Raw genomic sequence first — 72,089 nt, forward strand, 5'->3', positions numbered from 1 at the left:
CGTGGTCTACGTTGTAACTTTCCCCTCCCAGTTCTCACTACAACAACATCAACAAACACATACAGCACATTGCATTGGCCAGTGTTGCCATGTCTGCTTATTATAAGCGTTTCATACTCATGTCATGTGTGACTCCTTATTTCTGAGAGCATAATGTTTCACTGTCATTTCCAGTTATATTCTTTGGACTAAACTTATAGAAAACATGGGCATTACTTTAGAATGACATGCTAATGTTCAAATACTCTTGTCATACACACAGCCTAATCGTTTTTTTTCTCTTTTTTCAAATGAGACCGTTTCATGCTTTCAATTGGTGTATATGGATAATATTAGGTTTTACTATAGCCTATTGTATCTAAGACCAGTAAAGTTGAATCCAATGTGCTGGGGTCCCCAGAAAAATTATGATTACATGTAGAAGTAAATACTAACAGAATGTACAAGAGTTTTTCACTATTATATCTGTAATGCAATTATGTACCATTCTGCCAAATGAAAGACCATCTCCTATCATGAAACAGTTCAAAAGAACCTGTCAGGAATGCAGAATGACTGAACCCAAAATGCAGAACCACAAGGAGAATAGTTTCAATTCACGGATTTATTAAGGCAGTGTTTTAAGCTTACAGCAAAACGTAGTCAATAAGCACAAACAGGAAACGCAAACCTTTAACGAAGCAACGAACAGGAAAGTCCAAGGCAGCTCACAGGAACGACAAAGTATGTACTGACAAAGTGTGTGTGGAATGAGTCCAGTTTTATAGGCAGCAGGTTGATTAGAGAAGTGTTCACAGGTTGGCAAAGGGCAGGGCACCGCTGGGCTGATGAGGGAGTGAGGGCAGGTGTGTAACTAGGACTGAGAGCAGGAATGGAAAGTGGGAGTGGCCGAAGTGGTGACACGGTCTGTGGGGAGGCAGACCGTGACAGAACCCTTATAGAATTGGGGTTCACATTTTGTCATTATGAATGCTTATACAATGTAGAATGTACCGTGATCAATGAGTAGAGCAAGCAGGGTGTAAATGTAATCGTTTTATTTAGAAAAAGAATATTTGTATCTCAAAAGGCGAGTCCCAGGGGTCTTCATCAGCCGAACGTTACTCCATTTCCGCGGCAGGCGAAACAACATTCTGTCCTGTTGAAAAGAACACATTAGATTACACTTGTAGATTAAATAGATATCATCCCACGTGAAGCCTAATCTATACTAATATTGCATGCAAGCCGCAAATAGCAGACCTACAAGCTCACAAAGTGTCGAGTCTGACGCGTTGTGAGCTTGTAGATCTGCTATTTTCGGGACCCGGCGACGTAGCCCTGAAACATGACTGTCATGGGGGAACTTCAACCTGGTGTTTGCACTTTCTACATGTACAATCCGTACATCTACATAAACGTTCGGATTTCAAATAAAAAGTGCTTATCCCATGACCACGGATGTTACAATTTGAATCGGGTGGGTCTAAGTACCAGTATCTTCCGTATTGTTTAATAAAAAAGCATTTTAATCCGATCAGTGGCCATTTATTATCACACAAATCGGTACACGTGATCTATGGACCCATGCGATAAAGATATCCAAACGGCATTTTGATAGTCGTCACCGTTCGTCCGTAATTGGCTTCCAAAGTTAGTGGGAGGGGCCCGTTTTACCAAAAATGCCAAAAATCACGAACGAAACGTCCAATTGATCCCACATTTGAATCACATGTCGAAGGTGGTTTACTCAACGAATCCCCAAAAGCATTTCCACTTTGATCCATAGGGGGCGCCACAAATGCGCAAAATGTAACCGTTTGATGCAAAAACATGTTTTTTCAACCCACGGACAAAAGACCCCACCAAAACTTACCTTCTCTCTCTCGCGCGAGCTCTCTTTCTCTCTGTCCCCCTCTGTCCCCCTCTCTCTCTGGAAAGCAATTGAATGGACTTGCTTGTGTGCGTCTTTTTTTTTTTGTTGGCGGTTTGCAGCGTGGGCCGAGTTGATGATTTATATTCATTTTCGCGGGCAGGTTGGGGCGGGTTGGGCTCCCGTGCAGGTCCGCGCATCACTACTGTGTACCAATTTGTGTAATGTTTGGATCAAATCTCTAGGAGTACTTTCATAAAAAATGGTTTTGCAAAAAGCGGCCTCCTCGTGGCGCTATAATGCATGCCGGACGGAGGGGGGCGAACAAGCAAAGTTTGCAGGCAAAACATTATGTGATACTCTACTACATGCTCTAACTGAATCAGAATCAGTTTTATTTGTCACATCACAGGTTGACAGGTGTAAAGAAGTGGGTGAAATTGTTTTTTTCGTGCGCACTCCATCATTTTGTAGAATTCCGTGAGAAGAGAGAGGAGAGTTGTGAGAGTGAGAGCAAAGGGAAAGAGATAGAAACAGGTTAAATAAAACAAATAAAGATACAGTATATATCGTACATATACATACGGTACAAAACTTTTTGGCTAATAAATGAATTCCAATAGCTCTTTGTGATTATTATTATGAGCAAATCTTGTTTTCAACTCTTTGAGCAACTTTTATTTTGTTTTTTACATTTTCCATTTTTCTTGCAAACTTTATCATTCATTATTCCCTTCATGTGTGCTGTACTGTCACTGCCAACCTCCACCGTTGGCCTGAGGAGAGTGTAGAGTGGACAACCACCTCTCCTCTGATATATGGCCTACATCTCACTAGGTGCTTCTTTTCACCTGAAAGTGAGGAGTATCACAGAGTAACAAGGATAAAGATTCACGTTATCTACCTCAGTCTCTGAGGTGTTTTAAATCTATGCCAGCTGGATGCCGGAGCAGTGGAAGATCTGACAAAATCACCCAAGTGGTGCCACTCGAGTAATCTGACACACTCGCTCTAGATGCAAGGTTCAGTGGTGTTTATTGTCACATACTGCACACATGCAATACAGTATTGTACTGTACTTCAAGCTTCCTCAACAGTGTGTGGATAACAATAAAACACAGATCAAATAAAGATAGAAGGTACAATAGTAATAGTAACTAGAAGGTACTGTTCCTGAAGAAACAGTGTGGGATCGCTAAGAATGTTGATGGTATTGAGTATTGATAGTGTTAGTAGAGTTAAAGGTTTGAAAGGTTTAAAGGTTTTAAAGGTTCTAAAGTTTTGAAAGGTTCTAAAGGTTTGAAAGGTTTAAGAGGTTTGAAAGGTTTAAGAGGTTCTAAAGGTTTGAAAGGTTTGAAAGGTTTGAAAGGTTCTAAAGGTTCTAAAGGTTCTAAAGGTTCTAAAGGTTCTAAAGCTTTGAATGGTTCTAAAGGTTTGAATGGTTTGAAAGGTTTGAAAGGTTTAAGAGGTTTAAGAGGTTTAAGAGGTTTGAAAGGTTTGAAAGGTTTAAGAGGTTCGAAAGGTTTGAAAGGTTTGAAAGGTTTAAGAGGTTCTAAAGGTTCTAAAGGTTTGAAAGGTTTGAAAGGTTTGAGAGGTTCTAAAGGTTTGAAAGGTTCTAAAGGGTATTTACTTAAAATTATTTTTAGTCACTTTATATACTTTAAAGTATTTTTTACTAATTTTTACAACTTTTAAGTATTTTTTCTATTTTTTTCAACTTTTAAGTATTTTTACTCAGTATAAGTACTCTTAAGTATTTTTAATCAAGGTACTTACTTTAAAGTATTTTTAGTCACTTTATTTACTTTAAAGTAGCTTTTACTAATTTTTACAACTTTTAAGTATTTTTACTCTTTTTATCAACTTTTAAGTATTTTTACTATTTAAAAAGTGAAATATCTCTAAAAGTACAAATTATTTCAAAAAATTCTAATGGTAGCCAATATGTCCTAAGTAGGCTGAACGTTATAGAGTTGGAACGGAGTTTCTATCTAAAAGTATGAATTTCTCCATTGAAATGAATGGGAGTTTTTTAGAAGTAAAAAGTGAAATATCTCTAAAAGTACAAATTATTTCAAAAATTCAAATGGTAGCCGACATGTCCTGAGTAGGCCGAACGTTGAAGAGTTGGAACGGAGTTTGTAGCTAAAAGTATGAAGGACTAGTTAGGGGCCAAAAAACGGTGTTGACAATAACAGTAGTGTGATCGCTTTAGCGATCCCACAATTAGCGATCCCACAACTACAATTTACAATTTAGGTATTTAGCAGACGCTCTTATCCAGAGTGACTTACAATGGTACACACATACCGGTACATCAAATGGCACGGTGTAGTGCCTCAGTAAACTAGGATCACAGGTAAACCAAGAACCTAGTAACAGTGTAAACAATATACTATCAAAATATTAATCTGTACATTGAAAGTATAGGATATTAGGTAAACATATATTTTTTTATTATTTAGTATTTGTCTAAATAATATGCTATCTAAATTACATGTAAACTTTTGCATAAGTCTGCATGGTCGTCAAAACTAGGTCAAGTGCTACAGGCTAAGGTCAGTCTGAAGAGGTGAGCCGGAAAATTGGGAGTGAATCTGCAGTTCTAACTGCAAAGGGGAGTTTGTTACACAGTTTAGGAGCCAGGAGGGAGAAGAGTCTGGGACGTGTGGAGCGTTGCCCAGGGTGTTTTAAGGAAGGTTCAGACAGCTTCCTTGTATTAGCTGATCTGAGTGAGAGGGATGGTTTGTAGGGTTGGATCAGGCTGTGAAGGTGTGGGGGTGCCATGCCTTTTTGGTTGCTTTGTAGGCCAACATCAGTGTTTTGTACTCTGTGCGGGGAGCCAATGAAGGGAGCGGAGAAGGATGGAGACATGTGAAACTTTTGGCTGGTTGAAGACCAAGCGTGCTGCAGCATTCTGGATCATTTGGAGCGCATGCTGGGAGGCCAGTAAGGAGGGAGCTACAGAAGTCAACTAGAAAGGTGCACTCAGTAAAATAAAAACCTCCACCAGGAGGCATGCAGTAGCTCCCTCTCCATCTTTCTGTCTGGGGCATGTGATGACAATGTCTTGGGGTTTTTGCTGTATTTATGTTAAGAATAATTTATACTGTGTGGCTCATGGCTCATTATAGCTCCAATAGTTTAATGAGCCATGAACCACAGCTTGGCTCACACAGTATAAATTAGGCTTTATATTACGCTTGATGGAAGTTCTCTTACGCAATAGAACCGCCTCCACTGCCTGCAGTATGTGGAATTGGTGGAATATCCACTTCGCATGCTTCATCAGAGTACTTGGAGGCCTGTCTATGATGTTCATTTCTATGACGTCAGCACTGTCACTGTGTGTGCCTGCTTAAACATATCGGTCCCCATTGCCTGGTATTCCGTAGGCGAAAGTGCCACAAAGTTATTGGGAGGGCGGTCAATGTCGTCAGTACTATCTATATCAGGAAACTATCCATAAATGGACATTTGTCCAGAGACACCAACAGAGACACACACACAGAGAACTTTAACTAATTTATATAGAGAAGAGATTGGCAGAAGCCACTTTTTATGTGTTCATTTGAGTGCTAAAAGTATGATTTTGACAATACAATAGCAATACAATGAGGGTGAATGGAATACGTCTTGTTGCTCACTCACAGAGCACACCATCGCCAGATGAAGATGATTGACAATATTTGCAAATTGCTTGACAACTTTTATTTTGTTTTTTACATTTTCCATTTTTCTTGCAAACTTTATCATTCATTATTCCCTTCATGTGTGCTGTACTGTCACTGCCAACCTCCACCGTTGGCCTGAGGAGAGTGTAGAGTGGACAACCACCTCTCCTCTGATATATGGCCTACATCTCACTAGGTGCTTCTTTTCACCTGAAAGTGAGGAGTATCACAGAGTAACAAGGATAAAGATTCACGTTATCTACCTCAGTCTCTGAGGTGTTTTAAATCTATGCCAGCTGGATGCCGGAGCAGTGGATATTTGCAAATTGCTTTACAGATGGTACTGCTATCGCTTTAACAACAGGAATGTATAATGAATTACAGTAAGGAAAACAATGTTAAAAACTTATTTTGGGCAGCTTTATGCTCAAAATCTCCAGTGTGTGTTGATGCTCAAATCAATCCTCTTTGTTATGATTCATCAGCTCCAGCACACATTTGTGATGTCATGCATTCGAATGATGTCCATGACAGTACACGTATGTCACATGCCGTTCACTCCCTTTCTCTCTACCCACTCTGTTCTGTCACTCCTAGCTGTCCTGTACAGTGAAGCAGAATTGTTCCTAAAGCAATCAATAGAAATCCATTGTCATGAGGCTTACAGCCACCATGTCCATTTCTTTCTGTCATTAATCAGAGACTGGTTCCCTCATTGCATTGTACAGTATAATGTGATTAGGAACTGAACAGCCGGGCGTCATTTCCCTTACACCCTGTATCATATCTCACCATATGTGTAATACAGCTCTGCTCCCATCATGCCACTGGAGAGCCAGGAAACAGGACATCAAAGAAACGTTCGCTGTTCCATTTATTTAGCTGGTTTGAAAGTACTAAATGGTGTTGAGTGAGACCTGGACACAGCTGCAGTATAATTTCACAAGCATAGATATGGAAACAAACATCCTTTTTGCAGATGCGTGGCATTTGTGCAACAACCGTGAATTGCCTTTTTTTTGGGGGGGGGGGGGGATTCAAAAGGATTTACAGGGAAAATGATATTTCTTAAGTGAGGATAATGAGGAAGGTCTAAAGAGGGGGGGTCATCAAGGAGGACATTGGGTGAGGTTTCAGAGAGCAATGTATGGTTCCAATGGGTAGTTCATTCCAGGTAATGTTTATAGATCGCATTTCATTAGACCATGCATCGAGATATTCGAAGTTCTTGGCTACCTCAAGAAACTTAAAGGAGCATTACACCCCTGGAAGAACTTGCAGTCACTCAATGTTAATCATATATATATTAATGATCTATTATAATATAGTAGATAACAGTAGCAAAATTTCAAATTTGCACCCTATGGCCAGAAAAATATAGAAGTCTTGACTTTGACTGGATGACTGCATTACTACAATGACCACAATGCTTTGGGGCACTGCACTTCCTTGTGGGGAGGATGCTGCGTGGGGGCGTGGTCTACGTTGTAACTTTCCCCTCCCAGTTCTCACTACAACAACATCAACAAACACATACAGCACATTGCATTGGCCAGTGTTGCCATGTCTGCTTATTATAAGCGTTTCATACTCATGTCATGTGTGACTCCTTATTTCTGAGAGCATAATGTTTCACTGTCATTTCCAGTTATATTCTTTGGACTAAACTTATAGAAAACATGGGCATTACTTTAGAATGACATGCTAATGTTCAAATACTCTTGTCATACACACAGCCTAATCGTTTTTTTTCTCTTTTTTCAAATGAGACCGTTTCATGCTTTCAATTGGTGTATATGGATAATATTAGGTTTTACTATAGCCTATTGTATCTAAGACCAGTAAAGTTGAATCCAATGTGCTGGGGTCCCCAGAAAAATTATGATTACATGTAGAAGTAAATACTAACAGAATGTACAAGAGTTTTTCACTATTATATCTGTAATGCAATTATGTACCATTCTGCCAAATGAAAGACCATCTCCTATCATGAAACAGTTCAAAAGAACCTGTCAGGAATGCAGAATGACTGAACCCAAAATGCAGAACCACAAGGAGAATAGTTTCAATTCACGGATTTATTAAGGCAGTGTTTTAAGCTTACAGCAAAACGTAGTCAATAAGCACAAACAGGAAACGCAAACCTTTAACGAAGCAACGAACAGGAAAGTCCAAGGCAGCTCACAGGAACGACAAAGTATGTACTGACAAAGTGTGTGTGGAATGAGTCCAGTTTTATAGGCAGCAGGTTGATTAGAGAAGTGTTCACAGGTTGGCAAAGGGCAGGGCACCGCTGGGCTGATGAGGGAGTGAGGGCAGGTGTGTAACTAGGACTGAGAGCAGGAATGGAAAGTGGGAGTGGCCGAAGTGGTGACACGGTCTGTGGGGAGGCAGACCGTGACAGAACCCTTATAGAATTGGGGTTCACATTTTGTCATTATGAATGCTTATACAATGTAGAATGTACCGTGATCAATGAGTAGAGCAAGCAGGGTGTAAATGTAATCGTTTTATTTAGAAAAAGAATATTTGTATCTCAAAAGGCGAGTCCCAGGGGTCTTCATCAGCCGAACGTTACTCCATTTCCGCGGCAGGCGAAACAACATTCTGTCCTGTTGAAAAGAACACATTAGATTACACTTGTAGATTAAATAGATATCATCCCACGTGAAGCCTAATCTATACTAATATTGCATGCAAGCCGCAAATAGCAGACCTACAAGCTCACAAAGTGTCGAGTCTGACGCGTTGTGAGCTTGTAGATCTGCTATTTTCGGGACCCGGCGACGTAGCCCTGAAACATGACTGTCATGGGGGAACTTCAACCTGGTGTTTGCACTTTCTACATGTACAATCCGTACATCTACATAAACGTTCGGATTTCAAATAAAAAGTGCTTATCCCATGACCACGGATGTTACAATTTGAATCGGGTGGGTCTAAGTACCAGTATCTTCCGTATTGTTTAATAAAAAAGCATTTTAATCCGATCAGTGGCCATTTATTATCACACAAATCGGTACACGTGATCTATGGACCCATGCGATAAAGATATCCAAACGGCATTTTGATAGTCGTCACCGTTCGTCCGTAATTGGCTTCCAAAGTTAGTGGGAGGGGCCCGTTTTACCAAAAATGCCAAAAATCACGAACGAAACGTCCAATTGATCCCACATTTGAATCACATGTCGAAGGTGGTTTACTCAACGAATCCCCAAAAGCATTTCCACTTTGATCCATAGGGGGCGCCACAAATGCGCAAAATGTAACCGTTTGATGCAAAAACATGTTTTTTCAACCCACGGACAAAAGACCCCACCAAAACTTACCTTCTCTCTCTCGCGCGAGCTCTCTTTCTCTCTGTCCCCCTCTGTCCCCCTCTGTCCCCCTCTCTCTCTGGAAAGCAATTGAATGGACTTGCTTGTGTGCGTCTTTTTTTTTTTGTTGGCGGTTTGCAGCGTGGGCCGAGTTGATGATTTATATTCATTTTCGCGGGCAGGTTGGGGCGGGTTGGGCTCCCGTGCAGGTCCGCGCATCACTACTGTGTACCAATTTGTGTAATGTTTGGATCAAATCTCTAGGAGTACTTTCATAAAAAATGGTTTTGCAAAAAGCGGCCTCCTCGTGGCGCTATAATGCATGCCGGACGGAGGGGGGCGAAGGACACACACATGGACGGACGGACAAACGAACGGACAAGGTGCAAAACATAGTCTCGGCCATGCCTTTTGGCCAGGCGGAGACAACAACAAAGCATCATAATGTGTAAAGTACAAAAAACACAAATCATAATTCAGGTGCCCACTCCTCCAGGTGCACAGTTGTCCAGATGCCCCAAGTGCCCAGTGCCCAGATGGTTTTGGTGCCCAGTTGTCCCTAGTGCCCAGTTGACTAGATGCCCACATTTCCCTAGGTTTTGGTGCCCAGTTATCCCTATTGCCCGATGCGTTGTGAGCTTATCATGCTGTGTAAAGTACAAAAAACACAAATCCTAATTCAGGTGCCCATTCCTCCAGGTGCCCAGTTGTCCAGATGCCCACATGTCCCAAATGCCCAGTTCTCAGTTGTCCAGGTGCCCAAATGTCCCTACTGCCCAGATGGTTTTGGTGCCCAGTTGTCCCTAGTGCCCAGTTGACCAGGTGCCCACATTTCCCTAGGTTTTGGTGCCCAGTTATCCCTAGTGCCCGATGCGTTGTGAGCTTGTAGATCTGCTATTTTCTAAAGATTTGTATACATTGTATGCATTTGAAAACTTGAAATGGGACATTCTGCATAATTAGTACTTTTACTTCTGGTACTTTAAGTATATTTTCTGGGAGAAATTAGGAATGTAACTGGCTTCTGTGTTTTTTGTATTATTATTATTATTATTATTATTATTATTATTATTATTATTATTATTGCTGTTATATATTTCGCTAACTTCTTCTTTTTAACTTTTAAATTAATAAAATGACGTTTGCATTTAAAACAAATGTATCTATTTTTGGTTAAAACTTGTGTTTTTTGTATTATTATTATTATTATTATTATTATTATTATTATTATTATTATTATTGCTGTTATATATTTCGCTAACTTCTTCTTTTTAACTTTTAAATTAATAAAATGACGTTTGCATTTAAAACAAATGTATCTATTTTTGGTTAATACTTCAATGTCTTTTTGTTTGTTCTATGAAAGCAGCATCATTTTACATGCATTTCAGAGCCAACGGCTGCATCCGCTTTAGAAAGGATACGGAAATGGTTTACCTAAGTGTGTGTGTGTACGTGCACGCACGCATGCGTGTTCTTGTGCGTGCGCGTGCGCGTGTGTGTGTGTGTGTGTGTGTGTGTGTGTGTGTGGGGGGGGGGGGGGGGGGGGGGGGGGGGGTTCCTCCGAGTTGGAAACACTGGTGACGCGAGGTTCGTGGGGGGGAGGGGGTGCGACAGGGCTTGCCCGGACTTGTTCTGACCCTTTAGCCTGAGCAGACCAATCACAGCTCTTGCTGATTTTGTCCCTCCCCTTAGACTCACAGCATTCACACGCTTCCTTCTCACAAATCAAAATCCGGCGATAGCCTCGGTCATTTACTATTGGAAACGGATCTACTTGATTTAGGTTCATATTATATCATCGATCTACTTTGTTTTCTTCGGAAGACTTTCATTTCGTCGTCTTTTGTCTGAGGTGAGTAATACTTTTTATCGCTTTCATAACTCTGATTGTAGCCTTGGATCACACGACGGTCATGGATGAACTGCAACCTGGTGTTTGCACTTTCTCCCTTTTTGGACCCTCTAATCCCCTTCAACGTTCAGATTTCAAACAACGTTTTTACCCCATGGCCACGGATGTTATAATTATGTATGGTTCCTCAGAAGTAGCCGTATCTTCCGTATTGTTCAATAAAAAAACATTTTAATCCGATCGGTGGCCATTTTCTCATAGTTAGCACACTCTATCAGAGTGCAGTACACCTACCAACCGATGGGGTCGCGTAGTTGAAAGCATATGGAGGACATGCTGAGAAAATGGCCACCGATCGGATTAAAATGCTTTTTATTTAACAATACTGAAGATACGGGTACTTCTGAAGGCCCGAACGGAATTGTTACATCCGTGGCCATGAGGTAAGCACTTTATATTTGAAATTTGAACGTGTATGTACATGTACGGGCCTTAAATGAATTAAGTGCAATCGCCAGTTTGTTGGTGACTTTGTTTTCATACAATCATGTCACCATCGACCGAGCCTCGATCTCCAGGCTTTTATTGTTTAGTTTTGCCATCGACCTGTCTATAACAATTCATTATATAACGCAGAATGCAGCTTTTAATCAACATTGCATTTGTTATATCTTGTCTGCTAAAATTGAGCTTGTAGATCTGCTAAAACTAACTTTAAGCAGCGACAGTTGATCTGAAACTAGGTTAAAAACAACAAGGATTCGTCAGCTAGGCTAACCGATGCTAACGGCTATAAATGTATGCTTACAACTTCCGCATGGCAGTGACGTCACACACAGCTCCTTGGAGCTTTGTTTGTGTCTGTCTCGACACAGACAGTTGGCAGGCATAGATAGATAAATATTCTGTTTGTACTTCTATCCACTATTGTACTTGTATTGTACTTCATCTCAGAGGCAAATATTGAACTTTTGATCCACTACAATTATTTGAAAACTACTTTAGTTAGTTGATTTTGATTATTATTTAAAAAACATTGGCTACATTAACCACTTAAGCCCTACTCAAACTTTTCTATTTGAAAATGGCAGATCTACAAGCTCACAATGCTATACATTGTGAGCTTGTAGATTTGCTATTTAACAATTATCTCTACAATTGGCAGACTCTGTAGCCATGTGATAACAAGGCATTATACATATTTGAAAATAGGAGATCTACAAGCTCACTGTAAACTTGTAGCCTTTTTTAAATAGCTTATCTACAAGCTCACTTGTAGATCACTTGTGAGCTTGTAGATCTGCTATTGTCTATTGATATGCATGTACTTTCATAACTCTGTGTCTAAAATATTGTATTTCTTTTTTTTACAGCTCTGGCTGTGGACCCAGGTGACAGACAGACCATCCCAGACCTACTGCAAGGTGTGTAACATCCTGATCCTATTTTCGAACTATCTAATGTTGGCTTATTGACATTGTCTTGGGGTTGAATACTAGGTTATGGGGGTCTGTGGTCTAGTGCATAGGGTAAAAATGGAAGCTCTTTGACATTACAATAGTTTGAGAACCACTGGCATCCAGGTGACAAGTGCGTGTTGCTTCTAGTTTCTATAGAGTTGTCAGCTGACTGAAAGGTGATTAGAGGTGTTGTTAGGGGTTGAATAAATTGTGTGTGTGTGTGTGTGGTCACACATGGTCACACCACTTAACCTTTATTTAAAATAGCAGATCTACAAGCTGATTTTTTGAGCTTGTAGATCTGCTATTGTCCCTATATTGACATGCTCATGCCTTGTGCTCAGACTATGTCTGTCTAATCTATCTGTGTACATTTGCGGTGTGAGTTTGTAATGTTTGGAAAATAGCAGATCTACAAGCTCACTGTAAGCTTGTTGCTTCATTTTAAATGGCTGATCTACATAGCTCACTTGTAGATCAGCTTGTAGATCTGCTATTGTCTATTGATATGCATGTACAGGTGACAAGTATGTGTTGCCTTCAAGTTTCTATAGAGTTGTCAGCTGACTGAAAGGTGATAATAGGGGGGTGATTAGAGGTGTGGTTAGGGGTTGAATAAATGACCCATTGTCGATGCCCTTTAGCAGGCCCTGTGTCTCATCTGTGTCTGTCTTATCCATATGTGGCCAATTTTTCAGCACACTGATTTGTCTGGTTCAATTTTCAAGATCTATTGTGTGTGTGTGTGTGTGTGTGTGTGTGTGTGTGTGTACACACATGGTCACACCACTTAACCTTTATTTAAAATAGCAGATCTACAAGCTGATTTTCTGAGCTTGTAGATCTGCTATTGTCCCTATATTGACATGCTCATGCCTTGTGCTCAGACTATGTCTGTCTAATCTATCTGTGTACATTTGCGGTGTGAGTACTGTACAGTGTTGCATTGCTGATTTGGTATGTTGGCAGTGATAGACAAATATTGTACTTGTAATCCACTACAATGTTTTGAAGACGTTATTTACTTTGTAGATTTAGATTGTTGTTTAAAAAACATAGGCTACACTAACCACTTCAGCCCTATTTAAACTTTGGCTATTTGAAAATGGCAGATCTACAAGCTCACAATGCGACGCGTTGAGCTTGTAGATCTGCTATTTTCCCAAATTGGCAGACATCTGTAGCCATGTGATAACAAGGCATTGTACATATTGAAAATAGCAGATCTACAAGCTCACTGTAAACTTGTAGCCCTTTTTAAATAGCCTATCTACAAGCTCACTTGTGAGCTTGTAGATCTGCTATTGTCTATTGATATGCATGTACTTTCATAACTCTCTGTCTAAAATATTGTATTTCTTTATTTTACAGCTTCGGCTGTGGACCCAGGTGACAGACAGACCATCCCAGACCTGCAAGGTGTGTAACATCCTGATCCTATTTTCGATGTAACTATCTAATGTAATGTTGGCTTATTGACATTGTCTTGGGGTTGAATACTAGGTTATGGGGGTCTGTGGTCTAGTGCATAGGGTAAAAATGGAAGCTCTTTGACATTACAATAGTTTGAGAACCACTGGCATCCAGGTGACAAGTGCGTGTTGCTTCTAGTTTCTATAGAGTTGTCAGCTGACTGAAAGGTGATTAGAGGTGTTGTTAGGGGTTGAATAAATTGTGTGTGTGTGTGGTCACACATGGTCACACCACTTAACCTTTATTTAAAATAGCAGATCTACAAGCTGATTTTTTTAGCTTGTAGATCTGCTATTGTCCCTATATTGACATGCTCATGCCTTGTGCCAGACTGTGTCTGTCTAATCTATCTGTGTACATTTGCGGTGTGAGTTTGTAATGTTTGGAAAATAGCAGATCTACAAGCTCACTGTAAGCTTGTTGCTTCATTTTAAATGGCTGATCTACATAGCTCACTTGTAGATCACTTCTGAGCTTGTAGATCTGCTATTGTCTATTATGCATGTACAGGTGACAAGTATGTGTTGCTTCTAGTTTCTATAGAGTTGTCAGCTGACTGAAAGGTGATTAGAGGTGTTGTTAGGGGTTGAATAAATTGTGTGTGTGTGGTCACACATGGTCACACCACTTAACCTTTATTTAAAATAGCAGATCTTCAAGCTGATTTTCTGAGCTTGTAGATCTGCTATTGTCCCTATATTGACATGCTCATGCCTTGTGCTCAGGCTGTGTCTGTCTAATCTATCTGTGTACATTTGCGGTGTGTGTACTGTACAGTGTTGCATTGCTTATTTGGTATGTTGGCATTGATAGACAAATATTGTACTTGTAATCCACTACAATGTTTTGAAAACTTGAGTTACTTTGTAGATTTAGATTGTTGTTTAAAAAACATAGGTTACACTAACCGCCCTATTTAAACTTTGGCTATTTGAAAATAGCAGATCTACTAGCTCACAATGCGACGCGTTGAGCTTGTAGATCTGCTATTTTCCAATTATATCTCAAATTGGCAGACATCTGTAGCCATGTGATAACATGGCATTATACATATTCGAAAATAGCAGATCTACAAGCTTGCTGTGAGTTTGTAATGTTTGAAAAATAGCAGATCTACAAGCTCACTGTAAGCTTGTTGCTTCATTTTAAATGGCTGATCTACATAGCTCACTTGTAGATCACTTCTGAGCTTGTAGATCTGCTATTGTCTATTATGCATGTACAGGTGACAAGTATGTGTTGCTTCAAGTTTCTATAGAGTTGTCAGCTGACTGAAAGGTGATAATAGGGGGGTGATTAGAGGTGTGGTTAGGGGTTGAATAAATGACCCATTGTTGATGCCATTTAACAGGCCCTGCGTCTCATCTGTGTCTGTCTTATCCATATGTGGCAAATTTTTCAGCACACTGACTTGTCTGGTTCAATTTTCAAGATCTATCGTGTGTGTGTGTGTGTGTGTGTGTGTGTGTGTGGTCACACATGGTCACACCACTTAACCTTTATTTAAAATAGCAGATCTACAAGCTGATTTTCTGAGCTTGTAGATCTGCTATTGTCCCTATATTGACATGCTCATGCCTTGTGCTCAGGCTGTGTCTGTCTAATCTATCAGTGTACATTTGCGGTGTGAGTACTGTACAGTGTTGCATTGCTTATTTGGTATGTTGGCATTGATAGACAAATATTGTACTTGTAATCCACTACAATGTTTTGAAAACTTGAGTTACTTTGTAGATTTAGATTGTTGTTTAAAAAACATAGGTTACACTAACCACTTCAGCCCTATTTAAACTTTGGCTATTTGAAAATAGCAGATCTACTAGCTCACAATGCGACGCGTTGAGCTTGTAGATCTGCTATTTTCCAATTATATCTCAAATTGGCAGACATCTGTAGCCATGTGATAACATGGCATTATACATATTCGAAAATAGCAGATCTACAAGCTTGCTGTGAGTTTGTAATGTTTGAAAAATAGCAGATCTACAAGCTCACTGTAAGCTTGTTGCTTCATTTTAAATGGCTGATCTACATAGCTCACTTGTAGATCACTTCTGAGCTTGTAGATCTGCTATTGTCTATTATGCATGTACAGGTGACAAGTATGTGTTGCTTCAAGTTTCTATAGAGTTGTCAGCTGACTGAAAGGTGATAATAGGGGGGTGATTAGAGGTGTGGTTAGGGGTTGAATAAATGACCCATTGTTGATGCCATTTAACAGGCCCTGCGTCTCATCTGTGTCTGTCTTATCCATATGTGGCCAATTCTTCAGCACACTGACTTGTCTGGTTCAATTTTCAAGATCTATCGTGTGTGTGTGTGTGTGTGTGTGTGTGTGTGTGTGTGGTCACACATGGTCACACCACTTAACCTTTATTTAAAATAGCAGATCTTCAAGCTGATTTTCTGAGCTTGTAGATCTGCTATTGTCCCTATATTGACATGCTCATGCCTTGTGCTCAGGCTGTGTCTGTCTAATCTATCTGTGTACATTTGCGGTGTGAGTACTGAACAGTGTTGCATTGCTTATTTGGTATGTTGGCATTGATAGACAAATATTGTACTTGTAATCCACTACAATGTTTTGAAAACTTGAGTTACTTTGTAGATTTAGATTGTTGTTTAAAAAACATAGGTTACACTAACCACTTCAGCCCTATTTAAACTTTGGCTATTTGAAAATAGCAGATCTACTAGCTCACAATGCGACGCGTTGAGCTTGTAGATCTGCTATTTTCCAATTATATCTCAAATTGGCAGACATCTGTAGCCATGTGATAACATGGCATTATACATATTCAAAAATAGCAGATCTACAAGCTGTGAGTTTGTAATGTTTGGAAAATAGCAGATCTACCAGCTCACTGTAAGCTTGTTGCTTCATTTTAAATGGCTGATCTACATAGCTCACTTGTAGATCACTTCTGAGCTTGTAGATCTGCTATTGTCTATTATGCATGTACAGGTGACAAGTATGTGTTGCTTCAAGTTTCTATAGATTTGTCAGCTGACTGAAAGGTTATAATAGGGGGGTGATTAGAGGTGTGGTTAGGGGTTGAATAAATGACCCATTGTTGATGCCATTTAACAGGCCCTGCGTCTCATCTGTGTCTGTCTTATCCATATGTGGCCAATTCTTCAGCACACTGACTTGTCTGGTTCAATTTTCAAGATCTATCTATCTGTTGGCAGTGATAGACAAATATTGTACTTGTAATCCACTACAATGTTTTGAAAACTTGAGTTACTTTGTAGATTTAGATTGTTGTTTAAAAAAATCACACCCTGTGTGAAGTGGGCGGTGTCTTGCTAGCTAATCAGCAAGACACAATCACAATACTGAATGGAGTCAACCAATCATGTACAAAAGATAAATACATTTATTGAAACACTCTTTATGATGGACGAAACCATAACTTGAAAAAAACAAATATTTGTTTTTTTTCAAGTTATGGTTACTTATATAGGGCTATGCACATGTGTCATGTGACACTGGCCAATCACAGTCCTGAATAGAGTGTGATTGGCCGATCACAGCGCAGGATAATTCTACAAATTTCCTGGGCCCAGATCACAGCGCAGGAAAATGTACATTTTTCCAAATCTCACTTATAGGGGCGGTTTCACCGCCCAAAAACATAGGCTACACTAACCCCTTCAGCCCTATTTAAACTTTGGCTATTTGAAAATGGCAGATGTACTAGCTCACAATGCGACGCGTTGTGAGCTTGAGCTTGTACATTTGAAAATAGCTGATCTACAATCTCACAATGCGACGCGTTGTGAGCTTCTAAATCTGCTATTTTACAATTATCTCCCAAATTGGCAGACATCTGTAGCCATGTGATAACAAGGCATTATACATATTTGAAAATAGCAGATCTACAAGCTCACTGTAAACTTGTTGCCTTATTTTAAATAGCCAATATACAAATTCACTTGACAGCTTGTCACTACATGCATTTACTTTTATAATTTTTTCTAAATACTGTATTTTTGATTGAAAATTTCAGCTGTGGCGTGGCTGTACACCGGACCTGATATCTTGGCCAACACAGCAGTGGACTGAGGGGACCATCCCAGACTGCACTACTGCAAGGTTTGTTTAACATAACATGACACATGTGCAAATCAAAGCGTTTTAGATCTAACTATCTAATGTTGGCATATGGAAATTGTCTTGGGGTCAATCCATTGTCAGTTATTAAGGAGACATTGCAAATATATATACTCTATTTAGTTTAACTCTTTGACTGCCATATCAATAGTGTGCCAGTGCTGTCAGCAAAAACGGTGATTTTAATGTACCTTTGAAAAATCATGGAATAATCTCTGTGACCGCCGTCCTCACAGAGATCGGCGCATTACATGCATGGGGTTATCAAGATTCCATGAGGGGTCCCCAAATTATTTTGTTGGTCCCCAGATGATTAGCTTAATTGAAACACATTTTCTTTATTTTTAACTCCTATTATTTTTGCTTATTTTGCACTCTTTATTGTCTCCGTCAGGCCGGAAGGCATGGCTGAGACTGTTTTGCACCCTGTCTGTCTTTTTGTGTGTCATTCAGTCTGTGGACAGTCAATCTCTGGTACCGTTGGCTTGATGGCAGTGAAACTGTGCACACACACTGTCTGGATGCCAGAGCAGAATTCGGTCCCAAATTGGTCACATGGGCTAGTAATTGCTTTTTTGCAAAACACACTTTTGACCGTGCTCCTACACATGTTGTCCAAACATGACGCTAATCGGTACACAGTATCTCTATTGTCATTAAACGAAACTGGTCTTTTAGATTTGTCATATTCCATCCTGATTGGCTAAGATTGGCTTCCAAAGTTTGCAGGAATGCTCCGTTTTGAACAAAATGCCTCAAATCATGAACACGGCGTACAATTTCTGTGACATTTTGCACGCACATTCCCACTAGGCAGAGGAAGAAATGCCACTTGAAAAATGTCACATCAGCCTCATGGTGGCGCTAAAGCAGGTCGATTCATGTTTTTACCTATAACTGCACCGATCTGTGTAAAACTTTGTATGCACACTCCCTAGTGGCCAAGAAAAAGCCTTTGCCCTGCATTTTTCACATCTGCCTTTTATAGCGCCATCAGGTGGCTGACTTGTGTAAAACTATTTTTGATATTACTCATTCAGATTTTATCCAAATTGCGCGCAAATAGTCATTTGATCAAGACGGATCTGTTGGACCTTTCATATTCCATCCTGATTAGCTAAGATTGACATCTAAAGTGTGCAAGAGTGGCCTATTTTGAACAAAATACCGCAAATCATTGTAGCACCGTCTGATTGCGGTGAAACTTTGCACGCACATTCACACTACTTTGAGATACAAGTGCCACCCTTTTAACATTGCCCTATTATAGCTCCATCAGGAGGCCGATTTTTGCGAAACAATTGTTTTCAAATTAGTCCCACAAATGTTGTCCAAACATCACGCAAATCGGTACACATTATCTTCATAGTCAAGTGATCAAAAACAAATCTGTCCAGTTTTTCATATTCATCCTGATTGACGTATTCCAAACATTGCTGGCCCACAATAACGACCTAACCTGGTAGAGACCTCTTGGAGCATTTTCTCTAATTACATTCTGTTTCCACACATTTTTAAAAGGTAATGGGATCCAATTTAGTCAAAGCTGTCAGCCATTCTTAATCAAATAATTCAAATGGAATAAAACAAAATGGTTACTTCATTACTCTACAGATAAATAGTAACATTAGTGTTTGCAACAGTAAACTTATGAATTAATGCATTATTTTCCCACACTGCTATACCTATTATAAACTATGCAGATGATATGCGTACTTCAATTCTATGGTGTACTCATCATATACATAATCTTTGGTAGACATATATGCTTATGTAATACTTTCTGTCTTTAGTTCTACTTTTCCAAATGTTTTGGTTAATATTGTATAAAATCTTGAATAGTTAAAGTTCAACAAGGGAATGTCAGCTATGTCTGTCATAGCCATAATTGCATGAATGGTAGATGTATATAAATAAAATAAGCACCATACATACAAATGCAGCTGTTAGATTGCTAACACACCAATAATGCACATTATGGAAAGCTGAAAGACGCGGTCAGAGAAATGACTTCATATATACCGATACTTGATCATAGACAAAGATTTTCATAAAGAATGTGCCCTTTAAACAGCCATAACTACAGTTCCGAGCATGCTTAACGCCCCAAACTTGGTAGGTGCTATAGCAGTGTAAAACACTTTAAATGGCCATGCTTCAGTGACCAACGCTCTTAGCAGCGCAACAGAGGACTAGGTTTTGAAGGCTGCGCAGCGGCCTGAAAATCTACTGTCATAAAATGGCACACACGGTTTTTACACAAGAATATAACGGTAGAAAAAACTATAGCGCTAGTCTGAAATTGTTCTCTTTTTTTATTCTAGTGTTCATCAGATCGAAACAGCTCCTCTGGTGACTTTTTAACGGTAAGTAAGTTGATTCTTGATGCCTAGAGTGATTTGTGACTAATGCTACACTAGTATTGAAGGTTGAAGGTTGTTTTTTGGTAAAGAGTGTACATTTTCGTAAAAGTTCAGATCTAAAACTTGGTGACATCATGCCTTATCGTAAGAAGAAATCTATCGCTAAAAAGAAATTCTGGGATGCTAAATTGGCCCATACAGATTCACCAAACAGTTGCACAGAGGTCGATGAAGGGGCACAAAACACATTTAGTCCATGGCCAGCCATGGAGCCTGTGGTAGAAACAGCTCAGCAACATGCACAGTCTGATGTTGAAGAACAAGACAACATTGTCGAGGCCATGGACCTTTCCAACAATGACCAAGCATGCACCGTGCCACCCTCTGTCAAATCTGTGCAGGCATCCAAAAGCCAAAATCATCATAAGTTTTCCCAAATGTCAAAGAATCGGCAGTGTACATGCATGGGTCTGACATTTTTGGCACACCAACATGAAGGTCTTGACTTGAAGATGGATGATCTTGACAAGATACTGGACAAGGGAGACAGTCTGTATAAAAGAACAATAGAAACACTAAAAAGACAAAAGCTGTTTAAGTCATGCCAGCTGACAATGGAGGAAGTACCTCTCAAGGTGGAAACGGAACACAATACGTACTCTGTGAAAAAATCTAGCGTGGACATGGGATATATGAGAGCTGAGGGAGAGCCCTACCGACGGCATTGGTGGCTGAAGCTTCAGGAAAGACTTAAGTGTCTGTCTGAGAATGTCAAATATGCACTCCTAACAGTATCACCACACACCATTGCTGTTTTTAGAGACAGGTCTGGAAGATATGGACTGTTTGACTCTCATCAGAGAAGTGCTGATGGCCTACCTTTGCCTGGAGGAAAAGCTGTAATGATGACCTTCACTCAGTTGGATGATCTGTTCGCTAAGATTGACCAGCTAATTGACTTCTCACACTCAAACAATATTGACAAAATGCAGTATGACTTCATGCCAGTGACATTTGAACAGACAAATGCTCGGTCACCCCATCTGTCAACAGTGCAAGTTCATCCTGACAACCTGCATCACAAAGAGCCTGTTGATCTAACTAGCCAGGATGAAACAAACACTGGACCTCAAATCACCAAGCATTCTCTGCAGGCAGGCCATTCACCATCAACACAAATGATGTCAGACACTACAAATGAAGGAGCCAACAAAATGAGTCAACTACGGAAACGGAAAATAATAAGGAGACAAAAGGACCAACTGAAATCTGATACCAAGGAAAAACCGAGGACTTCAAGGAAGGAATACATGAATAAATACATTGCCATGAGATGTATAACAAATAAAAAATTCAAAGAACAGCAAAAAAAATTCCAGAAGGCATATGACAAAAGGAGGTTCAATGAAGATGAGGAGTTTAGAGAGAAGAAAAGGGCTTATAGCAAAAGGAGGCTCAATGATGATGAGTTTAGAAAGAAGCACAATGCTTATGTAAACAAGAGGTTCAGAGAAGATGAAGAGGTCAGGGAACGCAAGTCCTACATGGCCCGCAAATGTAAAACGGACCCATTCTTCAAGATGCGCCGTGACATCCGACGTTCAATGAGAATAAGAAATAGATACAAGGACTTATGTGATATCCTGCGCAAACGGGGCATTGCTGTAAAAGCGAGTAAAGATTTAGATACTGCGAGGATAGATTTAGCTCCCGCACCCCAACAGAATGAGCTACTACAAGGCGCTATAGCGAGTTTCCAGAAAGTCATAAAACATGGACCAACTTTTGTGTGCACAACGTGCCATCGGACTCTTTTCGCTGGTCAAGTGAATGTTTGTCATCGGTCAAATTACACGATCAAACCCGCCGTGGTTGCTGCCTGCTTAACAGGCAAATACCTTCATTCGTGTGATGATCAATGTGGAGGGCCGGAAGATTGCACTGTACCCGAAGAAAGGCGAAAAGAGTGGATTTGTCAATGCTGTCACAAAAGTGTAGTAGCAGGAAGAATGCCACGCTTGGCTGTCGCAAACAACCTGGAACTTGCACCCATTCCTCCAGAGCTCCGCCAACTCAATGTGCTGGAAAGACAAATATCGGCAATAGACATACCATTTGCCAAGATTCTCACACTTCCTAAAGGCAAACAGAGTGCTATATATGGTGCTGTGGTGTGCGTGCCAGCAGACGTGGAAACCACAGTAAACACCCTACCCAGAAGGCTCGACTCATCCCGTTTGTACAGGGTGAAACTGAAGAGACGTCTGCGGTACAAAGGCCATCATTTGTTTCACACTGTCAATATGACCAATGTCTTACTGGGCTTGAGGAAACTCATCGAGACACACCCCGACTACAAAAACATCACAATCCGAGATGATGAGAGCATCAACGATGAAAATGTGGAGGGCCATCTTGAAGACCTACCCACTGTTGAACTTGAAGACCTACCCACTGTTGAACAGACAGGCACAGACGAAGTCATGGACAGTTGTGACGACGCCGAAATGATGGAAGTAGCCGATGCGACTGAAACTCTCGACCCATCCCAGCAGTGGGTGGATCAACATCCACCCACTGCCCAAGATGAGCAAGATGCGCTGAGACCTGGACATGGCCTGGACAGTTGCTTGGAACCGGATGACATTGGACAAGAGACAATGACATACGGAGATGGCATATTCTGCATCGCCCCAGCTGAAGGAAACAAGCCTGTCAGCTATAGCACAGCCCCTAACCTCGAAGCAAGGGCCTTCCCTACATTGTTTCCAACTGGAGAGAACACGTTGGATCGTAAGAGAAAGCTCAAACTGACACCAAGCAGGTACTTCAACGCAAGGCTTTTCAATGTTGATGATCGTTTTGCGAGAGACCAAAGCTATCTCTTTTTTGCCCAGTTTGTTACAGAGACCCACTTGGCAAAAAACACCATCTCAATTCAATTGAGGAAGGGCAAACCCTTTAGCAAGGATGGTCGCAGGATCTCCAACAAGATGTTGCAGGACAAGCATGAAGTTGAGAGACTGGTCAGAAACCGGGATGCAACAAGGTTCATGCAACCCCTGAGGGGGACGCCAGCCTACTGGCAGAAGACCATGTATGATTTATTTGCCATGGTCCGTCAGTTAGGCCCACCTACCTTCTTTTTGACCTTAAGTGCTGCAGAATTCAGATGGCCAGAGGTCATAACGGCAATAAAAGCACAGCAAGGCCAAATTGTGGATTTTGACAAGCTGGACTGGAATGAGAAGTGCGACATCCTCAGAAGCAATGCAGTGACTACCATGCGAATGTTTGACAAGCGAGTTCGTTCTGCGTATACAAAACTGCTGTTGTCTGATGCTCGCCCTATCGGACACGTCATAGATTATTTCCATAGAATAGAGTATCAAGCCCGGGGTTCGCCGCATGTTCACGCCTTAATGTGGGTAGCCGACGCCCCCAAACTTGGAGAAGACTCGGACGAGAAGATATGCGAATTTGCGGACCGCTACATTTCGTGCCAGCTGCCTGATCCAAACGAAAATCCTGTGCTTCACCGAATTGTCCAAGAAGTTCAGATGCACAGCAAAAACCACACAAAGTCCTGTAAGAAAGGTAACAAGACATGCAGGTTTGGATTCCCCAAGGCACCAGTGGACACAACCTGGTTAACTAACCCAACGCCAGTTGATCCAATGGAGGAAGTCACGGATGAAGACGAAAGGGGCGCAACAGGAGGAAATGAAGGAGCAAACGAAAGTGCAAAGAGGAGTACAGAAGGCATAGGCAAACAACAGAGGGCAAGAGCACAAGCTGCTTTGGCCAAACTCAAACCTCTGTATGATCTACTTCTGGACTTGCCATCAGAACTGACCGACCTCTCAGAGTTGCTGGCAAAGTGCAATTTGACTCACGAAGAGTACGACAGCTATCTTGAAGACTTGAGGAATGTCCAGGTCCTCTTGATGAAGCGTGGAGTCAAGGACTGCTATGTGAACAACTACAACCCAGTTTTGCTGGAAGCCTGGAATGCCAACATGGATATCCAGTTTGTCCTGGACCACTTTGTTTGCATCTCATACATGCTGTCCTACATATCCAAGGCCGAACATGAGATGGGTGAGCTTCTGAAACAAGTAGTCGAAGGCATAGACCCCACAAAAGTGACCGAAAGGGGTGCAATGAACGAACTTGTTCACGCATATGTGAAAAACAGACAGGTTAGCTCTCAGGAGGCAGTGGCCCGAACTTGCAGCTTGCAATTGAAGAAATGCTCCCGCGATGTTGTCTTCCTCCCGACGGATGACAATGCAATGAAAATGAGCCTCCCGCTCAGCTTGCTGCAGAAAAGACCAGCCGATTCGAACCAAGTGTGGATGTCAGGGCTTCTTGACAAATACAACGCCAGACCCAAAACACTGGTGTTTGACAACATGTGTCTAGCAGAATTTGCATCCGAGTACAGGATTGTGTACGGTAGCGAAGCAAAAAAGCCAGATTGCCTGAAGCTGTCTGACAACATGGGAACCATTAAGAAGCGCTCGACGGATGGCCGACCCGCGGTTATCAGATACGCGAAATTCTCGGAACAGAAGGACCCCGAGAAATACTTCGGCAACTTGCTGAAGGCTTACCTTCCGCATCGCTATCAGACCACACTGAAAACCGCAATCTTCCCCACCTACAAGGAGTTCTACGACTCTGCGTCTGTGAAAATACCTGGACAAAAATGGACATGCCGCGCAAATGCCATTGTTGATGAGAACAAAATGAGGTATGAAAAACACAGCAAATCGATGGAAGAAGCATTAGAGGAATTCATGAAGCATGGCCCTGCGGAAGATGCGTGGGCCAACATTGCCCCAGAAAATGAGCTCGAGCGGATGGAATGTCTTGCCGAACAAGATCAAGATCCACAGGCAGACAACGAACAAGACGACGTCCCAGAGTTCAGTTGTCAAGAGGTGGGTACAATTGTTGGTCACAGGGTATCGGCTCCGCAAATGAGCCTCGATTATCTGCGTTCAATGTGTCGAAACCTCAACCGGACTCAAGCCTCCATCTTTCACTCTGTACGTGAATGGTGCTTCAAGAGCGTACTCGACCAGAAACCCGAACCCTTCTTCTTCTTTGTCACTGGGGGTGCTGGAACTGGCAAATCACACCTGATCAAGTGCATCTACGGTGAGGCAACACGGATTCTCCGTCGACTCCCCAGACTGTTTGAGGAGACGGATGCATCCATGCCCACAGTGCTGCTGTCTGCGTTTACAGGAACTGCGGCATACAACATCGCGGGAAACACACTGCATTCCCTGTTGAAGTTGCCAAGAAAATTGAAACCACCCTACATAGGACTGGGAAACAAATTGGATGACGTGAGGGCAAAGCTGGGAAATGCGGAGATCATCGTCATAGATGAGGTGTCGATGATTTCAAAGGCTATGTTTATCTACATCCACTGGAGACTGCAAGAGATTAAAGGCAGTAAGAGGCCATTCGGCGGCATGTCGGTACTTGTAGTAGGCGACTTTTACCAGCTCCCTCCAACGTCAAGTGGGAAACCGCTCTGTGTGCTCGAGGAAGGCAAACCGGACCTTCTGCTCGAACACTTTCAGATGATCACGTTGACCGAGATCATGCGACAGAAAGATGATCTGCCCTACGCAGAGCTTCTGAATAGGTTGAGAGTCAAAGCGAAGAAGGATCCGCTGAGTGACGGAGACAAAGCACTCCTTGCTCAGAGAGTGACTGTGCGTGACCGTTGTCCTAAGGATGTTGTGCACATCTTCGCAACCAACAAAGAGGTGTCCGAACACAACGCCAAATCTTTGTCTGCGCTCCACAGCCACATCGTCAACATACCCGCGGAAGACTACAAGCAAGTCCATAACCACAAGACTCGCCTTGCCAGTCCCTGTACAGGAGAGCAGAACGATCTTCTTGACAACTTGCAGGTTGCAGAAGGCGCCCCAATCGTGATCATCAGGAACATAGATGTGGAGGATGGCCTTGTGAACGGGACATTTGGCAAGATGGCTAGTGTAGAGATGCACGTAAACGAGGACGGGAGTAGAGTAGCCAAGCTTTGGCTTGTAGTAGACAAGCCTGAAGCAGGACAGAAATACCGGAAAACTACACCTGGCAGTACACAAGTGTACGTCGAGAGATATGAGGAACACCTGAGCAATAACACGCTTCGTAGGCAATTTCCCATCAAGTTGGCATATGCTTGCACAGCTCACAAAGTCCAAGGCATGACTACACAATCTGCTGTGGTTTCCTTGAAACGGATCTTCCAACCAGGCATGGCCTACGTTGCCCTCAGTAGGACAACGTCATTGCAAGGATTGTACATCATTGACTTCGATGCGAAGAAAATCTATGCTGATCCTGCAATCACAGCTGCCCTGGAATCCATGAAGACCGCCTCACTGGACAGTGTTATGCCACTGTTGAAGTATCGAGAGACGACAGGCCAGGCGCAAACACTCGCGATTGTCCATCACAACACGCAAAGTTTACCGGCACACATTCAGGACATCAAAAAACATCACGAACTGACCCATGCAGATGTCCTGTGCTTGACCGAGACGCATCTCACCGGCTCCTTTGTGGCTGACAGTCTCCAATTGGATGGATACACCATGTTCAGCCGCAACAAGCACATCTCGTACACCAGCCGTCCTGAACGTGCAGAACAGAATGGCGGTGGCGTCGCTGTGTATGTGAAGGACCATTTCCAGGCATGTGAAAAGCGTTACCTACACAATGTGACAAACCTCGAGTTTGTGGTCGTCAAGATAGAGTCCCCTGTCAAGCTTCTGATCGCTGCAGTGTACAGACCACCACGTTACGATGACCCGTTCATGGAAAATCTGAAGGCGCTTCTGGACTCCTTAGAAGTGATGGACCACCATCCCATCGTAGTCTGTGGTGATTTCAACGAAAATCTACTGGCCAGTGTAGGTACTCCGATAGCGATGCTGCTCGAGTCCAGAGGATACACACAACTGATCAAGGAGAAGACTACTGACAAAAACACGCTGTTGGATCACATTTACATCTCAAGACCAGAGCAATGTCTACAGTCTGGAGTACTACGTACGTACTACAGCTACCATGATCCTGTGTATTGCGTATTATCCTCCGATCAGGACTAGTGCATAGCCTGCAAGACAAGCTTGCAAACACTGGAACCATGTAGACCTTAGTTTCAAGGACATCGTGCTCTTTCCCACCAAACGCATTCTGACCTGCTCTTATAAATCACATCTGCCGCACTCAATAACAAAAGGATTGCGAACAATGGAACCTCTTGATCACCAACCCTGTCATTGGATATATCACTGGAACATGTGAATGAGCTGCCCAAATAGTGGTCACCAGAGATGATCGTTTGACGGTATGAACTATTCATAGCCAACGCTACATCATTCTCTGGTGCCACTCCAGCGCAAAGTCTCATCTGCCACACTAAATAACAAACGGATTGCGAACAATGGAACCTCTTGATCACCAACCCTGTCATTGGATATATCACTGGAACATGTGAATCAGCTGCCCAAGTAGTGACCGGGCCTCATCGTAGCCGCACCTATACTTTGGAATCTCCCATTACGCAGCAGCCAAATCTCACCTTTTTTCTCTTGTCGCTAGTATTATTCATATTGTAGCATTGTTTTGTCTTTTTTCATAATTACTGATTGTGAAGCATTTGTTTGAAAAGAACACTAACACTTGTTTCCCTGTTTTTCAGAAGCCGTCCAGCACTGATATTGTTTTTGCCTTTAACCTTTTTCTACATTTCAGGAATGTTCTTTGTGAATAATTGTCATATTTCTAATTGTCATTTATGTTGTGGCTCGTGAACCGGTAGTACCCAATTTCTATAAACACAATATTGGCCATCCCTGAATTTAATAACAAACTCACACATAAAATAATCAATTCTAAAAAATGCATAACAAACTATTTTGGATTGTATACTGCCTTTTCATGATCCACTACCTTATATTTACATGTGCATGTTGTAAATGTTTTAACTCACCATTTGTTTTTAGGGCTGTAAGACTGTAACACTTATTAGGACTAAATTATTTTTTAATAAATGTTGTCAAAAAAAATAATTTTATTCAAACAGCCAATATACAAGCATTAAAATAGGACTTAATTTCTTAATTAAACTAATAAATGTAATCCCAAAATAATTATGGAAAATGTTACACATTGATTCATTGATAAATACAAAATTAGATATCTACAAAATACACTTTGAGATAATTCACTTAATCAATATAGTTGCAGCCCTAAAAGTTTTACTTATTTTTCAGAATGTTACATTTCTTAGTTTGTTTAATATATTTACCAGGAGCTTGCTTGATCGCCTTTTTTAACAAAGGGGTCGGTGCAAGAATTTTTTCCCCGTGCACTCCTAAATTGGCTGAAATAGGAGGCGGGTTTTTTGCTTCACCCTGGAAAATATTGAAATTACTTAAAGGTTAGAATATAATTTTGGACAATAACAGTAATAATAGTAATAATAACCATTATAGCATCAATAATATATCTGTCAATAATAATAAACTGTTTACAGGCATTGTAATAGTTATCATAAAATATAATTTGTTTAATTGTCACTAATAACTCATATTAACCTATATATAGAATCATAAAATATGACCATAATTACATATATAATCATAATAACTATAGTAAAAATAATTGATAGGACATTATACCAAATATATTAATGGTGTTGCTTACAGTAAAGGTACCAATAATACAATTGTGTTAATAAATACTTTAAACTATATCTGCTCTGCTTTGTCTCTACTTATTTTTCTTTTTGCCATGTGTTTGAAAAGTGAATCTATATGTTTGGTAATGTATTTAGTCACATGTATTTAACATTTACAATGAATACAGATGTGTTTTTACTATTCACAATCAGAAGGGTTCTTCACTACTAAAGCTGAACAAAAAGTGAAACTTTGGAATGTAACATCTCATTAATGCCTAAACCCATACACATATGAACATAATATACACAAGTTGTTCGTTTAACTGACAATAATTCTTGCCTTCTATAATTTGGTGTTTTAAGCTTGTAATTGAAAGTGTCAGACTATAATCTCTGCCTGCTGGACAAAATGGACTTCAATCCCTCTACTGTGTGTAAAATTGTGAAGCAATCTACATGGACATTAGAGCTTATCCAAAACTCCTGCCTGGTAATGACAAGTCTGTCACAATGTAGGCTAAACAATAGTTTTTCATTGTGGTATTGACACCATTAAGTAACACTGATGTGCCTGATATGCTGGGGAGTATCTATCTTACAATATACAAAATGGTATGGCTACTAGCCAGGTCGACAAGTATCGTAATGGTTCCACATGTATTATATGGTGAGACATTCACAAGTACATTACAAGGTATTTAATATCTATTATCAGGTTGGGGAAAAAAGGTGCTGAATCTTATACTAAAAACATGACATAATATAAGTGTGGGGAAAACGTGAAATGTCTTCCGAGTATTTACAACTTGTTTGCAAATCGCAGATATGCCATTTACTCTATATACACAGGGTATTTTCTCCTCACAATGTCTCAGATCAGAACAATAAGGTTTTAAAAAATGGCAAGTTTTATTTTGAGACCTATAACACCATCTGTTCCACTGGGGACTGAACTGTGAACTACTATGTGACGATGGATTCCTTGGACTCCCATGGCCGCAACCCAGAACTCTGCGTCGGCGCAACCACACTTTGCAATTGCCCTGAATTGCGACGCGTCTAGTATTAACATTGTTCTTGAACAATGTTAATAAACAATATTTCAAACTGCATCTCCTCCCACAGTTTTTATTCCCCAATTTCGTGCCATATGTCAAAATGACCGTCTTGACCGGGAATCGTGCGCTTGTATTTTGTTAAGAGATTGGTTAAATAGTTTAATTGATATTGATTTATTAGTGCATTAAATTTCCCCATCCGCTTTAATGGAAAAGTGAAAAAACTCAAATTCAAGTATTTTTTTCTCAGAAACCGTAAGAGCTAGAGTTACCAGATTTGGAGGGGAGGTTCATAATTTAGTCCGAAATTATTGAAAAAATAATTACACTAATCGGCCACATGGTGGCGCTATAACAGTGCCCTTTACGTTTTGGCCTATAACTCTTGAACCGTAGGTCGTAAAATCAAAATGTCTTTTTCCCTGGATTCCTTGGGTCACTACGCATCTCCCCATATAGGCCACGCCCATTTGCGTCAGGATAGATTTTCCGCCATTTTGCATTTTCTTCAAAACACACTTTTAGCTCATTTTCCCACATATTTTGTCAAAATTTCACAAAAATCGGTACACATGATCTCTGGGCCCATGCGATAAACATATCCAAACGGCATTTTGATAGTCCTTACCGTTCGTCCGTAATTGGCTTCCAAAGTTAGTGGGAGGGGCTCGTTTTACCAAAAATGCCAGAAATCACGAACGAAACGTACAATTGATCCCAAATTTGAATCATAGGTCGAGGGTGGTTTACTCAACGAATACCCAAAAGTATTTCCAATTTGATCCATAGGGGGCGCCACAAATGCGCAAAACGTAACCGTTCGATGCTAAAACATGATTTTTGGGGGGATCAATCCTCTCAAAATGAAACGCAAGTGATCTCAGGAGTGACGTGACAATGTAATTGGCGCAGCCTACGACGGTATTCCTCCCGGCGTATTCCTCGCGTCCCGGCGGCGGCGACCCCGCGACCTGCGTCGGCGCAACCACACTTTGCAATTGCCCTGAATTGCGACGCGTCTAGTTAGTGTGGTTGCCCGAATGGGCAACCAGACTATTGTTTTACAGAAACTTTCTCTCTAGATAAACTTTTTTTCTATTCGCTACTCCTCCCACAGTTTATTTTTCCCAATTTAGTGCCATATGTCAAAATGACCGGCCTCACCGGGAATCGTGTGCTTGTATCTTGTTAAGAGATTGGTTGGATAGTTTTATTGATATTGATTTATTAGTGCATTAAATGTCCCCATCCACTTTAATGGAAAAGTGAAAAAACTCAAATTCAAGTATTTTTTTCTCAGAAACCGTAAGAGCTAGAGTTACCAGATTTGGAGGGGAGGTTTATAATTTAGTCCGAAATTATTTAAATAAATAATCACACCATTCGGCCTCATGGTGGCGCTATAACAGCCCACTTTACGTTTTTGGCCTATAACTTTTGAACCGTAGGTCCTAGAATAAAAATCTTTTCCCCCCTAGATTCCTTGGGTCATGACGCAACTCCCCATATAGGCCACGCCCATTTGCGTCAGGATAGATTTTCCGCCATTTTGAATTTTCTTCAAAACACACTTTTAGCTCCTCCTCCCACATATTTTCTCCAAATTTCACAAAAATCAGTACACATTATCTTTGGACCCATGCGATAATCTGGAGTGAAACAGAATTTTGATAGTCCATACCGTTCGTCCGTAAATGGCTTCCGAAGTTAGTAGGAGGGGCCCGTTTTACCAAAAAGGCCAAAAATCACGAACGAAACGTCCGGTCAATCCCAAATTTTTATCAAATGTCAAGGGTGGTTTACTCAACGAATCTCCAAAAGCATTTCCACTTTGATCCACAGGGGGCGCCACAAATGTACAAAACGTAACCGTTTGATGCAAAAACATGATTTTTGGGGGGGATCACTCCTCTCAAAATGAAAAGCAGGTGATCTCAGGAGTTACAGGACGATGTCATTGGCCCGCTACATTTGTGGGAGGGGCCTATTTATTTAGTGGGAGGGGCCTATTTCTTAAAATCAAAACGCCATGTATCATGAACGCAGGATCCAATCATCACCAAATTCGAATGGCACGTCGCGCGGCCTCCGACGGTATTCCTCCAAGCGTATTCCTCAAGTCCCGGCGGCCGCGACCGGCGTCGGCGCAACCACACTTTGCAATTTCCCAGAATTGCGACGCGTCTAGTATTAACATTGTTCTTGAACAATGTTAATAAACAATATTTCAAACTGCATCTCCTCCCACAGTTTTTATTCCCCAATTTCGTGCCATATGTCAAAATGACCGTCTTGACCGGGAATCGTGCGCTTGTATTTTGCTAAGAGATTGGTTAAATAGTTTAATTGATATTGATTTATTAGTGCATTAAATTTCCCCATCCGCTTTAATGGAAAAGTGAAAAAACTCAAATTCAAGTATTTTTTTCTCAGAAACCGTAAGAGCTAGAGTAACCAGATTTGGATGGGAGGTTCATAATTTAGTCCGAAATTATTCGCGGCGCTATAACAGCTCCCTTTACGTTTTGGCCTATAACTCTTGAACCGTAGGTCGTAAAATCAAAATTTCTTTTCACCTGGATTCCTTGGGTCACGACGCATCTCCCCATATAGGCCACGCCCATTTGCGTCAGGATAGATTTTCCGCCATTTTGAATTTTCTTCAAAACACACTTTTTGCACCTTTTCCTACAGATTTTTCCCAAATCCGCATCTCCTCCCACAGTTTATTTTTCCCAATTTAGTGCCATATGTCAAAATGACCGGCCTCACCGGGAATCGTCTGCTTGTATTTTGTTAAGAGATTGGTTGCATAGTTTTATTGATATTGATTTATTAGTGCATTAAATGTCCCCATCCACTTTAATGGAAAAGTGAAAAAACTCAAATTCAAGTATTTTTTTCTCAGAAACCGTAAGAGCTAGAGTTACCAGATTTGGAGGGGAGGTTTATAATTTAGTCCGAAATTATTTAAATAAATAATCACACCATTCGGCCTCATGGTGGCGCTATAACAGCCCACTTTACGTTTTTGGCCTATAACTTTTGAACCGTAGGTCCTAGAATAAAAATCTTTTCCCCCCTAGATTCCTTGGGTCATGACGCAACTCCCCATATAGGCCACGCCCATTTGCGTCAGGATAGATTTTCCGCCATTTTGAATTTTCTTCAAAACACACTTTTAGCTCCTCCTCCCACATATTTTCTCCAAATTTCACAAAAATCAGTACACATTATCTTTGGACCCATGCGATAATCTGGAGTGAAACAGAATTTTGATAGTCCATACCGTTCGTCCGTAAATGGCTTCCGAAGTTAGTAGGAGGGGCCCGTTTTACCAAAAAGGCCAAAAATCACGAACGAAACGTCCGGTCAATCCCAAATTTTTATCAAATGTCAAGGGTGGTTTACTCAACGAATCTCCAAAAGCATTTCCACTTTGATCCACAGGGGGCGCCACAAATGTACAAAACGTAACCGTTTGATGCAAAAACATGATTTTTGGGGGGGATCACTCCTCTCAAAATGAAAAGCAGGTGATCTCAGGAGTTACAGGACGATGTCATTGGCCCGCTACATTTGTGGGAGGGGCCTATTTATTTAGTGGGAGGGGCCTATTTCTTAAAATCAAAACGCCATGTATCATGAACGCAGGATCCAATCATCACCAAATTCGAATGGCACGTCGCGCGGCCTCCGACGGTATTCCTCCAAGCGTATTCCTCAAGTCCCGGCGGCCGCGACCGGCGTCGGCGCAACCACACTTTGCAATTTCCCAGAATTGCGACGCGTCTAGTATTAACATTGTTCTTGAACAATGTTAATAAACAATATTTCAAACTGCATCTCCTCCCACAGTTTTTATTCCCCAATTTCGTGCCATATGTCAAAATGACCGTCTTGACCGGGAATCGTGCGCTTGTATTTTGCTAAGAGATTGGTTAAATAGTTTAATTGATATTGATTTATTAGTGCATTAAATTTCCCCATCCGCTTTAATGGAAAAGTGAAAAAACTCAAATTCAAGTATTTTTTTCTCAGAAACCGTAAGAGCTAGAGTAACCAGATTTGGATGGGAGGTTCATAATTTAGTCCGAAATTATTCGCGGCGCTATAACAGCTCCCTTTACGTTTTGGCCTATAACTCTTGAACCGTAGGTCGTAAAATCAAAATTTCTTTTCACCTGGATTCCTTGGGTCACGACGCATCTCCCCATATAGGCCACGCCCATTTGCGTCAGGATAGATTTTCCGCCATTTTGAATTTTCTTCAAAACACACTTTTTGCACCTTTTCCTACAGATTTTTCCCAAATCCGCATCTCCTCCCACAGTTTATTTTTCCCAATTTAGTGCCATATGTCAAAATGACCGGCCTCACCGGGAATCGTCTGCTTGTATTTTGTTAAGAGATTGGTTGCATAGTTTTATTGATATTGATTTATTAGTGCATTAAATGTCCCCATCCACTTTAATGGAAAAGTGAAAAAACTCAAATTCAAGTATTTTTTTCTCAGAAACCGTAAGAGCTAGAGTTACCAGATTTGGAGGGGAGGTTTATAATTTAGTCCGAAATTATTTAAATAAATAATCACACCATTCGGCCTCATGGTGGCGCTATAACAGCCCACTTTACGTTTTTGGCCTATAACTTTTGAACCGTAGGTCCTAGAATAAAAATCTTTTTTCCCCTAGATTCCTTGGGTCATGACGCAACTCCCCATATAGGCCACGCCCATTTGCGTCTGGATAGATTTTCCGCCATTTTGAATTTTCTTCAAAACACACTTTTTGCACCTTTTCCTACAGATTTCGTCCAAATCTCACAAAAATCGGTACACATGATCTCTGGACCCATGCGATAATCTGGAGTGAAACAGAATTTTGATAGTCCATACCGTTCGTCCGTAAATGGCTTCCAAAGTTAGCGGGAGGGGCCCGTTTTACAAAAAAGCCCACAAATCACGAACAAAACGTCCAGTCAATCCCAAATTTGAATCACATGTCAAGTGTGGTTTACTCAACAAATCCCCAAAAGCATTTTCACTTTGACCCATAGGGGGCGCCACAAATGCGCAAAATGTAACCTTTTGATGCAAAAACCATATGTTGATGTTTCTAGATAAACTATATTTCGGGCTGCTACTCCACCCACAGTTTTTTTTGCCCAATTTCGTGCCATATGTCAAAATGACCGGCTTCACCGGGAATCGTGCGCTTGTACTTTGCTAAGAGATTGGTTTCATAGTTTAATTGATATTGATTTATTAGTGCATTAAATTTCCCCATCCGCTTTAATGGAAAAGTGAAAAAACTCAAATTCAAGTATTTTTTTCTCAGAAACCGTAAGAGCTAGAGTTACCAGATTTGGAGGGGAGGTTCATAATTTAGTCCGAAATTATCAAAAAAAAATATCACACCATTCGGCCACATGGTGGCGCTATAACAGCCCCCTTTACGTTTTGGCCTATAACTCTTGAACCGTAGGTCGTAAAATCAGAATTTCTTTTCACCTGGATTCCTTGGGTCACGACGCATCTCCCCTTATAGGCCACGCCCATTTGCGTCAGGATAGATTTTCCGCCATTTTGAATTTTCTTCAAAACACACTTTTTGCACCTTTTCCTATTTTTTTTTTCCAAATCTCACAAAAATCGGTACACGTGATCTATGGACTCATGCGATAAACCTATCCAAACGGCATTTTGATAGTCTTTACCGTTCGTCCGTAATTGGCTTCCAAAGTTAGTGGGAGGAGCCCGTTTTACCAAAAATGCCAAAAATCACGAACGAAACGTCCAATCAATCCCAAATTTGAATCACATGTCAAGGGTGGTTTACTCAACGAATCCCCAAAAGCATTTCCACTTTGACCCTTAGGGGGCGCCACAACTGTGCAAAACGTAACCGTTTGATGCAAAAACATGATTTTTGGGGGGATCACTCCTCTCAAATTGAAAAGCAGGTGATCTCAGGAGTGACATGACGATGTCATTGGCCCGCTACATTTGTGGGAGGGGCTTATTTAATTTAGTGGGAGGGGCCTATTTCTTCAAATCAAAACGCCATGTATCACGAACACAGGATCCAATCAGCACCAAATTCGAATGGCACGTCACGCGGCCTCCGATGGTATTCCTCCAAGCATATTCCTCAAGTCCGGGCGGCGGCAACCCGCGACCGGCGTCGGCGCAACCACACTTTGCAATTTCCCAGAATTGCGACCCGTCTAGTATTAACATTGTTCTTGAACAATGTTAATAAACAATATTTCAAACTGCATCTCCTCCCACAGTTTTTATTCCCCAATTTCGTGCCATATTTCAAAATGACCGTCTTGACCGGGAATCGTGCGCTTGTATTTTGCTAAGAGATTAATTAAACAGTTTAATTGATATTGATTTATTAGTGCATTAAATTTCCCCATCCGCTTTAATGGAAAAGTGAAAAAACTCAAATTCAAGTATTTTTTTCTCAGAAACCGTAAGAGCTAGAGTTACCAGATTTGGAGGGAAGGTTTATAATTTAGTCCGAAATTATTAAAAAAATTATCACACCATTCGACCACATGGTGGTGCTATAACAGCCCCCTTTACGTTTTGGCCTATAACTCTTGAACCGTAGGTCGTAAAATAAAATAAAAAAATCCCCTGGATTTCTTGGGTCACGACACATCTCCCCATATAGGCCACGCCCATTTGCGTCAGGACAGATTTTCCGCCATTTTGAATTTTCTTCAAAACACACTTTTTGCTCCTTTTCCTTCAAATTTTATCCAATTTTCACACAAATCGGTACACGTGATCTATGGACCCGTGCAATAAACGTTTCCAAGCGGAAATGTGATAGTCCGTACCGTTCGTCCGTAAATGGCTTCCGAAGTTAGCGGGAGGGGCCCGTTTTACAAAAAAGGCCACAAATCACGAACCAAACATCCAGTCAATCCCAAATTTGAATCACATGTCAAGGGTGGTTTAATCAACAAATCCCCAAAAGTTTTTCCACTTTGAGCCATAGGGGGCGCCACAAATGCTCAAAAGGTAACCGTTTGATGCAAAAACATTATGTTGGGAGGATCAATCCTCTCAAAATGAAACGCAAGTGATCTCAGGAGTTGTGTGACAATGTAATTGGCGCAGCCTCCGACGGTATTCCTCCCAGCGTATTCCTCGAGTCCCGACCGGCGTCGGCGCAACCACACTTTGCAATTGCCCTGAATTGCGACGCGTCTAGTTAGTGTGGTTGCCCTAACAGGGCAACCAGACTATAGTTCTTGATGAACTTTATTAATCTTCCGGATAAACAATACTTCAAACTGCTATTTCTCCCACAGTTTTTATCTCCCAATGTTGTGCCATATCTCAAAATGACCGTCTTGACCTGGAATCGTGCGCTTGTATTTTGCTAAGAGATTGGTTAAATAGTTTAATTGATATTGATTTATTAGTGCATTAAATTTCCCCATCCGCTTTAATGTAAAAGTGAAAAAACTCAAATTCAAGTATTTTTTTCTCAGAAACCGTAAGAGCTAGAGTTACCACATTTGGAGGGGAGGTTCATAATTTAGTCCAAAATTATTTAAAAAAAAATCACACCAATCGGCCACATGGTGGCGCTATAACAGCCCCCTTTACGTTTTGGCCTATAACTCTTGAACCGTAGGTCGTAAAATCAAAATTTCTTTTCACCTGGATTCCTTGGGTCACGACGCATCTCCCCATATAGGCCACACCCATTTGCGTCTTGATAGATTTTTTGATATTGATTTATTAGTGCATTAAATTTCCCCATCCACTTTAATGGGAATTGCAAAAACTCCCATTCAAGTATTTTTTTCTCGGAAACCATAAGGGCTACAGTTACATGACTTGGAGGGGAGGTTAATAGTTTATTGCAAAATTATTAAATAAATAATTACACTAATCGGCCACATGGTGGCGCTATAACAGCCCCCTTTACGTTTTGGCCTATTACTCTTGAACCGTATGTCGTAAAATCAAAATTTATTTTTCCCTGGATTCCTTGGGTCACTACGCATCTCCCCATATAGGCCACGCCCATTTGCGTCAGGATAGATTTTCCGCCATTTTGAATTTACTTCAAAACACACTTTTTGCACCTTTTCCTACAGATTTTTTCCAAATCTCACAAAAATCGGTACACGTGATTTATGGACCCATGCGATAAACCTATCCAAACGGCATTTTGATAGTCCTTACCGTTCGTCCGTAATTGGCTTCCAAAGTTAGTGGGAAGGGCCCGTTTTACCAAAAATGCCAAAAATCACAAACAAAACGTCCAATCGATCCCAAATTTAAATCACATGTCGAAGGTGGTTTACTCAACAAATCCCCAAAAGCATTTCCACTTTGATCCATAGGGCGCGCCACAACTGTGCAAAACGTAACCGTTTGATGCAAAAACATGATTTTTAGGGGGATCACTCCTCTCAAATTGAAAAGCAGGTGATGTCAGGAGTGACATGACGATGTCATTGGCCCGCTACATTTGTGGGAGGGGCCTATTTATTTAGTGGGAGGGGCCTATTTCTTAAAATCAAAACGCCATATATCACAAACGCAGGATCCAATCAGCACCAAATTCGAATGGCACGTCGCGCGGCCTCCGACGGTATTCCTCCAAGCGCATTCCTCAAGTCCCGGCGGCGCCGACCTGCGACCGGCGTCGGCGCAACCACACTTTGCAATTTCCCAGAATTGCGACCCGTCTAGTATTAACATTGTTCTTGAACAATGTTAATAAACAATATTTCAAACTGCATCTCCTCCCACAGTTTTTATTCCCCAATTTCGTGCCATATATCAAAATGACTGTCTTGACCGGGAATCGTGCGCTTGTATTTTGCTAAGAGATTGGTTAAATAGTTTAATTGATATTGATTTATTAGTGCATTAAATTTCCCCATCCGCTTTAATGTAAAAGTGAAAAAACTCAAATTCAAGTATTTTTTTCTCAGAAACCGTAAGAGCTAGAGTTACCAGATTTGGAGGGGAGGTTCATAATTTAGTCCGAAATTATTAAAAAAAATATCACACCATTCGGCCACATGGTGGCGCTATAACAGCCCCCTTTACGTGTTGGCCTATAACTCTTGAACCGTAGGTCGTAAAATCAAAATTTCTTTTCACCTGGATTCCTTGGGTCACGACGCATCTCCCCACATAGGCCACGCCCATTTGCGTCAGGATAGATTTTCCGCCATTTTGAATTTTCTTCAAAACACACTTTTTGCACCTTTTCCTACAGATTTTTCCCAAATCTCACAAAAATCGGTACACATGATCTCTGGACCCATGCGATAATCTGGACCGAAACAGAATTTTGATAGTCCATACCGTTCGTCCGTAAATGGCTTCCAAAGTTAGCGGGAGGGGCCCGTTTTACAAAAAAGCCCACAAATCACGAACAAAACGTCCAGTCAATCCCAAATTTGAATCACATGTCAAGTGTAGTTTACTCAACAAATCCCCAAAAGAATTTCCACTTTGATCCATAGGGGGCGCACACAAATGCTCAAAATGTAACCGTTTGATGCAAAAACCTTATGTTGGGGGATCAATCCTCTCAAAATGAAACACAAGTGATCTCAAGAGTTGCGTGACAATGTAATTGGCACAGACTCCGACGGTATTCCTCCCAGCGTATTCCTCGAGTCCCGACCGGCGTCGGCGCAACCACACTTTGCAATTGCCCTGAATTGCGACGCGTCTAGTTAGTGTGGTTGCCCTAACAGGGCAACCAGACTATAGTACTGGATGGTCTTTATTAATCCGGATAAACAATACTTCAAACTGCTATTTCTCCCACAGTTTTTATCCCCCAATGTTGTGCCATATCTCAAAATGACCGTCTTGACCTGGAATCGTGCGCTTGTATTTTGCTAAGAGATTGGTTAAATAGTTTAATTGATATTGATTTATTAGTGCATTAAATTTCCCCATCCGCTTTAATGTAAAAGTGAAAAAACTCAAATTCAAGTATTTTTTTCTCAGAAACCGTAAGAGCTAGAGTTACCACATTTGGAGGGGAGGTTCATAATTTAGTCCAAAATTATTGAAAAAATAATTACACCAATCGGCCACATGGTGGCGCTATAACAGCCCCCTTTACGTTTTGGCCTATAACTCTTGAACCGTAGGTCGTAAAATCAAAATTTATTTTCACCTGGATTCCTTGGGTCACGACGCATCTCCCCATATAGGCCACGCCCATTTGCGTCTGGATAGATTTTTTGATATTGATTTATTAGTGCATTAAATTTCCCCATCCACTTTAATGGGAATTGCAAAAACTCCCATTCAAGTATTTTTTTCTCAGAAACCGTAAGAGCTAGAGTTACCACATTTGGAGGGGAGGTTCATAATTTAGTCCGAAATTATTAAAAAAATAATTACACTAATCGGCCACATGGTGGCGCTATAACAGCCCACTTTACGTTTTGGCCTATAACTCTTGAACCGTAGGTCGTAAAATCAAAATTTCTTTTCACCTGAATTCCTTGGGTGACGACGCATCTCCCCATATAGGCCACGCCCATTTGCGTCTGGATAGATTTTCCGCCATTTTGAATTTTCTTCAAAACAAACTTTTTGCACCTTTTCCTACAGATTTTTTCCAAATCTCACAAAAATCGGTACACGTGATCTCTGGACCCATGCGATAATCTGGACCGAAACAGAATTTTGATAGTCCATACCGTTCGTCCGTAAATGGCTTCCAAAGTTAGCGGGATGGGCCCGTTTTACAAAAAAGCCCACAAATCACGAACAAAACGTCCAGTCGATCCCAAATTTGAATCACATGTCGAGGGTGGTTTACTCAACAAATCCCCAAAAGCACTTCCACTTTGATCCATAGGGGGCGCCACAACTGCGCAAAACGTAACCGTTTGATGCAAAAACATGATTTTTGGGGGGATCACTCCTCTCAAAATGAAAAGCAGGTGATCTCAGGAGTTACAGGACGATGTCATTGGCCCGCTATATTTGTGGGAGGGGCCTATTTATTTAGTGGGAGGGGCCTATTTCTTAAAATCAAAACGCCATGTATCACGAACGCAGGATCCAATCAGCACCAAATTCGAATGGCACGTCGCGCGGCCTCCGACGCTATTCTTCCAAGCGTATTCCTCAAGTCCCGGAGGGGGCGACCCGCGACCGGCGTCGGCGCAACCACACTTTGCAATTTCCCATAATTGCGACGCGTCTAGTATTAACATTGTTCTTGAACAATGTTAATAAACAATATTTCAAACTGCATCTCCTCCCACAGTTTTTATTCCCCAATTTCGTGCCATATGTCAAAATGACCGTCTTGACCGGGAATCGTGCGCTTGTATTTTGCTAAGAGATTGGTTAAATAGTTTAATTGATATTGATTTATTAGTGCATTAAATTTCTCCATCCGCTTTAATGGAAAAGTGAAAAAACTCAAATTCAAGTATTTTTTTCTCAGAAACTGTAAGAGCTAGAGTTACCAGATTTGGAGGGGAGGTTCATAATTTAGTCCGAAATTATTAAAAAAATTATCACACCATTCGGCCACATGGTGGCGCTATAACAGTCCCCTTTACGTTTTGGCCGATAACTCTTGAACCGTAGGTCGTAAAATCAAAATTTCTTTTCACCTGGATTCCTTGGGTCACGACGCATCTCCCCATATAGGCCACGCCCATTTGCGTCAGGATAGATTTTCCGCCATTTAGAATTTTCTTCAAAACACACTTTTTGCACCTTTTCCTACAGATTTTTCCCAAATCTCACAAAAATCGGTACACATGATCTCTGGACCCATGCGATAATCTGGACCGAAACAGAATTTTGATAGTCCATACCGTTCGTCCGTAAATGCCTTCCAAAGTTAGCGGGAGGGGCCCGTTTTACAAAAAAGCCCACAAATCACGAACGAAACGTCCAATCGATCCCAAATTTAAATCACATGTCGAGGGTGGCTTACTCAACAAATCACCAAAAGCATTTCCACTTTGATCCATGCGCCACAACTGCGCAAAACGTAACCGTTTGATGCAAAAACATGATTTTTGGGGGATCACTCCTCTCAAAATGAAAAGCAGGTGATCTCAGGAGTTACAGGACGATGTCATTGGCCCGCTACATTTGTGGGAGGGGCCTATTTATTTAGTGGGAGGGGCCTATTTCTTAAAATCAAAACGCCATGTATCACGAACGCAGGATCCAATCATCACCAAATTCGAATGGCACGTCGCGCGGCCTCCGACAGTATTCCTCCAAGCGTATTCCTCAAGTCCCGGCGGCGGCGACCCGCGACCGGCGTCGGCGCAACCACACTTTGCAATTTCCCAGAATTGCGACGCGTCTAGTATTAACATTGTTCTTGAACAATGTTAATAAACAATATTTCAAACTGCATCTCCTCCCACAGTTTTTATTCCCCAATTTCGTGCCATATGTCAAAATGACCGTCTTGACCGGGAATCGTGCGCTTGTATTTTGCTAAGAGATTGGTTAAATAGTTTAATTGATATTGTTTTATTAGTGCATTAAATTTCCCCATCCGCTTTAATGGAAAAGTGAAAAAACTCAAATTCAAGTATTTTTTTCTCAGAAACCGTAAGAGCTAGAGTTACCAGATTTGGAGGGGAGGTTTATAATTTAGTCCGAAATTATTAAAAAAAATATCACACCATTCGGCCACATGGTGGCGCTATAACAGCCCCCCTTATGTTTTGGCCTATAACTGTTGAACCGTAGGTCGTAAAATCAAAATTTATTTTCACCTGGATTCCTTGGGTCACGACGCATCTCCCCATATAGGCCACGCCCATTTGCGTCAGGATAGATTTTCCGCCATTTTGAATTTTCTTCAAAACACACTTTTTGCACCTTTTCCTACAGATTTTTCCCAAATCTCACAAAATTCGGTACACATGATCTCTGGACCCATGCGATAATCTGGACCGAAACAGAATTTTGATAGTCCATACCGTTCGTCCGTAAATGGCTTCCAAAGTTAGCGGGAGGGGCCCGTATTACAAAAAAAGCCCACAAATCACGAACAAAACGTCCAGTCAATCCCAAATTTGAATCACATGTCAAGTGTGGTTTACTCAACAAATCCCCAAAAGAATTTCCACTTTGATCCATAGGGGGCGCACACAAATGCTCAAAATGTAACCGTTTGATGCAAAAACCTTATGTTGGGGGATCAATCCTCTCAAAATGAAACGCAAGTGATCTCAGGAGTGACGTGACAATGTAATTGGCGCAGCCTCCGACGGTATTCCTCCCAGCGTATTCCTCGAGTCCCGACCGGCGTCGGCGCAACCACACTTTGCAATTTCCCAGAATTGCGACCCGTCTAGTTAGTGTGGTTGCCCGAATGGGCAACCAGACTATTGTTTTACAGAAACTTTATTCTTTCGGTGTTTCTAGATAAACAATATTTCAAACCACTACTCCTCCCACAGTTTAATTTTCCCAATTTTGTGCCATATGTCAAAATGACCGGCCTCACCGGGAATCGTGCGCTTGTATAAGGCTAAGAGATTGGTTAAATAGTTTAATTGATATTGATTTATTAGTGCATTAAATTTCTCCATCCGCTTTAATGGAAAAGTGAAAAAACTCAAATTCAAGTATTTTTTTCTCAGAAACTGTAAGAGCTAGAGTTACCAGATTTGGAGGGGAGGTTCATAATTTAGTCCGAAATTATTAAAAAAATTATCACACCATTCGGCCACATGGTGGCGCTATAACAGTCCCCTTTACGTTTTGGCCGATAACTCTTGAACCGTAGGTCGTAAAATCAAAATGTATTCTCCCCTGGATTCCTTGGGTCACGACGCATCTCCCCATATAGGCCACGCCCATTTGCGTCAGGATAAATTTTCCGCCATTTTGAATTTTCTTCAAAACACACTTTTAGCTCCTCCTCCCATATATTTTGTCCAAATTTCACAAAAATCGGTACACATGATCTCTGGACCCATGCGATGGGTATTTATGCGACAGAATTTTGATAGTCCATACCGTTCGTCTGTAAATGGCTTCCAAAGTTAGCGGGAGGGGCCCGTTTTACAAAAAAGCCCACAAATCACGAACAAAACGTCCAGTCAATCCCAAATTTGAATCACATGTCAAGTGTGGATTACTCAACAAATCCCCAAAATATCCCCACAAATGCGCTAAATGTAACCGTTTGATGCAAAAACCTTATTTTGGGGGGATCAATCCTCTCAAAATGAAACGCAAGTGATCTAAGGAGTTACGTGACAATGTAATTGGCACAGCCTCCGACGGTATTCCTCCCAGCGTATTCCTCGAGTCCCGGCGACAGCGACCCGCGACTAGCGTCGGTGCAACCACACTCTGCAATTGCCCTGAATTGCGACGCGTCTAGTATTAACATTGTTCTTGAACAATGTTAATAAACAATATTTCAAACTGCATCTCCTCCCACAGTTTTTATTCCCCAATTTCGTGCCATATGTCAAAATGACCGTCTTGACCGGGAATCGTGCGCTTGTATTTTGCTAAGAGATTGGTTAAATAGTTTAATTGATATTGATTTATTAGTGCATTAAATTTCTCCATCCGCTTTAATGGAAAAGTGAAAAAACTCAAATTCAAGTATTTTTTTCTCAGAAACTGTAAGAGCTAGAGTTACCAGATTTGGAGGGGAGGTTCATAATTTAGTCCGAAATTATTAAAAAAATTATCACACCATTCGGCCACATGGTGGCGCTATAACAGTCCCCTTTACGTTTTGGCCGATAACTCTTGAACCGTAGGTCGTAAAATCAAAATTTCTTTTCACCTGGATTCCTTGGGTCACGACGCATCTCCCCATATAGGCCACGCCCATTTGCGTCAGGATAGATTTTCCGCCATTTAGAATTTTCTTCAAAACACACTTTTTGCACCTTTTCCTACAGATTTTTCCCAAATCTCACAAAAATCGGTACACATGATCTCTGGACCCATGCGATAATCTGGACCGAAACAGAATTTTGATAGTCCATACCGTTCGTCCGTAAATGCCTTCCAAAGTTAGCGGGAGGGGCCCGTTTTACAAAAAAGCCCACAAATCACGAACGAAACGTCCAATCGATCCCAAATTTAAATCACATGTCGAGGGTGGCTTACTCAACAAATCACCAAAAGCATTTCCACTTTGATCCATGCGCCACAACTGCGCAAAACGTAACCGTTTGATGCAAAAACATGATTTTTGGGGGATCACTCCTCTCAAAATGAAAAGCAGGTGATCTCAGGAGTTACAGGACGATGTCATTGGCCCGCTACATTTGTGGGAGGGGCCTATTTATTTAGTGGGAGGGGCCTATTTCTTAAAATCAAAACGCCATGTATCACGAACGCAGGATCCAATCATCACCAAATTCGAATGGCACGTCGCGCGGCCTCCGACAGTATTCCTCCAAGCGTATTCCTCAAGTCCCGGCGGCGGCGACCCGCGACCGGCGTCGGCGCAACCACACTTTGCAATTTCCCAGAATTGCGACGCGTCTAGTTTTGTCTGTTTTTGTCTGATTTTCAGGATGACAGGAACAAAATGGAGGGAAGGGAAACACTGGAGGATAAACATGCTGAGGATCATGGGTAAATATACCTGTCATCTGATCTGTTTTAAGACTAAACCTCATAGTCTACATACAACAGGATCAAAGTGGGTGTGGTTTATAGCACCACGCTCTCATTAATGGGGCTAAACATGAAAGAAAGTGAACATTTAATTTAATGATCATCATTTGTTTAGTGTCATGTGAGTGCCATGATAGAGGGTGGCTTCAAATTGTACACATACTGAAGTATTAAAATATATTTTAAACAACAGCAACAACTTTTAAATAAGATAAAAGATGAATGATCATAAATGTCTTTTGGTGTAATGATGGAACTAGAGGGGTTCATTAGGTTCATCCTCTGGGTAACATGAAGGTGAACAGCATAGTGATATGTTGTTAGGAACTAAAGTGGTGGAAGGACCAACCGACTGACTGACGCAACCATCCAGAGCCCTGCCTCTAGTGGGGAGAAAAATGATTTACATTTATAGTAATTCTATGTTGAAAGCAGTGAGATAAAACATTTTCCACTCTCCTTTTGACTTTCTCAATGACCGACCTCTTAACGGTTTACAAGCAATACAATATACTTTACATTATCATGCTTGTAATTTTAATCCAAGCAGCTTTTGTATTGTTGTCTTATTGACCTTGAATGTATCTTATTTAATGATCTAAATAAGCCTGTTGGCTTCTTCCTCTTCTTGCACAATAACTTTTCTTCTGATATGTATTGTATGTATTTTATATCACAATGTGCTAATAAAGTAAACTAAGCTAAACATGTCTCAGCTCTCAGAGGCGTTGGTGGGCCAGGAGGTCGTCTCAGGTGCTCCACAGTGGAGCAGGAGGTCAAGAAGGTCATCAGGGCTACAGCACCGTGGGTGGAGGAGGTGACCCCTCGCCTCCTCAACGCTACCTGTCCCTCCCCCACCACCTCCTCCACCCCCCACGGGACCCCGAGGAGGACCTGATCATCTCCCCCTACGCCAGCTACACCTGCAGCTCTGAGCGCGCTGCACCCATCCTCTGTGGATGGCTGGACAAGCTGTCTCCACAGGGGTGAGACACACACACACGCACACGCACACGCACACTCACACTCACACTTACACACACACATCTTCTGTGGATGGCTGGACTGGATTGTCTTTAAAGTTACACATTCATACACTTAGACAGTGGTGGCTTATCCAACGGGCTTGAGGTGCTGAAGCACAGGGGAACCAACCTTGGGGGGGGGGGCACCAAACGGCGTGAGAAAAGAAAAAATCACACCCAGTGTGAAGTGGGCGGTGTCTTGCTAGCTAATCAAGTTTAGCTGAAATTCTTTTGTAACCTTGGCCAGATCTGTGCTTTGTCACAATTCTGTCTTTAACCTTTTCTGATATATCCTTTGATCTGAAAGGGCCAGTTCTAGGAAGACTTTCTATTTTCTTCTCAATATCGGTTTTCCCTTTTCTCATTTCAGCCATAGTGATCTTTGAGTTCTTTTTTACTGTTCTCACAAAATGGACAGCATCTAAGTTAAATATACTAGTGTCACATCAAAGTGGTTTTAGATTAATTTCATCATATGTCTCACTAGCCAATCACAGCATGTGGAATTGGAGCACTATGTCACTGTTGTTATTTAACAGTGGTCATCACGGTGATGGAAGCTCACTTAAAAGAATAATGTGTTTTTTTAAATACCCTTTCCACCCACAATGTGTGATTCACTTAAAACAAAAACATAAATGTGTTTTTTTTAAGTGCATAGTCCTATTTATAGGGCTATGCACATGTGTCATGTTTCCCTGGCCAATCACAGTCCTGAATAGACTGTGATTGGCCAGGGTGCAGGGTTAGGGGGGTACACTGGTGGCCAATCACAGCGCAGGATTTGGTGTGCAAATATCCAAACCTCACATATAGGGGCGGTTTCACCGCCCAAAAAAAACGGCGAAGAACGCCGAAATGTAGAAGCAGGGCTGCTAAAGGAGCGCTACAACATTGAAACGCCGGTGAAGCGTCCCCCCCCCCCCCGTTGACAAAACGCTCCCGGAGGGCACCGAACCGGGTCCAAGCACCGGGCACCACGGAGGGTTAGTCCGCCCCTGCACTTAGAGGAATATAGAGTTACTGATTCATAATCATTACACAATAAATACAATTACACATTCTGACACAATTCCTTTCCCTTTGTGTACAAACTAATAAACTCCTCTCCTCTCCTCTCCTCTCCTCTTCCTCTCCTCTCCAGGAGACAGAGAGTGGTTCTGGGTGTGAAGCTTCACCTCCTGCTCTCCTCTCCTCCTTCCTGCCTCTCCTGCCTGTGGAGCCTCTCCTGCCTTGTCTCTCTCTTCTCCTGCTCTGAGCGGTCTGTTCTTCCTTCTTCATCTTTCACTCTTCCTTCCTCTTCCTCCTGTGTTAATGTGTTTACATTCCTCCTCTCAGTGTTAATGTGTTAGTTAATAAAACATCTACTGATGCACACACTTGGACACCTCATCAGTGTTTCCTGGAGTCACTGGGTGTTTGGGGTCTTGTAACAACAGACACCCTCCGACCGACTGAGGCTGATCAGGCCTGTGTCCAAGTGGCATGCTTAGGAATGAGTATCGTTAGGATTTTTACGAGTCCGGTTCCGGCTCTGCTTATCGGTTCCTAACGGTTCCATATTTCGGTTCCAGCATCTTAAAAATAATAAAGAGGTCAAATGTTTATTTAATAGGGACGCACCGAATGAAAAATTATTGGCAGAAACCGAATACCGAATGGCTAGATGTTTTTTCTTTTTTTTTTTATATAAATTATATATACATTTTTTTAAATGTTATTTTGTACCATTGCTGTCATTGCTATGCCTCTGTTGTAGAGCTACATGATTATGGCAAAACTTATCATAACTATAATGGGTCCATATTGAGATCAGTTATTTAAAACATATTTATTTATTGTGTAGAATTATTTATGTACTATTGTGTAGTAATAAAATACAATATGTCTCAAAACATTAGCATGCTATACAGTTACATTATTGCAAATTAAATAAATATGAATTCAATTCAGGCTGCGGGAGGAATGCGGCTGGGCTCGGAGAGAGACGCAACTGATCTATACTTCTCCCTACAACGGTGTTTTATCAGATTGTGCGGTTTGTGTAGGACTTCTAAACCCCTTTGTTTGAACGGCCCCCACTGTCTCTTGAGGGTTAGAGACAGTGCTAGGGGTTAGGGTTAGCCTGGCATTAGCCAGACCGACAACGCGGATCACAGTATGTGAGTGAATCCACGCTATCAGTCCGGCCAATGCCAGGCCAGGTTAGGTGAGATGTTAATGTGTTTTTGTTTATATTCCTCCTCTCACATTCATCTCATCTGTCATGTTTCTGTTTGTACTTCAGGAACTATGTTTTCCAGAAACGCTACGTGAAGTTTGACGGCAAAAACCTCATGTACTTTGGCAGCGAAAAGGTACTGTCGTATTTGAATGTATTACTGACTTTGACCTCTGACCTTGACCCCTGACCAAGTCCCCCCTGATCCTAAACCCAATTTACAATTCAGCAGACGCTCTTATCCTCACCGAATAAAGACGGATCAAATGTTGGTAATTAGAATGCAAGCATTCACATTTGGTGCAAAGTCAAAGCAACTAGGATACCAGGTGAACATCAAACCTAGCATGTTTCTAAACAACACCCTGTGAAATAACATTCTTAGCATTTGTGGTCAAATAAACTATATCATAAATATATGTTTGTCTATCTAAATAATGTAAACAAGTAACCAACTTATTATATCTGCATAGTCACTCGATCCTGTAGGTTTACACTCTATAACATATCGTCAGTGTCCAGCCGGGACCAGCTAACTCCTTTTTCAGTTTTTTTTTTTTTTTTCATAAATCAACGCTATTGAACCCCCTCTACATCTGTGTACATTTTTTTTTTATAATAACATATGAAAAGTATTAAAAAGCGCCTCTGACGAAAACTCCTAACTCCATTAGACCCTCAAACTGTCCGTCAAAAACAAACAACTCCCCCCTCCTCTAAGGCTCTCGAGAAGCTCTGCTCTGTATGAGGCAGACAGGGAGAAGATTTTTCAATGCTTTTGGGAGAACATAAACTGGGAAGAGAAGAGAATGTATGTGCAAGGTTTGATAGATGTCACCCCAGTAAAGAGGAGAAGGGTGTCTTCACAAAGGTCATCTGCTCGTGTTTTCTTTTTAAATGTTAATGGACAGAGAATGAGTGTGTGCAGGAGTTTGTTTCAAACATCTCCAAGAGCTCAAGGAGATCATGCCAAAAGACTTTCACAGCTTTTATGACAATCTAAAGCACTAAGAAACACCCACCACACACACGCAACACACAACACACAACAGTGTGATAATAAAATGTTGATAGGTATATGATAGGTAAATTCAACTGTGGTTGTTATTGTTAGTGCAGTAGGCTACAGATTTGATAGGCTAAAGATTCTATTTTTCATGAATGTATTTTGTATTTATATGCCATTTTTTTTATTGTTGGTGTGCCATGATCGCTTTTGTTAAATACATGATTGAGTATTGAGGCAGAATTGTTTGTTGCACTCAACTGTAGAAGAACAACAGTGGTAACAGTTAGATCCATGGTTGTTTACAATGCATGTTAAAATAAAAGTTGTTTAAGTACAGAATTCAGCTTGATCTATAGTATATGAGGATGGCGCTCACCATAAATAGCTGATCTCCAAGCTCACAATGCGTTGTGATGTGTTGTGAGCTTTGAGATCCATTGCCAGCTGTTCTTATCAATGATGGACAAAACCTCCTAACTCCACTTGCACTGGATTTGGGTAAAGTGGTGATAATATAATGACACATGCAAGTATCTGATAATATATAAAGTCACAATACCAAGTTTGATGAGGCAGTATTGCTTTGTTTTAAAAATATAAGGTTTTCTTCATTTTCTGAAAAATTGATATTTTGTTTTTCATTTCCTGAACAATTACCATTTTGGATTTAGCTGGTTCCGGCCGAACAGCAGAGATATGAAGGATCAGACCCTTCCTCCCCCAGGAGTCAGCCCAGCTCCTTATCCAGACATCAGTCATATCAAAACTTGACTACTGTATTCTCTCCCTACTGGCCTCCCGGCATGTGCACTGAAGCCTCTTCAAATGATCCAGAATGCTGCAGCACGCTTGGTCTTCAACCAGCCAAAGTTTTCACATGTCTCCCCCCTTCTCCTCTCCCTCCATTGGCTCCCAGTTACTGCCCACACAGAGTACAAAACACTGATGTTGGCCTACAAGACAACTAAACACATGACACCCCCATATCTTCAAAGCCTGATCCAACCCTTCAACCCCTCCCACTCTCTCAGATAAGCTAGCACAGGGAAGCTGTCTGAACCTAAGCTAAAACATCCGGGACAACGCTCCACGCGTCCAAGACTCTTCTCCCTTCTGGCTCCCAAACTGTGGAATAAACTCCCCATTGCAGTTAGAACTGCAGACTCACTCTCAATATTCCGCCGTAGTCTGAAGACTCACCTCTTCAGACTGCACCTTAACCTGTAGCACTTGACCTAGCCTTGACGACCATGCAGGCTTATGCAAAGGTTAAAATGTAATTTAGATAGCATGCATGCCAGATCATTCAGTTGTAGACCTGGCATCCTATAGTGTGTGTATAGTTTCTAGGACGAGTCTAGGACGTGTGGAGCGGTGTCCAGGTTTTATTCTAAATGTATGCTCCGTCTTTCTGACCTGTCTCTCTACCAGGATGTATATCCAAAAGGAGTGATCCCATTGGCTGCCATTCAGATGGCCCGCCCTGCTAAAGACAACAAGTTTGAGATTGTAACGACTCACAGAATCTTTGTGTTCCGCACTGACAATGAAGGTAAACACACCATACGTACCAACCAGATCCCTTAGATCAGTGGTTCTCAACCAGTGGTCCTTGAGGGGTCTCCAGGTGGTCCCCAGCTAAATGATGGAGAGTTGGTAACCAAATGGATTATGTTATTTTGATCAACGTTTGCCTGTTGTCTCCTATGGCAGTGTTTATCAACCTTTTTTGTGCCAAGGCACACCTGGCTTAGCCAAAAGATCCCAGGGCACACCTAGATATATATATATATATATATATATATATATATATATATATATATATATATATATATATATATATATATATATATATATGTGTGTGTGTATGTGTGTATGTGTGTATGTGTGTATGTGTGTATGTGTATATATATATATATATATATATATATATATATATATATATATATATATATATATATATATATATATATATATATATATATATATACACATACACATACACATACACATACACACATACACACATACACACACACACAGATTATTGGGCAGGTATAAAGAAACCTTGACCATTACAAATATATAAATCTTTGGCCTACAAATATATACACTTGGGTCACTTCAAGTTCTTCTTTGGTAAGTATATTTGGTACCCAATATACTTCTAATATCTGATAATAATAGCTATTAATCTGATCCTGATAGCGTTATTGCGGACGCATGCACTGTTGCCCACTACAGACGAACACAAAAACTCTCGCCCCAAAACAGTCACCCCCGGGGAAATCCGGTGATATTCACCTGGTATTCCTAAACGTAACCTCATTAAACTATGCCTGAACCTATCTTATTCCTAAACGTAACCTCAGTAAAACTAATAATATGGCTAACCGTAAACTTATTTCTAACCTTATCCTCAGTAAAACAAATACAGGAATACAAGAACCGCTGGTCCGCGGAAGAAAATGGGGGCGAGCGTGTTTTGGGGCGAGTTTTCCGGTTATATCCACGGCACCACGGCTTGAGTTGCAAGAGATTCTCTCCGTGGCGTGGAGGAGTAATTAAACACTACAAACGTTGACACAAACACACTGGAGTGATTTAAAAGCACTTTATAAGAAAACTAACACTTATGTATTGTTTTATTGTTGGACATTCATCATGGCAGGTTATAACATGGGCTTTTGGGACAGGACAGCCCCTCTTAGCAGGTATGACGTTCAGGTCCGCCGTATCGACCCGTTCCGACCCACTTAGTAATACTGACTGAGTGCCAAAGCATGTACCCTGTGCCCTTATACAGTACCAGGTAGGACAACATATTTGCATTCCTATGGGTGATGGTCGCTACACTGAATGGACTCTGCCGTGGCTGTGTGTGAAACGGATGATGGCCGTATCGATTGACGGACGATCGGCGCTATTGTTCTCGAGGGTCTGGGTTCACACTTTCTTCAAACGGCGCGGAACACCTCAGCAGTACTCGCGGACCAAAATTGGGACGTTTGCCAGGGTTGATAAACACTGTCCTATGGTACCAACATCAATACAGCATGGATGGAATTGTGGACAAAATATTCTAAGTGGGTTTGAGAGGCTAAATCTCATCGAATGGTGGTTCGTGGCTCAAATGCCCAATAAATATGGACCTTGATATGAAAAGGGTTGAAAACCACTGCCTTAGATCACCAGACAAAGGTCTCCTCACTAAACCCAGAATAAACTCTAAATCAGGTGCTTTCAGCCACTATGGTCCCACTAACTAAAAACCTTTCTATTTTCACAGGCTTTCAGCTGGGTTTGGAGTGTGTAGTTATCTTATTTAGTTTTTCTACTGTCACTTAATTTTATGTCATTCTTATGTGTTAATTATATGTCCTTTTGTACATTTTGCATTTTCTATTTAAATAAATGTGACATTCTGAAGCCAAGATACCGTAAAGTCGAGGAAACGTCTTTTGTGGCGTTTCGATCAAAACGTTTCGTTTCGTCTCTTCAGCTTCACGGCCGAGTCGGAGAGAGAGAAGCGGGACTGGATGGAGGCTCTGCAGGAGTCCATCGCTGAGACTCTGTCAGACTACGAGGTGGCCGAGAAGATCTGGTCCAACCTCTCCAACAGGATGTGTGCAGACTGTAGAGCCATCAACCCAGACTGGGCCTCCATCAACCTCTGTGTGGTCATCTGTAAGAACTGTGCAGGTTAGATACTGTCCTTCTGTGTCTGTGTGGTCATCTGTAAGAACTGCAGGTTAGACTGTCCTTCTGTCTCTGTGTGGTCATCTGTAAGAACTGTGCAGGTTAGATACTGTCCTTCTGTCTCTGTGTGGTCATCTGTAAGAACTGTGCAGGTTAGACACTGTCATTCTGTCTCTGTGTGGTCATCTGTAAGAACTGTGTTAGACACTGTCCTTCTGTCTCTGTGTGGTCATCTGTAAGAACTGTGTTAGACACTGTCCTCTGTGTGGTCATCTGTAAGAACTGTGCAGGTTAGACACTGTCCTTCTATCTAGATTTCTATCTGATTGCTGAGTTTTAAGGTCAGATATAAAGAGGAACTGCAGAATCCATCACACATGAGAACGACACAAATAAGAAGTTTGCAGACAGAAGAATACTGTAGATACTGTAACATCAAGGCAAACTAGTCTGTCAGTTTAGTAAAGCTAATGAACCGCGTCAGGAAGGTCAACATGCACTGACTGGTTTGATTTCCAAGCTGTTACACACTAATGCTTTTATGAGTGTGTTTGTGACATAAGTTTGACATTAATGCAAGTTTTAGATCAACTAACTGCAGGAAAAACACACAGTCTGACCTGTTGAAGAACCTTTGTGAAAATGAAACATGTGAAAGTGTAACTACAGTAACACACCAACGTGTCAGTGTAGAACCCAGTGTGTTTACTATGTGTTACTGTGTAAAATATACTAGATCACTGGTTCCCAAACCATTTCACAAATGTTCAAAAGTAACAAAACTAGCAGATCTACAGTATAAACTCACAACGCATTTACAATCCAACATGTTGTGAACTTGCAGTGCTGCTATTTCTGCTTTGAATACAGATGTGTTGAGATGGTGACTTGCCCTCTTAGTGAGCCTTGGGCACAAACACTGTGAGAAACACTGAACTAGACAGAATGACAGCGTCCTGTACAGACATGAAGCATAGCAGGCGTGCTGTCGTTCTGCTGGCACTCTGTGCAGTGCTGGAAAAAGTACTCCAATGTTTTACTTAAGTAAAAGTATCAATACCACAATACAGAAAGTACAATATTCAAAATGTACTTAAAGTACCAAAAGTAAAAGAACCACAATGTTTGAAAATAGCAGATCTACAAGCTCACAACCCGCCGCGATGTGTTGTGATCTTGTAGATCGTCTATTTTCAAATAGCCTAGGTATAAAATAGGGCTGAAGTGTATGTTTTATAATGTAATAATTTATGTATTTTTGTGTGTGTGTGTGTGTGTGTGTGTGTGCGTGTGTCAACTTTAAGACAATATATAGTTTATGAGTAGGCCTGTTACAATTATGACATAATCGCCTAATCTAAATGATTTTTGCATAATGGTCATAATCCCAACAGCCTGTTGGGTCCTAACACTGGCCAACATGTTACTGATTATAGAGAATGTTAAAGTATTGTAATCCGTGCTTTATTTCCTGCACAATGGATTAATGAAATATATAGTGTGTAGTTCAGGGGGAATAGCGTCGCACAGCACAAATCATTGTGTTTGAATAGACTAACGTCTTATATAAACATAATTGACACTATCACTTCTGCTGATTGTAGGAACATTAGAATCACAGAGATTCATTGAGAATTAGGAGAGAAGGAGACTTATGAATGTCGTGCACCCAGCTAGACATTTCCTTGGGAGTGAGAATGCGTTGCCATTGCAGGCGAGTTCTAGTTCTACCAAACAGACTTGGCATGGCGGGGTGAGTGGTCTGAGAACCCGCTCTGCACTTTCCATATGCGTGTGGGCAAGATGGCAATGTTTTCATATACAATAATACATAAATAAATACTGTGAGCTCGGAAATATCACGGTATCAATACCGTGGCTATTTATACTGCCGTAATACCGTAATACACGGTATGCCGCTACATGCCTAGTGTTGTCTAACCTTAATGTGTCGTCATGACATCACATGCAAACAAATCAGCATGCCCATATATGGGCATATACTGATGACATCAGGGATCTCCACATATGGGCATATCAGTCGGATCAGCGGTGTGACGTAGGTTCGAGGGCCGCGTAGCAGCCTGAACTCTAGTAATTCAATCATTTAGCTGGGGTCGCACTGGAACCCCGTCAAGGACCCCTTGAGGGTGTTTCCAGGTGTTAAATTATTTGACTGTTTTGGTTTAATGATAATAAAACATAGATAAACATTGTGTGAACCTGGTGATCTGTAAAGAAATAAACCAAATTAAATCAAAAAGCCTGACCAGCACAACTGTCATTGAACAGGAAGCAATATTTAGATTTTTCATAGTTTGGGATTTATTTGAAATCATCTGAAGTATTTGATGGAATTATTATTTACAATATAATACATAACATGTTTGATACATTTAACACGAGTGCAATATATACATTTGTCAAACATTTGAAAACATTAGGCCGATGGCCGTTGATAACGATTGTCTGTTGGGTACGATGCCCGTTGGGAACGATGTCTGTCCGGGTCTGTAATGTCTTAATGTCCACAGAGGAGCTGCGTCCTCCACTAGACTCTCCTCCTCTTGTTTAATAATGATGATGTCACATCCAGGGAGGATGTTGATTGGTGGCGTGATGATGATGTCACATCCAGGGAGCATGTTGATTGGTGGTGTGACTCAGACTAGATGCTGTCATCATCCACCCTGATGTCATTCACCTCAGAATAGTCCAACCTCCGCTGAACATGTGGGTGGGTCCCAGTGTGCAGTGGCAGGGCCTGGCGGCGTGTCTTCGGGGCGTTTGGCAGCGGGGAGAGCAGCCGTTGGTTCTCGGGGGTCTTCAGAACCATCTCACACGCTTCAGAAAAGTCCAACCGCTGCTTGACGTCTGGCCCAATGAATGGCGAGCGCAGCGTCAGGGCCCAGAGGCGTATCTTTGGGGCGTTTGGCAGCGGGGGGAGCAGCCGTTGGTTCTCGGGGGTCTTCAGAACCACCTTACGCTTCCAAAAAGTCCAAGCGGCGCCACTAACAACAACAGGGCAAACCAATAACTGTACTTCATTTGAAAGGGTGAACAACACTGGCCATGAAACAAAGACATTTCATCCAGGTTAATTGCACTCTTGACAAAATCTTGTAATTCAAACCAGTATGATTTTGCTTGAACAAGACACACAACCACCAATAGCTTTGGAGATCAATTGTAAATTATAGTTACAGGAGAATATTAATACCTGTGACCACAAGAGCTGTAACTTATCTTTTGTCCCACATGTAGCCTACAGTATGTGAAAATATTTCAGTCCAGCTTTAAACAAAAACATTGATAGTACTAGAAAAAGTGCTCCTCGGAGCACAGGTCTCCGCCAGGTCAGGTGGGTTATTGTGGCCTCCTGGTGGCAGAATAATACGCCAATGTCCCTAATACAATGGGCAATGATGACTGATGCCAAGGTCAAAAACGCCACTAAGTAAGATCAGATCACCATTCAATCAAGTATAATATACAAAAATTGACCATATTATGGTCAGTTTTATGATTTATTTTGTTGCTGTGTTAAGTTAAGGGTGCTGCACAGCTAGAGGGTGCTACACAGTAGATGAGGAGATGTTGTCAACAGCTCAGCTCACCGTGGTGATGGACGAGGACGATCGTCTTTGCTCCGTCCACAAACCAGGTGGGAAATCGCTGTTCGCAGGGAAGCTGGAGGAATGCATCAAATGAACAATGACAAAGCCTGAAGGCAGCGGCATGAATATAAATGCTCAATTTAAATCTGAAACTTGTATTGTCCACTGTCAATATATACAGTATATGTCCATTTCCTTTTTTCCATAGCAATAAAACTGCTGACACAAAATAAATACTAATAATAATTCACACAAATATTCAGGGATGTACTTCCTTGCCCTCCTGGCAGCATCCACAAGTGGTTTCTGAGATTATCCGTGGAGGGATGGGCAGATAGACGGACACACACAGAGGCCCTTGATCTGGTGTTCACATTAAGGCCCCAGTGAAATTAATTCTACTCCATTCTATTTCACTGACAAGCAAAAAGCTTGCATATCACTGACTATTGTGACCATGTTCCCCTTCCATATTCCACTGTTAACTCTTCATCTTCATTCTGTTATGGAATTCTGTTCTACATGTTATTAACAATCCTCTCAGATGGGAGATCCTTAGACAAGGACTTATTAGTAAATGAGGGTTTGTGTCATATGGCATATCCTTCTTGACATGAAAGGTATGAGAACTATGTCAAGGTTGTCACTCAATAACACATTACATTATAGAAAAAGGCTTCATAATGGGAGTGCATTGTTGAAGTTTACTGAATTACATTGCAGAATGCCTTTTTTGCTGGCTCACAAAAAAGCGGGCCTGCTTTCAAAAGAACATTTGAACACAAATCTATTACGGGAGTCAGCTGACACAAAATATTTTCAGATGGGGGTCCGCAGTCAAATACATATTTATTTGGGGTCCTTTACATGAAAATATTTGAGAACCACTGCTCCAAAGTAACTTTAATAACCTTTAATGACCTTTTAATAACCATAGCCAAGCAGATAACCAAGATGACATGTAATGTTTTCTCACGGCATGTGGCCTGTGTGTCTGTGTGTTGTGTGCATGCAGCATCACGGGTGGGGAGCTGTTCGAACGCATCCTGGATGACGACTTTGAGCACACGGAGCCAACTAGTGCATGCTACAATGCAGGGTTGCAGTACGTTCACAAGCAGAACATCGTGCACATGGACCTCAAGATCATCGACTTTGGCTCGGCTAGAAAACTGGGTTAGTTAAAGTTGCTGTAGGATTTGTGTTTGGCTGGGGCAGAGGTGTGCTATCATTGGTTGTAGTCAGTGTTATTACAAAATCACATAGTGTGCGTACATACGTACACTATGTGTACCATATTTTACTCTATAATAGCTCATGTTTTTCCTTTTTTTTGTTTTCTCCTCCCCCCATGTAAAGCTTATTTGGGTACTATATACATTTTTGTAATTATTATTATTATATTTACATATACATTATCCCCTTCTTCCAGAGCCTGGTAAAACCTTGAAAAGCATGGAGGGGACCGCAGAGTTTGTGGCTCCTGAAGTCATTAACTTTGAGCCTGTTGGTTTGGAGTCTGACTTGTGGAGCATTGGAGTTATCTGTTTTATTCTGTAAGTAAAACCTCAAACTGTTCTGTCCTGTAGCTGTTGTCACAGTAAAAAGAAAAGCATGCTGTGCCTGCCTAAAAAATGTGTCTCTAAATAAAAGTGACAAAGCGTTGATCTTTATCGCCATCTGCTGGTGTTTCTAGCCATTAACGAGACACTTGCAGTGCTTCACAGTGGCACCAAGTTCTTACAAAGAAAATGTACTTCTACACCAACTGTTGTTGCCAATAATGTGTTTTCTAAATCAACATTCCAGGTTAAGTTATGGCTAGAAGTATTATTTATTGTATATTTTAAATTGACAGGTATAGCCTATACCTGCCTAAATAATGTTCTGTAGCTGCGTATTACAAACCTATACCTATAGCTACATAAATGTATTTAGGCACTGTCTGCCACACCACCTTCATGTATTACTCTATTCATGTTCACTCTGTCTTTTGTCTAGCTTTTAGGGGTGAAACAATGAATCTAAACATTGATTCAAATGATCAGTTAAGTGATTTACAGTATCATACAATTTATAATATGTGCTATTCATGTAAGCTTTTCTTTTCAACTGCTGGGTAAATATGTTAATCAATTTCAAGATGTCTTAGGTTCATATAACTTGTGATGCTCATTTACCATCCTTTTGTTCTTCAGCTTTATTATACTATGGTCTAAATTAAATCGAATATATTGACAGATAAATGGATTATAAAAATATTAATTGCAGCCCTAAAACAACTTATTGGATTCATTCTGGTGATATAAGACTATTAATATATTTCCACTTGAATGCCTGAAAGTCTGCGTGTGTTCTGCAATGTATTATTACGGTGTCCTGTTGCTACAATCATAGACTGTACCTTGTCATTAGTCTTGTGTCAGTTTTTGTTGTATTGCAACAGCACCAGATGCCACACAACGTTCCATGTGTTTTGACTCATTTTTTAAAAACTTGTTTCCTGACGCAGGCTTAGTGGTGAGTCTCCATTCCAGGGGAACAGTGATGCAGAGACACTGGCACTGGTGACAGCTGGCACTTATGAGTTTGATGAGGAAAGCTTTGAGGACATCTCTGAAGAGGCGAAGGACTTCATCAGCTCCCTGCTGAAGAAAGACCCCAGGTTTGACTTCTTAAGTGAATGGCATCTGCTGTTTCATATTCTCCAATTAGTTGGTACTTCGAACTAAACTACTGCTGCTTATTATGGTGGATTTGCAATCTGTCCAGCTGAATTGAACCGCCCACCTAATTATTACTAAAAGACCTACCATGATGTCAATGAATGTCCTGTTGCTTGCTGAAAAATAACATTTTCAAGCTACAGTAGTTTCTATTCTCAGGTGAGATTTTGTAACTTCATAGAAGAGACAGCAATGTGGCATTGTGATGAGTAAAATGTAAACACAGGGAAGCAGAAAAATCATGGGTTTGCGTCCCTAATAATAATAATGATGATGATAATAACAATAACAACAATGACTTTCTGATCCAATCCAGTGTTAATTTTGACAGCAAATTTTGATTTAGTCTTAGTCTTAGTCTTTTGAATAACCCACCATTTAGTTTTAGTCCTATTTTAGTCTTCTGAAATTGTTTAGTCTTAGTCTAGTCTTAGTCAACTAAATATCAAAACCATAGTCTTTTAGTCTTTTAGTCTTAGTCAAAAACAATTACACTGCAGCAAATTCTGATTTAGTCTTAGTTTTTAGTAGTGGAGTAGAAATTGGAAATACTTTAGTAAAGTAAAAATACCTAAAAAGTGTACTTAAGTACAGTACTTGAGTAACTGTACTTAGTTACTTTACACCACTGTGTATTGCTGCTCTTCAGTTCGAGTGAGTCAGCTTGTTTTTATGTTCATTAGTATTCAACACACTGTTGCAGCTATACTACTGTACTCTACTTTTATTTGTATAGTGAAGGGTTCTGCTGAGCGTGCATGCTCTTTATATGTTGCATCACATTTCATACAGTTAGACGTACCCACTGTGTATAAACAGTGCCAAGTACAACACTGCCAAGTACTAAAATCTTCTACCATTGGCCATGTGACAGTAAAATTATAATTTTACTACATTTGAGTGCTTCAAAAAACTAAAACAAATACAGTTAGTGCTTTCCAGAATCAAAAAAAGTATTAAATGCAGTAAAGTTATAACAAAGAAAGAGCAAGAAGAGTCATGAAAATTGCAACATAAATGTAACAGTGAACAAAGAAAGTTAATGACAGTGAAAAGTGGGCCTGGGTATGTATCAAACACAGCACTGAGATCCAGAAGGATTAAGATGAAGCCGGTATGCTTAACATCTTTAACTACTCCAGAACGCACTCTCTGTGCTATGGACTGCTATTTGAACATTGTTAACTTACAGCTGCTGATTAATAAATAAGAATTAACATACGTTTTTTCTAGAAAATCAGCAAAGAATGGCTGTTTGGAATAGAGGTCTGCAGTTGCCGATGGCAAGGAGATTGAGCTTATGGTTCTTAAGACCTGAGGCCGATTCGACAAATGCCTTCTAAATCAGTAGTTCTCAAACGTTTTTGTGCCAAGGTATTTGGCCACGGACTCCCCCATCTGAAAATGTTTTGTGGTAGGGGCAGGGACCCCCAGAAGAGAAGATTTATGTAAAAAAAAATCAAAATTGTTAAAAATGTTTCAAACACTTTCAAGATTTTTCAAACATGTAAAAAAATAGCAGATGTACAAATTCGCAGCGCAATTGTAATAATATAAAGTATCAAAGTGAATATATTAGTTGTAGTTAATAGCATAACTGTTGATGATGCCATTACGCTATGCTTAGTACTTTGTTTGGATTGGATTAACTTATTGAATTAGTTAATTTGTTTATTTAATTCAATTACATTATTTTATTTTATTTTATGTTCTATAAAATTGTTCGCCCTACTAACTTATCTAGATACACTGATTCATAATTCACAGTTTAAAGTATCACAATATAATTTAATATTGATCTCTTGATTTCGTTTTTGCAGTATATTGCAAGTATAGTAATAAGTATAGATAGTTCATTAGCGCCTCCTACAGTATTTCTGTGTTCATAGCCACTGACTTTACTGGGGGACCTGATGACACTTATTGCTATGTTTGCTATGGAAACTATAAGCAACACTTCTTCATATCAAACAAATGCATCTCTGAGTCTGTCATGAATTGATTACTTCCTCTTCTGTGTTTGATACAGAAGTACAGCACTGCTATGTCTGTTCTATGCATGTATTTCTAGGTTTTACACTGTACAGTATAACTTCTACTGTATATCTAGAGCAACTTTCACACATGCACTGCAATCCTGAACTTGTGTAGTAATTTCCAGGAGGGGCTGTATGTGAGAACACAAATGTCCAACTCAGTAGGACCTGACATGCAACAGACTTGACACTGTCCACTCCCCGTTACCAAGTCTGTTTAATGTCCGACTGAGCACCATGGGCTCAATGTGTGAATAGACTTGGTTTGTACAATAAGCATGACACTGGCTTTTCTCCTGGATGACTCACTGACTCAGTCAGTCATTCTGCTTGGGTTACATCCACAGAGACCTGGCTGCATTACTCAATAACAATGTTCTACAAAGCAGCCACGGCCCAGCAGAACAACAGCCAGGAGCTTTTGGGTGGTGGTGGAGTTCTGAGTCAAACTGGGGACAGTTTAATACTGTACTCACATACTGTACTTTTATAATGCACTCACTTGATAATGGTTGACCTTGCTTAGACGTCTTACTTTTCTTTTAGACTTCTGAGTTTGCCCTTTTCTTCCCTAAATATGTTCTAATTAACCTGGCTTAAATGTCCAGGTAACAGTGTAAAACATAGGCTATAGTATAGCTGCAATGAAAATACATTGTCCATGATATTCTATCTACCAACTAGGCCAATATCTAGCTCTTTAAGCTGCTTCCACACATGCACTGCAACCCTGAAGGAGGGGCTGTATGTGAGAATGCAAATGTCGGAATCAATAGGACCTGACATGCAACGGAATTGACGCTGCCAGCTCCCTAGTCTTAGGCGGTGGGCCCTATCTTGCGCCAGGTGCAGGTGTCATTGCTAGTTTTTGTCATGTTAACGCCCACGTTGTATAGTTGCGTTGTAATATGTTTGTGCTCATGGCCTCATATTGCTCATATTTCTATCTTACTTACAGTGAGAAAACAGCACAAGTGCAGTATTAAATTAGTAGTAAAATTAGACAATTTAATGTAAGATTACAAGATTACAATACCATTAGACAATGGTTCCCCTTTCCCTATCCTTCTCTCCGTTACCATACAATGTTGATTTGCACTGATGTCAGTCATGTAACTGTTGCCTCACAACGTCGCTTTACGCTGACGTCAACCGCTGCTTAACAGTCACGCAACTTGAACTTTATATAGTAGGTATTCCCAAAAATCCACAATTTCCCTGAAAAATCTATCTTATACTGTAAAAAAAAAGAAAAACATTCTTCCCACATTCTCTGAAAAATAAATCTTCAACTACAATGGGAAATGTTATTGAGCTAAATGAGTTTTGTTTGGCAAAGCGTTTAGGCGGGGCACTGTTTCTCCTCTTAAACCGCAGTGCCTAGTGTGAGTGATGGTTGCACAGGCAAATTGTAAGCGGCAGACGGAAACCAATGAGTGAAATGAAGCGTGCTTGTTAGAGATATTCTCCTACACACTAGTGGCCTGGCAAGAAACGTTCCATGTCCCCCTCCTCGCCCCAGTCTCCCACTCCCCTCTGTGAACTACTTCCTTCCATCCTCTATACTGCAGCGGTTCTCAACCTTTTTCATTTCAACGACCCCCAGTTGGATTGGCTGTTGACGGGCAGAAACCGTCCATCTCCATATTCTAACCTTTTGTGTTTTTTCGTAAATTAACGCCCTACGTGATCATACTGCAGCGTCACTCAAAAGTAGAAGATCCACAAGCTCGAAGCGCGGCGCAAAGTGACGTGTTTTGAGCTTGTAGATCTGCTACCTCTGCTACTTTTGAATTTGAATCCTGAAAAGTAACAGTTTTGGACATATGAGGTTTCCACCTGACAGAGACGATATGCTTTAGGCCAACTATAAATGTGAAACGTCTTGCAGAAAACGTCTGTCTGCCGACAATGTTTTGCACATTTCTTTTGTACATTTTATTTTTAATATCGATGCTGTATTATTATTTTTTTAAACAATTCAAAGATTTCCCAGAAATTTTCAAAGAAATATCAATGATAGTGAAAATAGCACATCTACAAGCTCACGACGCATTGTGATGCGTTATGAGCTTGTAGATCAGCTATTTTCACTGTGGTTAAGGCATAATGTACTATTTCAAGTCAAAAGCACATTATTTGTCTTTGAAATGTAGTGGAGTGAAAGTATCCAAAAATGCAAATACTCAAGTAAAGTACAGACACTAAAAGCATTTACTTCAGTACAGTGCTCAAGTAAATGTACTTGGTTATTGTCCAACACTGATACTGAGCTGCACAAAATCTAAATATCAGGGAGGGCTGTTAGCATGGATCTACACTGAAAGAAAAGCAAAGACAGCAACATGTTAAAGTACATCTTTCATAATGTAGATTCTACAGTATGAAAGATGTACTGCAACATGTTGCTGTCTTTGCTTTTCTTCCTACCTCGAGTTTCGCTTCATTACAGTCTCCCCGTGACATGAGGGAACATCTGTCTAACTGCAGGACACATCCTGCTCAACTCTTTCTCTCCCTCCTCCTCCATCCCCAACACTTCTCCACCGGGTTGGATTTTCTTGGGGGGGGGGAGAATGGGGGCGAAATCCATGTGCCTCTGCTTTTGATATCCCTGCTTCTGGTCAGACTGAATTAAATACATGCATTTCCTATGGGGAAATGTAGACTGTCCGATGTGTTTGATATTTATGTTTGATGATATCACAATTTAACAACTTTCTCTCCTGTGTCACTGTCAATAAAGGCTACAAAATGCCCCACCAAAATATCTTTACAAGAAGAATCAAGGCCCGGACTGCTGGCCTAGCGGTCCTGGCACCTAGGCTCATTTAGCCTTACATCGCGGGTTTGGGTCCCGTTCCCTACGATCTTCACTTTCCACTATAAATAAAGGCAGAGAAGCCCAAAAAATATCTTTAATAAAAAATAAAATAAAAATGAAGTGTTGCCGATGGTGGTTAAGGCGCATACCACATATAGGCTCTAAACAGTGAGTTGCGGGTTTGAATCCCGAACAACAAAAAATGTATAATAATTTCAACATTAAATAAATAATTGTCAAATAGACAACCCTGCTTTCAACCATTCTCAATATTTTTCCACATTTCCTCCTTTCAGAGCCTGAGCTCACACGAGTCGCTGGGTCAAAGGAGGAGTTCCATGTGTGCTCCACGGACCCTGGGCCAGCTGTTCATCCTGCTCCAATACCAGACCCTGGCCCAGCGCATCAAGGTGATGGTGCGAAAGGCAGAGAACCTGGCCAAGCTCACACGGATGCCGGGGGTGCCAGGTAAGGCCATGGAGGTCACAAACAAAGTTTGCAGGCAAAACATTATGTGATACTCTACTACATGCTCTATCTGAATCAGAATCAGTTTTATTTGTCACATCACAGGTTGAAAGGTGAAATTGTTTTTTTCGTGCACACTCCATCATTTTGTAGAATTCCGTGAGAGGAGAGAGGAGAGTTGTGAAAGTGAGAGCAAAGGGAAAGAGATAGAAACAGGTTAAATAAAACAAATAAAGATACAGTATATATCGTACATATACATACTGTACAAAACTTTTTGGCTAATAAATGAATTCAAATAGCTCTTTGTGATTATTATTATGAGCAAATCTTGTTTTCAACTCTTTGAGCAACTTTTATTTTGTTTTTTACATTTTCCATTTTTCTTGCAAACTTTATCATTCATTATTCCCTTCATGTGTGCTGTGCTGTACTGTCACTGCCAACCTCCACCGTTGGCCTGAGGAGAGTGTAGAGTGGACAACCACGTCTCCTCTGATATACGGCCTACATCTCAATAGGTGCTTCTTTTCACCTGAAAGTGAGGAGTATCACAGAGTAACTAGCATAAAGATTCACGTTATCTACCTCAGTCTCTGAGGTGTAATACATCTATGCCAGCTGGATGCTAGAGCAGTGGAATATCTGACAAAATCACCCAAGTGGTGCCACTCGAGTAATCTGACACACTCGCTCTAGATGCAAGGTTCAGTGGTGTTTATTGTCACATACTGCACACATGCTATACAAAATTGTACTTCAAGCTTCCTCAACAGTGTGTGGATAACAATAAAACACAAATCAAATAAAGATAGAAGGTACAATAGTAATACTACAATTTACAATTTAGGCATTTAGCAGACGCTCTTATCCAGAGTGACTTACAATGGTACACACATACCGGTACATCAAATGTAGTGCCTCAGTAAACAGGTAAACCAAGAACCTAGCAACAGTGTAAACAATATACTATCAAAATATTAATCTGTACATTGAAAGTATAGGATATTAGGTAAACATTTTTTTTTGCATGGTCCTCAAAACTAGGTCAAGTGCTACGGGCTAAGGTCAGTCTGAAGAGGTGAGTCTTCAGATTATGCCGGAAAATTGGGAGTGAATCTGCAGTTCTAACAGCAAAGGGGAGTTTGTTACACAGTTTAGGAGCCAGGAGGGAGAAGAGTCTGGGACGTGTGGAGCGTTGTCCAGGGTGTTTTAAGGAAGGTTTAGACAGCTTCCTTGTATTAGCTGATCTGAGTGAGAGGGATGGTTTGTAGGGTTGAATCAGGCTGTGAAGGTATGGGGGTGCCGTGCCTTTGGTTGCTTTGTAGGCCAACATCAGTGTTTTGTACTCTGTGCGGAGAGCCAATGAAGGGAGCGGAGAAGGATGGAGACATGTGAAACTTTTGGCTGGTTGAAGACCAAGCGTGCTGCAGCATTCTGGATCATTTGGAGCGCCTTAAGTGCACATGCTGGGAGGCCAGTAAGGAGGGAGCTACAGAAGTCAACTAGAAAGGTGCACTCAGTAAAATAAAAACCTCCACCAGGAGGCATGCAGTAGCTCCCTCTCCATCTTTCTGTCTGGGGCATGTGATGACAATGTCTTGGGGTTTTTGCTGTATTTATGTTAAGAATAATTTATACTGTGTGGCTCATGGCTCATTATAGCTCCAATAGTTTAATGAGCCATGAACCACAGCTTGGCTCACACAGTATAAATTAGGCTTTATATTACGCTTGATGGAAGTTCTCTTACGCAATAGAACCGCCTCCACTGCCTGCAGTATGTGGAATTGGTGGAATATCCACTTCGCATGCTTCATCAAAGTACTTGGAGGCCTGTCTATGATGTTATTTCTATGACGTCAGCGCTGTCACTGTGTGTGCCTGCCTAAACATATCGGCCCCCATTGCCTGGTATTCCGTAGGTGAAAGTGCCACAAAGTTCTTGGGAGGGCGGTCAATGTCGTCAGTACTATCTATATCAGGAAACTATCCATAAATGGACATTTGTCCAGAGACACCAACAGAGACACACACACAGAGAACTTTAACTAATTTATATAGAGAAGAGATTGGCAGAAGCCACTTTTTATGTGTTCATTTGAGTGCTAAAAGTATGATTTTGACAATACAATAGCAATACAATGAGGGTGAATGGAATACGTCTTGTTGCTCACTCACAGAGCACACCATCGACAGATGAAGATGATTGACAATATTTGCAAATTGCTTTACAGATGGTACTGCTATCGCTTTAACAACAGGAATGTATTATGAATTACAGTAAGGAAAACAATGTTAAAAACGTATTTTGGGCAGCTTTATGCTCAAAATCTCCACAGTGTGTTGATGCTCAAATCAAACCTCTTTGTTATGCTTCATCAGCTCCAGCACACATTTGTGATGTCATGCATTCGAATGATGTCCATGACAGTACACGTATGTCACATGCCGTTCACTCCCTTTCTCTCTACCCACTCTGTTCTGTCACTCCTAGCTGTCCTGTACAGTGAAGCAGAATTGTTCCTAAAACATTCAATAGAAATCCATTGTCATGAGGCCTACAGCCACCATGTCCATTTTTTTCTGTCATTAATCAGAGACTGGTTCCCTCATTGCATTGTACAGTATAATGTGATTAGGAACTGAACAGCCGGGCGTCATTTCCCTTACACCCTGTATCATATCTCACCATATGAGTAATACAGCTATGCTCCCATCATACCGCTGGAGAGCCAGGAAACAGGACATCAAAGAAACGTTCGCTGTTCCATTTATTTAGCTGGTTTGAAAGAACTAAATGGTGTTGAGTGAGACCTGGAAACAGCTGCAGTATAATTTCACAAGCATATGGAAACACACATCCTTTTTGCAGATGCGTGGCATTTGTGCAACAACCGTGAATTGCCTTTTTTTGGGGGGGGGGGATTCAAAAGGATTTAAAGGGAAAATAATATTTTTTAAGTGAGGATAATGAGGAAGGTCTAAAGAGGGGAGGTCATCAAGGAGGACATTGCGTGAGGTTTCAGAGAGCAATGTATGGTTCCAATGGGTAGTTCATTCCAGGTAATGTTTATAGATCGCATTTCATTAGACCATGCATCGAGATATTTGAAGTAAAACTTAAGTCCAGTACTTGAGTTAAATGTACTTAGTTACTTTCCACCACTGCCCCCTGGTCAACCAGGGTTGCCAGGTTTGCTTATTATAATTTCCCCGCAAGATTTTATTTGAGAATAGCCGATCTACAAGCTCACAACGCGTCGCGAGCTTGTAGATCTGCTATTTTCAAATAGCTGATGTATATGTTAAAGTGCTCATGTGGCCCATAGTCTCTTCTTTTGGGCTGGTTTTCCTAGACCTGGTTGCTTGTTTCTCTCACAGAATCTGGCAACACTGTGGTCAACCCTTCTCATGAACTGTAGATAAGAGTCTTGCTTCAGAAGGGATTACGTAACTTCCTATTCAAGACTTGTTGTGCAGTTAAGTTGTTGTGCATATTAGTTCCTCTTGGGTGACCTAACATCAACCCTTCTTGTTCCTTTTCTTCACTATTACTTATCCTTTTCTTACCCTCATGCCCAATCCACAGTCCAAATGTTGACAGAATGTCGGGCCCTACCCAACAACTCAAATTAAAATCATGAGATTGGAAGCAGTGTGGGATCAAAGGATGGCTAACAGGCTAAGTTGGTTGATCTGTCCTAAGAAACCACTTTGGTCTTGTGGGTCGGGGGGGGTGCTAGTGAGCCTTTTACACTCTCAACCACTTAAACCCTATATACTTTGTTTTACGTCAATAGCTAAAATAGCCAATCTACCAGCTTGTAAATCGGCTATTTTCGCAGAATGTTCGCCTAATGTTAATCCATTTTTGCCCAAGGTTCCTTCCGCCAAATGTTCATAATTCTTTGCCTACTGGTCACCTATTTTGACAGGCTCAGAATAGGAATAGGGGCTTACTTTAGTTCATGTGGTTAAGCCTCTAGTCTGAGGGCGGTAAACTGGCACACTCGGTCGACAACTACTATTTTGTGTCCAGGTTCCATGCAGGTGCTACAGTAATGAGATCTCCCACCAGCTCCAAGATCTGTGAAGTATTGTGAACCGAAACATCACCATTGTTGTGGTGTCCCTGATGTCAGTCTGTCAAATAATGTATTTCCAAATACTGCTGTCTGTCTACACAGTATAAAGCAATGAATGGTTTAGGGCCAAAATACATTTCTGATATTGTAGCTACTACAGCTACATTATGAACCAGACTTCTCAGCTCATCTGGGACAGGTCTGCTTTCTGTCCCCAGAGTCAAAACATGAAGAAGCTGTTTTATGCACCACATATTTGGAACAAACTCCTTGGAAACTGTGCAGGTCTTTCTCAGTTCTTTTAAAGCAAAGCTGAAGCAATTTCTGTTTGTCGCTGCCTTTTACTGATTTTCTTTTATTCATGTACTGCACTAAATTTTTCTGTTTTATTTAATGTCCTTTTATGTGTTTCTTTTGCATTAAGACATGTGTCTTAATGTGCTTTATGTTTTGTGTAAACACTTTGAATTGCCTTGTTGAAATGTCCTAGACTGGATAAGTCCATGCTTTTAGTCTGTTAGTGATACAGTACCTATTCTAATGCTGTGTGTCAAAGTTGCAAACCGACCAGTGTGCCACAATAATCGTGACATGCAATTTTCATATTGTCCCATCCCTAATACACATATAAGGGTTGATGATAATGGCTGATATGTCTTTCCCACAGACCATTATGTTATCATCAACCTGCGTCAGGATGGCAAGGTGATAGGCACCAAGGAGACAAAAGGAGCAGGGAGCCACAACCCTGTATGGAATGCCCCCTTCCTCTTTGACCTGCCCTCTGGTGACATCACTCAGCTGCCATTGGTCCTGGAGTTCATTGTCATGCAGGTATGAGCTTCAAAGGTCATCTGTCTAATTGCCTAGACGTGGCTGCTAGATGCACCCATGTTAAAAACCATATCTTTAGGCTTATGATAGGCATTACCAGCAGTGAGTGAGTACTGAGTAGCCAAATTCCAATACCCAAATCTCTAATCACTCGCTCACTCCACACTCAGTCCTCCAGCTTAACCCGGAAATTGTTTGTGTCTCAAATGGTAATTTGCTTTGGGAGGAACCAAGACCGGCGAGCGAGTGGGCTCTCCAAGCCGCTGTGAATGAATGAATGAGTGAGTGAGTGAGTGTCTTGAAAGCAACATAGCTGAGGCAGCTACTTGGAAACTGTTATAGATTATACCAAAACATTGTTGCCCTGTGCCTCGCTTTCTAGAAGTCATTCTTAAACCAGTGTATTAGAAACCAAATGTGGGTGAAGAGATCTCTCCAGATTAAAATTTTCAATTTCAATTTCAAGCCCTTATTTAAACTCAGAGACCATCTTTCCGATGGGGTCGAGTGCACAACATACAATAAATAAATACAACGATAATAATAAAAAAAGGTCATTACAAAGCAGTGAATCACAGTATAAATCAAACAAAACAGACACATGAAGATACACAGAAGTCTCTGGTCTTGGCCTTAAGCTGATTAAGAGACGGGAGAGAGTCCAATTTGAAAGTGCTTTGTAGCAAGTTCCAGGAACTTGTAGCGGCAAATGAAAAGCCAGTTTTGTCAAGTTCTGACCTAATACAACTGACCTCAAGAACAAGCCAATCATTTGATTGAGTTAGGGATTAACATACTGATTTAAAATCATGGAGATGTAATTTCCCAAGTGCCTTGAAGAAAAACAAAAACCAATGACCTATTTCACCTACAGTACTTTCAAGAGACTCTACTGTATCAAAATACAACAAACAGGGCAGCACAATCCTTCTTCCTGTCTAAAGCAGTTAAGATGTCATTTGTAACAAAGTTGACATCAGTGATTGTACAATGATTTGATCTAAAAACCAGATTGAAGAATTTAATTACACGAGAGCAATGACTTGGAGCAATGCCAAACATGGAAGCTTGGAAATTGGACGATAATTATATAAATCATCATTGGTGCTGATTTACACGTTATGTATTGGAGTCCAGGCCCTGGGAAAACTACCTGAGGCAAGGCAAATATTAAATACTGTATGTGTTAATTGTTCATTGATGGATGATATTGTTTTGGTTATTTTCAACATAGCAGTGAATCAAGTTAAGAACCATTACATTAAAGGAGTAGTTCACCCCAAAAAAATCTTATTTTCTATCAATTACACACCCCATGAAGCCCTGAACTCTTGGAGATTTATTAGTTTTTGTCACATTCCAAAGCCAATAATTCGATGACTGCGTGGCTGCTCAGTAGGAGACTCTATGGAGACTCCGCCGGTCATTCCAATTATTGGTTTAGGAATGCGACAAAAACTAAAAAACAAAGAAATCTCCATGAATTCAAGGCTTCATTGATAGAAAAGAAGTATTTTTTTTAAAAACATGATTATTTTTTCACTTCAATCCACTGAGATGTCTTTGTGCCAACAGGGGCGTCTCTACACAAAGAGCAGCGTGCTGGGCCATGTGCTGATTGGCAGCGAGGCCCTGGAAGCAGGACAGGGACACTGGAAGGACATGTGTAGTAAGGGGCAGATGGAGACAGCCCACTGGCACACCATCCAATCAGCCGTCCTGTAGCACTCAGATGGAGATAGCCCACTGGCACACCATCCAATCAGCCGTCCTGTAGCACTCAGATGGAGACCGCCCGCTGGCACACCATCCAATCAGCCGTCCTGTAGCACTCATCAGCAGACTGTAGGAGTCGTTCAATGTCTCTCTTCCAAAGGAGTGTCGACAGTGTAGATATGCATGGAGAATGTGGGACAAAGCATGATAGAAAATGTTAGCTAAGGATACATCATCAAATTCCCATCCAAACTAAATTATAATCTTTTTC

General features: G+C 41.1%; 1 protein-coding gene and 1 long non-coding RNA gene across 3 annotated transcripts; both read left to right on the forward strand.

Annotated features, from left to right (window-relative positions):
* Positions 1 to 10,578: 10,578 nt before the first annotated feature.
* LOC308084663 lies at positions 10,579 to 28,908 on the forward strand. 2 transcript variants are annotated; one of them, XR_013933102.1, is made up of 6 exons: positions 10,579 to 10,698; positions 12,072 to 12,122; positions 13,530 to 13,577; positions 17,645 to 17,730; positions 20,073 to 20,114; positions 27,853 to 28,908. It is a non-coding gene; the product is annotated as an uncharacterized lncRNA (long non-coding RNA). The 2 variants fall into 2 exon arrangements; XR_013933103.1 differs by lacking the exon at positions 13,530 to 13,577.
* A 28,849-nt stretch (positions 28,909 to 57,757) lies between these two features.
* Positions 57,758 to 71,827, forward strand: LOC308089185 (uncharacterized protein; the record flags this gene model as incomplete). Its single annotated transcript, XM_080433752.1, has 7 exons — positions 57,758 to 57,765; positions 58,142 to 58,302; positions 58,559 to 58,682; positions 59,639 to 59,840; positions 65,009 to 65,180; positions 69,936 to 70,102; positions 71,678 to 71,827. 7 exons carry the CDS (start codon positions 57,758 to 57,760, stop codon positions 71,825 to 71,827), a joined length of 984 nt encoding a protein of 327 aa, XP_080289878.1.
* Positions 71,828 to 72,089: the final 262 nt, after the last annotated feature.

Source organism: Gymnoscopelus braueri, assembly GCF_963280865.1.
Source record: "Gymnoscopelus braueri genome assembly, chromosome: 1".
Taxonomy (NCBI): domain Eukaryota; kingdom Metazoa; phylum Chordata; class Actinopteri; order Myctophiformes; family Myctophidae; genus Gymnoscopelus; species Gymnoscopelus braueri.